The 72,089-nt window shown below is 40.7% G+C and overlaps 2 protein-coding genes across 2 annotated transcripts in view; one reads left to right on the plus strand and one right to left on the minus strand.

Annotated features, from left to right (window-relative positions):
* Positions 1 to 462, minus strand: part of WDR7 (WD repeat domain 7) — a 261,730-nt gene extending 261,268 nt beyond the window's left edge. The window contains exon 1 of the mRNA XM_058168102.1: positions 287 to 462. The gene's annotated coding sequence lies outside the window, so the exon portion shown is untranslated. The remainder of the gene's footprint in view (positions 1 to 286) is intronic.
* Positions 463 to 12,429: 11,967 nt separating this feature from the next.
* On the plus strand, positions 12,430 to 38,345 carry TXNL1 (thioredoxin like 1). Its single transcript, XM_058170583.1, has 8 exons — positions 12,430 to 12,657; positions 23,117 to 23,213; positions 24,767 to 24,940; positions 28,653 to 28,775; positions 29,414 to 29,483; positions 29,966 to 30,138; positions 30,407 to 30,511; positions 38,078 to 38,345. The coding sequence occupies exons 1-8, from the start codon at positions 12,560 to 12,562 to the stop codon at positions 38,105 to 38,107; spliced, it is 870 nt and encodes a 289-aa protein (XP_058026566.1). The 5' UTR covers positions 12,430 to 12,559; the 3' UTR covers positions 38,108 to 38,345.
* The last annotated feature ends 33,744 nt before the right edge of the window (positions 38,346 to 72,089 follow it).

The raw sequence follows: 72,089 nt of genomic DNA on the forward strand, positions 1-72,089 counted from the left end.
AGGTTGTAAAGCCACACACACACACTCGAATTCCCCCTTTGGATATGTGGGGTGCGGGAGAGTCAAATGGGGTGTGTGTGTGTGTGTGTGTGTGCAGGAGAAGAGGAAGCCACTGGATCCAGCTGTCAGAAACGGAAAGGAAAAGATGGAGGGGGGGAGAAGGAAACCATAAGGCAGAGAGGGAGCCCGACCGTCATTTTCTACCCGAATTTTCTACTTTAACTCAGAATTTTCTACCTTAACTCAGCCTTAAACAGGCGTCGCGCTGCCCCCGACGGACTACTACCTGCTCTCCTCCCCGCGTCTCCTCCTGCTGGAAGAAGGGCGCCTTCTCAGCAGCCCCCGCGACCGCCCTCGATGGCTCCGCTTCCTGCTCGCCCCTCAGCCGGGGCTCAACGCAGCCGCTGGATATCAGCTGACGGACTGGCAGCGGCCAGAGACGGCTGCCGCAAGTGTCGCAAAAGAGCGCCCCCCTCCCACTCGCGGTGTGCTTTCCGGCAGCCGCCTCTGGCCGCGAGAGGCTGGTCGCCATGGAGACGGAGAGGCGGGGAGGAAGGTGGGGGGGGTTCCGTGATGACGCATCGTCGCTTCGATGCCCCGCCTCCCGCGGGGAATGGGAAAGCGGGCGCTGGTTGAAGAAGAAAGTAGAGTGAAATGGTTTTTTTTTTAATTTTATTTTTGTCAAGCATCTATAACATTAGAATAGAATTTTTATTTTTTTATTGGCCAAGTGTGATTGGACACACAAGGAATATGTCTTGGTGCACACGCTCTCAGTGTACATAAAAGAAAAGATACCTTCAGCAAAGTACAACACTTACAACACTTAATGAATAGAATAGAATTTTATTGGCCAAGTGTGATTGGACACACAAGGAATTTGTCTTGGTGCATATGCTCTCAGTGTACATAAAAGAAAAGATACCTTCATCAAGGTACAACATTTACAACACAATTGATGATCAATATATCAATATAAATCATAATGATTGCCAGCAACAAGTTATAGTCATACAGTCATAAGTGGAAAGAGATCAGTGATGGGAACTATGAAACGATTAATAGTAGTGCAGATTCAGTAAATAGTCTGACAGTGTTGATGGAATTATTTGTTTAGCAGAGTGATGGCCTTCGGGAAAAAACTGTTCTTGTGTCTAGTTGTTCTGGTGTGCAGTGCTCTATAGCGTCGTTTTGAGGGTAGGAGTTGAAACAGTTTATGTCCAGGATGCGAGGGATCTGCAAATATTTTCACGGCCCTCTTCTTGATTCGTGCAGTATACAGGTCCTCAATGGAAGGCAGGTTGGTAGCAATTGTTTTTTCTGCAGTTCTAATTATCCTCTGAAGTCTGTGTTTTTCTTGTTGGGTTGCAGAACCGAACCAGACAGTTATAGATAATCATAGGATACAAATTTAACACTTACAGATAAAAGTATAAACATGATTATGAATACACCAATAAAGGAGAATAGTTGTAGCTCAGGGTTGACGTGAAGGGTCCTTGGTGTTCTCTGAGCTTGGTTTTTTTCCTGGGGTTTTTTTTTTTTTTTTGCAGATATTTCATTACCCAACTAGGTAGCATTATCAGTGCTATAGCGAAATGTTAAGGGGGCAGGAGATGTAGGCATGTAAGGGAGCGCATCAGGGAGGAATTCCTGGGGGTGTAATTTGGATGCTGGCAACTTAATGCTTGCTGATATCAAGCCGATTCTCTGCTTCCACCAAGGAGGGTTTAGGGCAGTGGTGGGATTCAGCCTGTTCGCACCACTTCGGGAGAACTGGTTGTTAAGTGTCTGAGCAGCTTGGCAAACTGGTTGTTGGAAGAAATCATTAGGGCAGAGAACCGGTTGTTAAAGTACTTGAATCCCACCACTGGTTTAGGGTGCAAAAGAGATGGAGAGAAAGATATGTGTCTACTGTCTATGGAGATTCTCAGTCATCCAAGTCATGGTTGTCCCAAAGGTGCTTTTTTTTCCAAGAGGCAACAGGATTTTCTGATTTTTCTTTGAAGAGGTTTTGCTTTTCATCCAAGAAGCTTCTTCAGCTCCTACTGGATGGTGAGGAATGGAAGGATTTATACTCTTTGCAGATAGCTGGTCATTTATACTCTGCAAGGAGTATAAATCTTTCCATTCCTCACCATCCGGTCAGAGCTGAAGAAGCTTCTTGGATGAGAAGCGAAAGGTCTTCAAAGAAAAACCAGAAAGTCCAGTTACCTTTGAGACAAAGATAGGGTGGTGTTTTTTTTGGGGGGGGGTTGTTTGTTTTAGCATGGATGCATTGATTATGCTCTAATCATTTTAACTGTTGCTATCATGGTTTCAAGCCGGACAGCCATACACATTTAATTAAATTACCACTATTTCACTGAAGCTGAGATTCAAGTAATGAATGCCATAATTATTACAGTATTTCTTTAATGGTTCTGTATTTTACATTTTGAGTGTTGATATGGCCTAAGAACGAATCAAAGTATCAAGTAATGAATAACTATCAAGTAATGAATAACCTAAAACAACATATAGTACCTTTGCTGGTGCTATTTAATTTTCCCTGGCAAATGTACCCAGTTTTGAAGGTATCCTAGTAAAAGCACATTTTCAAAATAGCATACAACAAAGGTTTAAACCACTCTCTATAAAAAACCCTACAGTAATCCAAATGTTTACAGCAAAAATTGTCGGATACACAAAGACATACACATTTTCTAAAGCTTCCCTATCTCCAAAATATCACCGGCTATGGCAAACCTCCTTCCCAGGCTGAAGGTAATCAACAACTGGCAGATGACCTGAATGAGTTTTACTGCAGGTTTGAAAGGAAACTACAGCCACCTATCTCCACAACCCCCATCTCAGACACACCAACAACAGTCAAGCCTCCTACAACTGACCCCATTTCATTGGGTTCACAACCCCTAGTGATCACAGAAAAGGAAGTGCAGGACCTATTTCACAGACAAAAGCCAGGAAAAGCTCCAGGCCCAGACAAGATAACTCCTTCTTGCTTAAAAGTCTGTGCTGACCAATTGGCCCCCATCTTCACCCATATTTTCAATAAATCACTAGAGATGTGTTATGTTCCTTCTTGCTTCAAACGCTCTACCATCATCCCAGTGCCGAAGAAGCCCACCATCAAGGAACTGAATGACTACAGACCAGTTGCTTTAACATCTGTAGTCATGAAAACCTTTGAAAGGCTAGTGCTTTCCTACTTGAAAACCATCATGGATCCGCTGTTAGACCCCTTGCAATTTGCATACCGAGCAAATAGATCAACAGATGATGCTGTTAATATGGCTCTGCACTACATCCTACAACATCTTGAGTCTCCAAAGACCTATGCAAGGGTCCTTTTTGTAGACTTTAGTTCAGCATTCAATACCATCATTCCAGACATTCTTCTAACTAAGCTAAACCAGCTACAGGTACCGGAACAGACTTGTAAGTGGATCACAAGCTTCCTAACAAACAGGAAGCAGCAGGTGAAGCTAAGCAAGATCACATCAAATACCTGTACAATTAGCACAGGGGGCCCTCAGGGCTGTGTGCTCTCCCCACTTCTCTCTGTATACCAATGACTGCATCTCCAATGATCCATCTGTTAAGCTACTGAAGTTCGCAGATGACACAACAGTGATTGGTCTCATTCGAGACAATGACGAATCCGCATATAGACGAGAGGACGAACGACTAGCCTTGTGGTGCAACCAAAACAATCTGGAACTGAACACACTCAAAACCGTAGAAATGGTGGTAGACTTTAGGAGAAACCCTTCCATACTTCCACCTCTCACAATACTTGACAACACAGTATCAACAGTAGAAACCTTCAAATTTCTAGGTTCTATCATATCGCAAGATCTAAAATGGACAGCTAACATCAAAACCTCATTAAAAAAGGACAACAAAGAATGTTCTTTCTGCGCCAACTCAGTAAGCTCAAACTGCCCAAGGAGCTGCTGATCCAGTTCTACAGAGGAATTATTGAGTCTGTCATTTGCACCTCTATAACTGTCTGGTTCGGTTCTGCAACCCAACAAGAAAAACACAGACTTCAGAGGATAATTAGAACTGCAGAAAAAATAATTGCTACCAACCTGCCTTCCATTGAGGACCTGTATACTGCACGAATCAAGAAGAGGGCCGTGAAAATATTTGCAGATCCCTCACATCCTGGACATAAACTGTTTCAACTCCTACCCTCAAAACGACGCTATAGAGCACTGCACACCAGAACAACTAGACACAAGAACAGTTTTTCCCCGAAGGCCATCACTCTGCTAAACAAATAATTCCTCAACACTGTCAGACTATTTACTGAATCTGCACTACTATTAATCTTCTCATCGTTCCCATCACCAATCTCTTTCCACTTATGACTGTATGACTATAACTTGTTGCTGGCAATCCTTATGATTTATATTGATATATTGACCATCAATTGTGTTGTAAATGTTGTACCTTGATGAACGTATCTTTTCTTTTATGTACACTGAGAGCATATGCACCAAGACAAATTCCTTGTGTGTCCCATCACACTTGGCCAATAAAAATTCTATTCTATTCTATTCTATTCTAAAAAAAAGTGTGTTTCTCAACTTTAGCAACTTTAAAAAGTTTGGATCATCTGGCTGGCTGGGGAATTCTGGGAATTGAAGTCCAGGCGTCTTAAAACTGCCACGGTTGAGAAAGACTGCTACCTAATCTCACCAAACGACCTGTATTTCTAATTCATAAATCTCATGCCCACAACCAAGATGGCAACCTTTGCTCCTTTCCAGAACCTAAAAAGCCTCCAGCCCTTGCTGAAGTCGATTTCCGCCTGAAAACGAGGAGGCCTTCCGCTCTCCAACTTCCCCACTTCTTACAGCGGCTCACCATAGAGAGAAGCGCCACGCTTAGACCGGCGCCTCTCTGCGACCAATCGCCTCCGTTCTTTTTTTTTTTTTCCCTTCACGCTTACCGGAAGTTGGCTCTGCCCAACCTTTCCTCTCTCTCCCCCCCCGCCCCTTCACCACTCTATCCCTCGAGCCTGAATGACTCGCTCAGGGAAAGGTTAATTAAGGAAGGAGCGGGAAAAAGGGCTGAGCTACGCGCGCCTGCGCAAAAGATGCTGTGGTGCATGCTGGGCGGGCGTCTTCCTCCTCCTCCCCCTTCCCGCCGTGACTGTGCAGATACCGGCGCTTTCCTGCCGTTTAGCCCCCCCGACGCCCCGTGAGTCGCTGCCGGGATGGTCGGGGTGAAGGTGATCGCTAACGACGCCGACTTCCAGAGCGAACTGAGCGCCGCCGGCTGCCGGCTGGCGGTGGCCAAGTTCACCATGAGAGGGTGAGTGAAGGAGCTCCCATTTTCGCCGCCCTTTCGGGTCCCCGCGTGGGGTTTCCTCCCCGTTGGGAGCAGACGCGCGTCAGAGGGTTCACACGAACGGCCTTGCAAGCGTCGCGGGTCGCAGTAGAAGGAGGCGGCTTTTTCTGGGTGGGGGGAGTGGGGTTGGGTGTGTGTGTGTTGAGGCGGTGTCTTATGGGTTGTGGAATCCCCCTTTCCTCTCTGGGTAGCCAGGAAACATCGATGAAGAGCCGGGGTATCATTTTTGGGGGGACCGTTCGCCCCGAAATGTGTGACTTCTAGTGTGAATAGATTAAAGTGAAATCGAATCAGAATCAAAATAGAGTTGGAAGGGACCTTGGAGCTCTTCTGTGTTAAAAACAATAACAACAACTGTAACAGAGTTGGAAGGGACCTTGGAGGTCATCTAGTCCAACCCCCTGCTCAGGCAGTAGACCTGTGCTAGGGATTTGAACCGGCGACCTTTCTGATCGACAAGTTCAGCATCTTGGCCACTGATCCACCTAGCCAGGAATGTTGTTTCTCTATGTCAGGTAATATATGCGGGTGTATACATAATTTTGTACTTTATTTATTTATCTTGTCATGTTTATGTAGTGTATATTGGAGGTGGTGAGCTGTATGCAACGAAATTTCATTTTTAATGTATGCTAATTAGTCTACATTCAAAGTGACACTAAAGTTTTCTTTATTGTCCAACCCCCCACATCCCCATCTCCCCAGCAGGAGACCCTATATAATTTGAGACAAGTAGCTGTCCAGTCTCTTCTTAAATTGATTAGCATCCAAACCAAGACCAGTGTGGGGGTGAAGATTAGCTCAGTATTATCAGATGTGCAAAAGTTTGAAAGAATGTAAAATGAAAATGGGTAAGATGGATAACCTATCCCCCTGCAACTTCTCCTTGGAAAGCAAGGCTTAAGCCTTGTGTTTCTAAAACTTAGCACCTCGAATATACATGGACTTCAGTTCCCAGAATTCTCCAGCCAGCTACATCTTCAAATTGTCAGGGTTGAGACACATTGGCTTAAGCTTTTCTCCTGACCAAGAACGACATCCTGTCCTTTTCTGTTTTGCTTTCTAGAGATAGAAATGCTTATTGTTTGCTCCATCTTTGGAGCTTTGAGTAAAAGGGAAAGCGTAGGAGGTAATAATAGTTGGTACTCCCCATTCTCAGCAGACTAGGCTTCAGGTGACATCAACTTTTTAGCAGATGCAAAGAACATTCTCCCAAAATTTTGGGGAGTATGAGGACAAGGAGATAAAGTCAGGTCAGCTAGCCAGACAACAGCCAGCAGCCAGTTATGAATTGGTAACTACCAAAGCAAGTAGGCAACTTGGCAGAAGAGATTCCAGGAGAGAGACCAGAAGGAGTGCTCTGACAGCCTCAGGAAAAGTAAATCTCCTTTTCCCCCCACTAAGAGAATATTGATAGAGGAACCAAAGACTACTGAATGTGGGGCTGTGTTGGAAAAACAGCTGCAAGAAAAGCCCTAGATTGGTGTGAGCTGTCATAGTGGCCCAGGCCTGGGTTGTTTTGACTGGTCCTGATTTCTATGCAGGGCATAGGAATTCCATTAGGCAGAGCTAAATAATAATGTGGCAAGAGGAGACCAAAGCTCTTCGTAGAGAATTTGCCATTTCACTTCCAAAAGCCCATCCAGGGGCTCTGATTGACTTCCATCATATGCCTATTTAGAGACAGGAACCAAAAAGTGAAAAAATACAGCAGATTTCTTTGGAGAAACCGAAGGGGTGAAAAACACTGCAATTTCATTTTATTTTTATTGGCCAAGTGTGATTGGACACACAAGGAATTTGTCTTGGTGCATATGCTCTCAGTGTACATAAAAGAAAAGATACCTTCAGCAAAGTACAACACTTAATGAATAGAATAGAATTTTATTGGCCAAGTGTGATTGGACACACAAGGAATATGTCTTGGTGCATATGCTCTCAGTGTACATAAAAGAAAAGATACCTTCAGCAAAGTACAACACTTAATGAATAGAATAGAATTTTATTGGCCAAGTGTGATTGGACACACAAGGAATATGTCTTGGTGCATATGCTCTCAGTGTACATAAAAGAAAAGATACCTTCAGCAAAGTACAACACTTAATGAATAGAATAGAATTTTATTGGCCAAGTGTGATTGGACACACAAGGAATTTGTCTTGGTGCATATGCTCTCAGTGTACATAAAAGAAAAGATACCTTCAGCAAAGTACAACACTTACAACACTTACAACACTTAATGAATAGAATAGAATTTTATTGGCCAAGTGTGATTGGACACACAAGGAATATGTCTTGGTGCATATGCTCTCAGTGTACATAAAAGAAAAGATACCTTCAGCAAAGTACAACACTTAATGAATAGAATAGAATTTTATTGGCCAAGTGTGATTGGACACACAAGGAATTTGTCTTGGTGCATATGCTCTCAGTGTACATAAAAGAAAAGATACCTTCAGCAAAGTACAACACTTAATGAATAGAATAGAATTTTATTGGCCAAGTGTGATTGGACACACAAGGAATATGTCTTGGTGCATATGCTCTCAGTGTACATAAAAGAAAAGATACCTTCAGCAAAGTACAACACTTACAACACTTACAACACTTACAACACTTACAACACTTAATGAATAGAATAGAATTTTATTGGCCAAGTGTGATTGGACACACAAGGAATTTGTCTTGGTGCATATGCTCTCAGTGTACATAAAAGAAAAGATACCTTCAGCAAAGTACAACACTTACAACACTTAATGAATAGAATAGAATTTTTATTTTTATTGGCCAAGTGTGATTGGACACACAAGGAATTTGTCTTGGTGCATATGCTCTCAGTGTACATAAAAGAAAAGATACCTTCAGCAAAGTACAACACTTAATGAATAGAATAGAATTTTATTGGCCAAGTGTGATTGGACACACAAGGAATTTGTCTTGGTGCATATGCTCTCAGTGTACATAAAAGAAAAGATACCTTCAGCAAAGTACAACACTTACAACACTTACAACACTTACAACACTTAATGAATAGAATAGAATTTTATTGGCCAAGTGTGATTGGACACACAAGGAATATGTCTTGGTGCATATGCTCTCAGTGTACATAAAAGAAAAGATACCTTCAGCAAAGTACAACACTTACAACACTTACAACACTTAATGAATAGAATAGAATTTTATTGGCCAAGTGTGATTGGACACACAAGGAATATGTCTTGGTGCATATGCTCTCAGTGTACATAAAAGAAAAGATACCTTCAGCAAAGTACAACACTTACAACACTTACAACACTTACAACACTTACAACACTTACAACACTTACAACACTTAATGAATAGAATAGAATTTTATTGGCCAAGTGTGATTGGACACACAAGGAATATGTCTTGGTGCATATGCTCCTCTTCTGATAAGAGACAAAAATTTTTTAAGAGAAGCTTTTCAGAGAGGTAATCGGACTAGACTAGAAGTCTTACCTATAGCACCCAGCAACAGGCTGGGGGAAAAACCTCTCCTTTTATACAGTTCTGCTGGAGGCTTCGTCCAATCAGCAACGTGCTGATTTCCCGCTCAAATATTTAAAGGCACAACTGTTAATACATAACAGAGCGCATCAGGGAGGAATTCCTGGGGGTGTAATTTGGATGCTGGCAACTTAATGCTTGCTGATATCAAGCCGATTCTCTGCTTCCACCAAGGAGGGTTTAGGGCAGTGGTGGGATTCAGCCTGTTCGCACCACTTCGGGAGAACTGGTTGTTAAGTGTCTGAGCAGCTTGGCAAACTGGTTGTTGGAAGAAATCATTAGGGCAGAGAACCGGTTGTTAAAGTACTTGAATCCCACCACTGGTTTAGGGTGCAAAAGAGATGGAGAGAAAGATATGTGTCTACTGTCTATGGAGATTCTCAGTCATCCAAGTCATGGTTGTCCCAAAGGTGCTTTTTTTCCCAAGAGGCAACAGGATTTTCTGATTTTTCTTTGAAGAGGTTTTGCTTTTCATCCAAGAAGCTTCTTCAGCTCCTACTGGATGGTGAGGAATGGAAGGATTTATACTCTTTGCAGATAGCTGGTCATTTATACTCTGCAAGGAGTATAAATCTTTCCATTCCTCACCATCCGGTCAGAGCTGAAGAAGCTTCTTGGATGAGAAGCTAAAGGTCTTCAAAGAAAAACCAGAAAGTCCAGTTACCTTTGAGACAAAGATAGGGTGGTGTTTTTTTTTGGGGGGGGGTTGTTTGTTTTAGCATGGATGCATTGATTATGCTCTAATCATTTTAACTGTTGCTATCATGGTTTCAAGCCGGACAGCCATACACATTTAATTAAATTACCACTATTTCACTGAAGCTGAGATTCAAGTAATGAATGCCATAATTATTACAGTATTTCTTTAATGGTTCTGTATTTTACATTTTGAGTGTTGATATGGCCTAAGAACGAATCAAAGTATCAAGTAATGAATAACTATCAAGTAATGAATAACCTAAAACAACATATAGTACCTTTGCTGGTGCTATTTAATTTTCCCTGGCAAATGTACCCAGTTTTGAAGGTATCCTAGTAAAAGCACATTTTCAAAATAGCATACAACAAAGGTTTAAACCACTCTCTCTATATAAAAAAACCCTACAGTAATCCAAATGTTTACAGCAAAAAATTGTCGGATACACAAAGACATACACATTTTCTAAAGCTTCCCTATCTCCAAAAATATCACCGGCTATGGCAAACCTCCTTCCCAGGCTGAAGATAATCAACAATTGGCAGATGACCTGAATGAGTTTTACTGCAGGTTTGAAAGGAAACTACAGCCACCTATCTCCACAACCCCCATCTCAGACACACCAACAACAGTCAAGCCTCCTACAACTGACCCCATTTCATTGGGTTCACAACCCCTAGTGGTCACAGAAAAGGAAGTGCATCACCTATTTCACAGACAAAAGCCAGGAAAAGCTCCAGGCCCAGACAAGATAACTCCTTCTTGCTTAAAAGTCTGTGCTGACCAATTGGCCCCCATCTTCACTTATATTTTCAATAAATCACTAGAGATGTGTTATGTTCCTTCTTGCTTCAAACGCTCTACCATCATCCCAGTGCCGAAGAAGCCCACCATCAAGGAACTGAATGACTACAGACCAGTTGCTTTAACATCTGTAGTCATGAAAACCTTTGAAAGGCTAGTGCTTTCCTACTTGAAAACCATCATGGATCCGCTGTTAGACCCCTTGCAATTTGCATACTGAGCAATAGATCAACAGATGATGCTGTTAATATGGCTCTGCACTACATCCTACAACATCTTGAGTCTCCAAAGTCCTATGCAAGGGTCCTTTTTGTAGACTTTAGTTCAGCATTCAATACCATCATTCCAGACATTCTTCTAAGTAAGCTAAACCAGCTACAGGTATCGGAACAGACTTGTAAGTGGATCACAAGCTTCCTAACAAACAGGAAGCAGCAGGTGAAGCTAGGCAAGATCACATCAAATACCTGTACAATTAGCACAGGGGCCCCCCAAGGCTGTGTGCTCTCCCCACTTTTCTCTCTGTATACCAATGACTGCATCTCCAATGATCCATCTGTTAAGCTACTGAAGTTCGCAGATGACACAACAGTGATTGGTCTCATTCGAGACAATGACGAATCCGCATATAGACGAGAGGTCGAACGACTAGCCTTGTGGTGCAACCAAAACAATCTGGAACTGAACACACTCAAAACCGTAGAAATGGTGGTAGACTTTAGGAGAAACCCTTCCATACTTCCACCTCTCACAATACTAGACAACACAGTATCAACAGTAGAAACCTTCAAATTTCTAGGTTCTATCATATCGCAAGATCTAAAATGGACAGCTAACATCAAAACATCATTAAAAGGACAACAAAGAATGTTCTTTCTGCGCCAACTCAGTAAGCTCAAACTGCCCAAGGAGCTGCTGATTCAGTTCTACAGAGGAATTATTGAGTCTGTCATTTGCACCTCTATAACTGTCTGGTTCGGTTCTGCAACCCAACAAGAAAAACACAGACTTCAGAGGATAATTAGAACTGCAGAAAAAATAATTGCTACCAACCTGTCTTCCATTGAGGACCTGTATACTGCACGAATCAAGAAGAGGGCCGTGAAAATATTTACAAATCCCTCACATCCTGGACATAAACTGTTTCAACTCCTACCCTCAAAACGACGCTACAGAGCACTGCACACCAGAACAACTAGACACAAGAACAGTTTTTTCCCGAAGGCCATCACTCTGCTAAACAAATAATTCCTTCAACACTGTCAAACTATTATTTACTAAATCTGCACTACTATTAATCTTCTCATCGTTCCCATCACCAATCTCTTTCCAGTTATGACTGTATGACTGTAACTTTGTTGCTGGCAATCCTTATGATTTATATTGATATACTGACCATCAATTGTGTTGTAAATGTGGTACCTTGATGAACGTATCTTTTCTTTTATGTACACTGAGAGCATATGCACCAAGACAAATTCCTTGTGTGTCCCATCACACTTGGCCAATAAAAATTCTATTCTGCTCTATTCTATTCTAAAAAAAAGTGTGTTTCTCAACTTTAGCAACTTTAAAAAGTTTGGATCATCTGGCTGGCTGGGGAAAACTGCCACGGTTGAGAAAGACTGCTACCTAATCTCACCAAACGACCTGTATTTCTAATTCATAAATCTCATGCCCACAACCAAGATGGCAACCTTTGCTCCTTTCCAGAACCTAAAAAGCCTCCAGCCCTTGCTGAAGTCGATTTCCGCCTGAAAACGAGGAGGCCTTCCGCTCTCCAACTTCCCCACTTCTTACAGCGGCTCACCATAGAGAGAAGCGCCACGCTTAGACCGGCGCCTCTCTGCAACCAATCGCCTCCGTTCTTTTTTTTTTTTTTCCTTCACGCTTACCGGAAGTTGGCTCTGCCCAACCTTTCCTCTCTCTCTCCCCCCCCCCGCCCCTTCACCACTCTATCCCTCGAGCCTGAATGACTCGCTCAGAGAAAGGTTAATTAAGGAAGGAGCGGGAAAAAGGGCTGGGCTACGCGCGCCTGCGCAAAAGATGCTGTGGTGCATGCTGGGCGGGCGTCTTCCTCCTCCTCCCCCTTCCCGCCGTGACTGTGCAGATACCGGCGCTTTCCTGCCGTTTAGCCCCCCCGACGCCCCGTGAGTCGCTGCCGGGATGGTCGGGGTGAAGGTGATCGCTAACGACGCCGACTTCCAGAGCGAACTGAGCGCCGCCGGCTGCCGGCTGGCGGTGGCCAAGTTCACCATGAGAGGGTGAGTGAAGGAGCTCCCATTTTCGCCGTCCTTTCGGGTCCCCGCGTGGGGTTTCCTCCCCGTTGGGAGCAGACGCGCGTCAGAGGGTTCACACGAACGGCCTTGCAAGCGTCGCGGGTCGCAGTAGAAGGAGGCGGCTTTTTCTGGGTGCGGGGAGTGGGGTTGGGTGTGTGTGTGTTGAGGCGGTGTCTTATGGGTTGTGGAATCCCCCTTTCCTCTCTGGGTAGCGAGGAAACATCGATGAAGAGCCGGGGTATCATTTTTGGGGGGACCGTTCGCCCCGAAATGTGTGACTTCTAGTGTGAATAGGTTAAAGTCAAATCGAATCAGAATCAAAATAGAGCTGGAAGGGACCTTGGAGCTCTTCTGTGTTAAAAACAATAACAACAACTGTAACAGAGTTGGAAGGGACCTTGGAGGTCATCTCGTCCAACCCCCTGCTCAGGCAGTAGACCTGTGCTAGGGATTTGAACCAGCGACCTTTCTGGTCGACAAGTTCAGCGTCTTGGCCACTGATCCACCTAGCCAGGAATGTTGTTTCTCTGTGTCAGGTAATATATGCGGGTGTATACATAATTTTGTACTTTATTTATTTATCTTGTCATGTTTATGTAGTGTATATTGGAGGTGGTGAGCTGTATGCAACGAAATTTCATTTTTAATGTATGCTAATTAATCTACATTCAAAGTGACACTAAAGTTTTCTTTATTGTCCAACCCCCCACATCCCCATCTCCCCAGCAGGAGACCCTATATAATTCGAGACAAGTAGCTGTCCAGTCTCTTCTTAAATTGATTAGCATCCAAACCAAGACCAGTGTGGGGGTGAAGATTAGCTCAGTATTATCAGGTGTGCAAAAGTTTGAAAGAATGTAAAATGAAAATGGGTAAGATGGATAACCCATCCCCCTGCAACTTCTCCTTGGAAAGCAAGGCTTAAGCCTTGTGTTTCTAAAACTTAGTACCTCGAATATACATGGACTTCAGTTCCCAGAATTCTCCAGCCAGCTACATCTTCAAATTGTCAGGGTTGAGACACATTGGCTTAAGCTTTTCTCCTGACCAAGAATGACATCCTGTCCTTTTCTATTTTGCTTTCTAGAGATAGAAATGCTTATTGTTTGCTCCATCTTTGGAGCTTTGAGTAAAAGGGAAAGCGTAGGAGGTAATAATAGTTGGTACTCCCCATTCTCAGCAGACTAGGCTTCAGGTGACATCAACTTTTTAGCAGATGCAAAGAACATTCTCCCAAAATTTTGGGGAGTATGAGGACAAGGAGATAAAGTCAGGTCAGCTAGCCAGACAACAGCCAGCAGCCAGTTATGAATTGGTCACTACCAAAGCAAATAGGCAACTTGGCAGAAGAGATTCCAGGAGAGAGACCAGAAGGAGTGCTCTGACAGCCTCAGGAAAAGTAAATCTCCTTTTCCCCCCACTAAGAGAATATTGATAGAGGAACCAAAGACTACTGAATGTGGAGCTGTGTTAGAGGAAAAACAGCTGCAAGAAAAGCCCTAGATTGGTGTGAGCTGTCATAGTGGCCCAGGCCTGGGTTGTTTTGACTGGTCCTGATTTCTATGCAGGGCATAGGAATTCCATTAGGCAGAGCTAAATAATAATGTGGCAAGAGGAGACCAAAGCTCTTCGTAGAGAATTTGCCATTTCACTTCCAAAAGCCCATCCAGGGGCTCTGATTGACTTCCATCATATGCCTATTTAGAGGCAGGAACCAAAAAAGTGAAAAAATACGGCAGGTTTCTTTGGAGAAACCAAAGGGGTGTGAAAAAACACTGCAATTTCATTTTTATTTTCAGTACTGCAATGGAGAAGGTTCTCCATTTCTATAATCTGTCCACAGGCTAGGAATGCTTGGAAAATATTTTCCAGCTATCCTCCTCTTCTGATAAGAGACAAAAAAATTTTTTAAGAGAAGCTTTTCAGAGAGGTAATCGGACTAGACTAGAAGTCTTACCTATAGCACCCAGGAAGAAGGAAAGAAGGCATTAGGAAAAACTGACTCATCTTTTAATAACAAAGGGAAGTATACATTGGAGCTCCCCAAGCTCAATAGCTGAAACATCCAGCCAGTAATCAGACAGAGGAGGCAAGAACTGAAGTAAATTTCCCTCAGTATGACCTGCAGTGGTAGACATTTTGCCACACTGGAAAATACACTTTCCAGAGCAGATGGTTGCTGATGAGTTGGCTTTGCAGGAAAAGGCAGGTTTATGCCATCAAGTTCATCTTAGAATGAAAGGTGCAGTAAATAAAGCATTTATGGGACTCGAGCATAACAGAATGCGTAAACTTGCAATTGTGGTTCTCATTTATGATACCTAAATAAAGTAGAGATAGCAGAATTATTTTGAACTTTGGATCTCAATAGTTTCAATAGATAGCAGAGCTTTTAAGGAAATATTACAGTCAATTACAGTACAATTTCCAGAATTGTAAAGTAATTAGTGACTTTCACCCTTTTCTTTTTATATTAAATTCAATCTGTATGTCCACAACTTCTCAGTGCCCATAAACTACAGAGCGAAATATGGAATCTCCTGGAAGTCTTCCACTCCGGGACGTTATATAAAAACAAAATGGCAACTGGTTATGAATAATGTACTCTTTGAAATCTTGGTGTGTCTTATACTCCAGTGCATCTTATAGTCCGAAAAATATGATAACTAAATCTTATTTAAATGCGTAGGATGGATCATTAAAGCCATCAGACACTTTACCAGCAACATTCTTTCCTAGAAGTCAGTCTTCGATACTCTTAACCTTATCTTGTGGGGATAGGGAACTAGGACAATCTCAAGCCAAGCAGCGGATCAGAGATGGGGGGAAAATAGGCAGATGGGGTGTTCAGGGTGGTTGCCCAGCACCTCAATATTGATCATGTGACTGCGGGGGCGATTGCCATAACTCTGAGGATCAACTACCTCTTTGCACTGTCATAAATTTGAACAGTCACTGAACAAATTGTCATTAAGCAAGGACTGTACAGTCATATATTGTTTTATTTCCACTTATCTTACCAATTGAAAGTTAGTTGTTTCTGAATGATAAAAGAGGAGCTAATAATAACATTTAGCTAAGATCAGTACATAAAATTGAATGAAGCAGAATTTCTCCTTGGGAAATCTTAAGCTGTGCCTTCTAGCATTTGAAAGCATTTAAAATGCTCTTAAATGCTAGAAGAGCATTTAAGTATCAAATCCATCATCTGGTGACTAAAAATATAAATCTCTTCCCAACTGTGGTTTTTCTGATGGGAAGGCGAAGCATTCAAACAAGAGTTTATAAGATAGCACAATTTGTGAGAGATTGCATCATTCCACTTGGAATATAGATATTATTCTTAATAACATGACTATTCATAACCAGTTGCCATTTTGTTTTTATATAACGTCCCGGAGTGGAAGACTTCCAGGAGATTCCATATTTCGCTCTGTAGTTTATGGGCACTGAGAAGTTGTGGACAAACAGATTGAATTTAATATAAAAAGAAAAGGGTGAAAGTCACTAATTACTTTACAATTCTGGAAAGAGACATTAGCTTAAATGTTATCAATGAATGCATCCGTCCATGCCCTTTTTTCCTGGTGTTATTGGGCACTACCAGAGTTTTCTCACAAACGTGGTGAATTGCTTTGGCCACAATTCAATTGAACTTAGAGATATCTTATATTTCTGGCATAACTGATTAATAACAATCTATGCTGTCATCATTTAAAACTGTAGTGTTGATTGCTGGCTGAAAGCATTTTAGAAGAGATTCGTATATATTTGTGTTGGAGGAAATTATGCTGATGGATTTTGGCCACAGCATCTCAGTAAATTTCTGTTTGGATGGTGGGTTCTTTGAAAAACAGTTGCTGAAAATAAGCAGCGAGTAAGGAGCTAGTAACGTTATTGCATTTTTTTTGTGACCTGCCTAAGAAACCTGAAAGCTCCATCTTTAAATTTCATGGATGACAGGCAAGATGTGGACAGCACAAGTTAAAATGCAATTGGCTGCTGTTGGATATAGAATCATAGACTAGGGTCGTGATGGCAAACCTATGGCACAAGTGCCATAGATGGCACACAGAGCCATCTCTGTGGGCACGCCAGCCGCCCCCGCTCCCCCCGCCCAGCTCCATCGTGCATCGGCCAGCTGGTCTTTGAGTCTGTCGTGCATGCGCGGGGGCGGGGCACATGCCGAGGACACATGTTCAGAAGGGGGGGCATGTGGGGGCCACTCACATTGCAGTTTGGGGGTTCAATCAGAAGATCAGGTGGCCGGTGCGTATGCGCGTGCTGGAAATCAAAAGATTGTCTTCCCGGCATGCACATGCATGCCTGGCGGTGGCTGTTCCAGTTTCCACTGGTCTTCACATGCGCATGAGCACCAAAAACCAGAAGATCAGGTGGCTGCTGCACATGCTTACGTCGGAAACCGGAAGAGCAGCTGCCTGGCGCATGCATTTGCATTGGCCACCTGGTCTTCCAATTTCCAGCACACGCTCTCCCATTCAGCACTTGGTGCCGAAAGGGTTTGCCAAGTGTACTAGGCAGATACAGCTAGTCCTTGACTTACAACCACAATTGAGCCCAAAATTTACGTTGTTAAATGGGACATTTGTTAAGTGAGTCTTGCCCCCATTTTATGACCTTTCTTGCCACAGTTGTTAAATGAATCAAGTGCCATTGATAAGTTAGTAACCCGGTTGTTAAGTGAATCTGGCTTCCCCATTGACTCTGCTTGTCAGAAGGTTGCACAAAGTGATCACATGACCTTGGGACACAGCAACGGTCATAAGTATGAACCAAGTTGCCAAGCTTCTGAATGTTGGTCACATGATCATGGGGATGTTACAAAGGTAACTGAACAATGGTCATAAGTTTTCAGTGCTGCTGTAACTGAACGGTCACTAAAGGAATTGTTGTAAATCAAGGACCGCCTGTACTTCGTATTAAGTAAGTAAAGGAAACGGGATGAATGCTTATTTCGAACTATGCAGGAAAAAAAATATGAACCCTAGGAAGTGTGTCAAGCGACTCATTGACTAGTAGAAAGGTCCACAATATGAAATAATCTTGGGATAGGAAGAAAATGAAAAATAAAGCCAAGCAACGAGTCCAGTTTTTTTCTATCAAGGGATAAAGCATAGTTTATAAATCATCACGGAAGTGTCATGCAGACTAAATCAATGAGGTCAAAGAAAGTTAAGAGCTGCACCTGGGGGTACAATAGTGCTTAAAAGTTTGTGAACGCTTTTGAGTTTCCAATATTTTTGCATAAATGTCACCTAGGATCTGTTCTCCAAATAGATCATAAAATTAGATAGAGAACTCCAAGTAAACAAATGAGCCAAACACCATACTATATTCGTGTATTTATTTATTGAGAAAAATGACCACCACTCTTAAGTAGGGATGCTGTGACGGTCATAAGTATGAACCAGTTGCCAAGCTTCTGAATGTTGGTCACATGATCATGGGGATGTTACAAAGGTAACTGAACAATGGTCATAAGTTTTCAGTGCTGCTGTAACTGAACAATGGTCATAAGTTTTCAGTGCTGCTGTAACTGAACGGTCACTAAAGGAATTGTTGTAAATCAAGGACCGCCTGTACTTTGTATTAAGTAAGTAAAGGAAAGGGGGTGAATGCTCATTTCGAACTATGCAGGAAAGAAAATATGAACCCTAGGAAGTGTGTCAAGCGACTCATTGACTAGTAGAAAAGTCCACAATATGAAATAATCTTGTGATAGGAAGAAAATGAAAAATAAAGCCAAGCAACGAGTCCAGTTTTTTTCTATCAAGGGATAAAGCATAGTTTATAAATCATCACGGAAGTGTCATGCAGACTAAATCAATGAGGTCAAAGAAAGTTAAGAGCTGCACCTGGGGGTACAATAGTGCTTAAAAGTTTGTGAACGCTTTTGAGTTTCCAATATTTTTGCATAAATGTCACCTAGGATCTGTTCTCCAAATAGATCCTAAAATTAGATAGAGAACTCCAAGTAAACAAATGAGCCAAACACCATACTATATTCGTTTGTTTATTTATTGAGAAAAATGACCACCACTCTTAAGTAGGGATGCTGTGACGGTCATAAGTACGAAAACCAGACATGTCACTTTTTTTCAGTGCCATTGTAACTTTGAACAGTAACGGTAGTTCTAAATCGAGGACTACCTATATTCTTTATTCATTTAAGTATCTGTTAATAGTCTTTGAACTATTCTGTTACAGAGCAATTGTAATTGGAGAAGATAATTGGTGCATCTGAAGGATTGACTTTTCTTGTGGTCTTTTGAAGAGTAGAGACTAGACTTGTCAAACTTGCTGTTCTGCATCATTTGAGTGTTGTGTCGTGTCCGCTCTCACCGCAGCCGGGGTCTGCTTATCTGCTCCCGAACACGGAGGAATGTATGCCTCCCGGCCCCAGTCCTGGCTCCATGCCCAGACAAGCTGCAGAGGAGGGGGCACCTCCCGGTCCCAGCCCCTGGCTCCATGCCCAAGCAGGCTGCAGAGGAGGGAGCATCCCCCGGCCCCAGCCCTGGCTCCATGTCCAGGCAAACGGAGCAGCTAGACCCCTCCCCCTCCTCCACAGCATGTGAGCCTGAGGAAAGTTTACTTCCAACAGCTGATTGGAGTGACCCTCACATCAGAAGATTGGATAGGCGGAGGCAACAGAAGGAAGGGAGGGGCAGGCCTTAATGAGTGCTGAGTCATGGAGCCACACCCCATGGCCTATATAAAGGATCTGCTTTCTGGCAGTCTCTGAGTCAGGCAAAGTCGAACTTATCTTGCTGAAGTCACTTACTGGTCTCCTGCCTGCTCTGAGGACTTTGCTAGGACTTTGGGCAGAGCTGCAGAGGCAAGCCTGATTCGGATTTCCCTGACCCGGCCGTCAGCGGAGGAGTGGGACACGACATTGAGTGAGAAACTGCTCCCTGTTCTACAATAGAACCGTACTTAAAACTAATCTTTGTTTTTGTGTTTCAGTGCCTTTGTGCCATGTACAGATTCTATTAGTTTAAAATCTATTTTCGCTTTTTCCTTTAGTTCAGGGGTCTCCAACCTTGTCAACTTTAAGACTTGTGGACTTCAACTCCCAGAATTCTGGGAGTTGAAGTCCACAAGTCTTAAAGTTGACAAGGTTGGAGACCCCTGCTTTAGTTAACTTGTTCAGATACAGGTAGTCCTCGACCTACAGCCACCATTGAGCCCAAAATTTCTCTTTAAGTGAAACATTTGTTAATTGATTTTTTGCCCCATCTTATGACCTTTCTTGGCTCATTTGTTAAATGAATCCCTGCAGTTGTTAAGTGAATCTGGCTTCCCCATTGACTTTGCTTGTAGGAAAGGGAACTAAGGGACCACATGACCTTGGGACGTAGCAACGGTCATAAGTATGAAACAATTGCCAAACATCTGAATTTTAATCAGATGATCATGGGGATACTGGAAAGGTCGTAGCTGTGAAAAATGGTCATAATTCACTTTTTTTCAGTGCCGTTGTAACTTTGAACGATCACTAAATGAACTATTGTAAGTCGAGAACTATGTGCTTACAGTAAATGACTAAATACATTATCACTATTGAGCTAGGTATGTTGTTGTTGTTGTTGTTGTTAGTTGCGAAGTCGTGTCCGACCCATCGCGACCCCATGGACAACGTTCCTCCAGGCCTTCCTGTCCTCTACCATCCTCTGGAGTCCATTTAAACTCACGCCTACTGCTTCAGTGACTCCATCCAGCCACCTCCTTCTCTGTCGTCCCGTTCTTCTTTTGCCCTCTATCTTTCCCAGCATTAGGCTCTTCTCCAGTGAGTCCTTCTTTCTCATTAGGTGGCCAAAGTATTTCAGTTTCATCTTCAGGAATCTGGCCTTCTAAAGAGCTAGGTATACAACTTAGCAATGTTTCCTTTTTTAAATGACTAGTTCTTAACTGAAATTTGGCATCTTATTTTTCACTGCCAGTTTCATTCTGATAAAAATAAGTAAATAGCTATAAATATACAGGTGGTCCTGACTTACGACAACAATTATACACATTTCTGTTGTACACATGGCAGATGTTAAGTGTCTTGTCCCATTTTACAACCTTTTTTTGCCACAGTTGCGAAGTAAATTACTGCAGTTGTTAAGTGTTATAACCTTCCCAGATGGCTTCCCCGTTGACTTGGCTTATCGGAAGCCGGCTGGGAAGATTACAAATGATGATCACATGATCCCAGGACAGTGCAACTGTCACGAGTACATGCCAGTTGCCAAGCAACTAGATTTTGATCATGGTGATGCTGCAACGGTCCTAAGTGTGAGAACCGGTCATAAATTCATTTTTTTCAGTGCTGTTATAACTTTGAATGGTCACTAAATGAATGGCTGTAAGTCAAGGACTACCTTTCTTGCAATTTGTTATCGTAGTTTGCTTTTATGGATTTGTTTTTTGAAAGATAATAGAATGAGATCAAAAGAGTGATGCAGTGGCCTAGAGGTGGAGCTCTTACCTCACTATCAGGAGGCTGTGAGTTCAATCCTAGGTAGCAGTAGATATTTCTCTCTGGGCACAACGAGAATATATCTCCTGAATGTAGCTCCGCATTGGCAATAGGAAGGGCATCCGGCCAGTAAACACTGTGCTCCATTCAGGTGCCCTGACTCCACCCCAATGTAAGGGAGTACAGGACCATTAACAGACAAAAAAATTAAAATAATTAAAATTAAAAATTAAAATTTTAAAAATTAAAAAATTAAAACTTCTTGTTCTGTCAACAAGTTGTGAGATATTTATGAACGTGGGGTGTCCTTTTCTAGATCAATTGTATTTGCATGTTTTTTTAATAGAGGCCCTTAGTTGTCTATTCTCTCAGTGTGCTTGGTTGAAATGTTCTTTAAACATTGTTTGAGATATATTTCTGAAAATTGAGAGAGATTATTTATGGGATTATAGTGAAACAGAATGGTAGAAAAAACGATTGCTACCAACCTGCCTTCCATTGAGGACCTGTATACTGCACGAGTCAAAAAGAGGGCTGTGAAAATATTTACAGATCCCTCACATCCTGGACACAAACTGATTCAACTACTACCCTCAAAATGACGCTATAGAGCACTGCACACCAGAACAACTAGACACAAGAACAGTTTCTTCCTGAACGCCATCACTCTGCTAAACAAATAATTCCCTCAACACTGTCAAACTATTTACTAAATCTGCAGTACTATTAATCTCCTCATTGTTCCCATCACCCATTTCCTTCCACTTATGACTGTATGACTGTAACTTTGTTGCTTGTATCCTTACGATTTATACTGATATTGATGGTTTCCTGATTTCTTATTTGTATCCTATGACTATCACTAAGTGTTGTACCTTGATGAAGGTATCTTTTCTTTTATGTACACTGAGAGCATATGTACCAAGACAAATTCCTTGTGTGTCCAATCACACTTGACCAATAAAAAATTCTATTCTAATTCAGAATCGGGGTGAATCTTACCAAAAAAAAGATCATAAATGTTTAAACTGGAGTGCACCTATCAAATGATGGCAAATAATATTGTGGTGAATGTAGCCTGGATTCCCAGGTGAGAGCAGAGGAGTAAAGACAGTGAAGTATAGATAGTTTGTGTGAGAGAAAGAGAATTAAGATGACTTCTCCCTATTGGTTCCCAGAGTATATGTTTATGATTCAAATTCCTTTTTGGGAATCTAGCAAAAATGAAGTGTCTAGCACAGGATTGCATTGGCTGGTTCAGGAATTCTGGGAGTTAATGTCCACAGGTCATAAAGGGGACATCAACTGCAGGGTGGATTTGATTTAAATCACTAGTAAAAAGGTTTGATTTAAATCAACTCGATTTAAATCATAATTTTTAAAGAGCAACTGTCATCACTGTCCCACAGCGGCTCCTCCTCTGACCCGCTGTTGACTCACTGACAGTCCCAGTGTTGCAGAATATATAGCCTCATGCTGCGTAACTAAGCTCTATTTTATGCCGAATAAACTAAATTATTAATGTATCTTAAATAGAAAACTATCTTTAGATAGATTTTTACTCCAAAAGTATTTTATTAAAATAAATTTGATAAAAATCAAAAAACGATTTAAATAAAAAAATCCAATTTAAAATTTAAAAATCTGATATTTTTTTTAAAAAATCATCAATTTTTATCCACCCTGATCAACTGTAATAAAATGGTAGTCAGAGATGGTAGGAAACTGTTGGTATATTCTGTTTTTCTTCAACTGAGCTTGTTGATGCCTCTATATTTTTTTCAGCTTTATATACATTGAGGACATGGTAGGGAAGAAATGCTTTTTCCAGTACCAATCTTCATCTTCATTTATTCTTTGTTCCAGTTTGTATTATCAACTGAATCTCTAGGGTGACTAGCTACCTAAATGACAAATAGTGTTGTTGAGTTGTGTATTTTCCTCTTTTTTTTTTCTTGGCAGATGTGGTCCTTGTTTGAGGGTAGCTCCTGCTTTCAATGCTCTGAGCAATAAATATCCCCAAGCAACATTTTTGGAAGTTGATGTACATCAGTGCCAGGTATGTAGTGCTATATATGTGTATTTGGCTGATTATGAATGAACAACTGTCACAGCTTTAGAAATGGCAAATAAATTTCATTTAGGAACCCACTGACTTTAATAAATGTAATTACCATAATGGAAGACTATAGATTTGTATATCAGGAAGTCAGTTGTGGCTTATTATTGATAGAACTCTTAAAAATATATTAACTATCAAACCATCCATGTATTCTTTGGTAAAATTTCTACTAATAAATTGTTTTACTCATCCTTGCTGCCATAGGTAAGCTTGCAAGCACCTGTTCTTTTTCTACTGTTACTATAGATTGAATATCAGTAAGGAAGAATTTGAAAATTTTGTGGTTTTTTTTTAGCTACTTCATAACTGTGGTGTGGAATCTCTTAGTTATGCTTAAATAGGCCAACTTGACAAACCAATCAGTAAATCAAGAGTAATCAATCACATTTAAGAAGCACAACAGTTTGCAATCAGAAATCAATGTATCCGGTCTTTTAGCTTCTGTAGTAGAGTATTGTGCCCAAATAATGGAATTATATTATATTCCAGAAAGAAGCAATTTCCTAATATGGATACTGCAACCACAAAATTTTGCTAGTGGTCCTAAGCCACCCCATCTTTCTGGAGACCATCAACAGATGCTGGTGGTATGTGCACAGGACAAGTTAGACAAGTCTGTCCATGTGGAGAAGGTGATTCTGTTAAGTTCCTGTTAGGAGCCCTGGTGGCTCAACAGTTAAACTGCAGCATTGCAGGCTAACTCTGCCCACTGCAAGAAGTTCGATCTCAACTGGCTCAAGGTTGACACAGCTCTTCCATCCTTCCGAGGTTGCTAATTAATGGTCACAATATGCTGGCATTTCTGAACCGCTCAGAATGTTGTAAAGCAATATAGAGCGGTATATAAATCTAAGGACTATTGCTGTTGCTAAGTTCCTCAATGTCAGGCCATATTGGGCTTTATAGGTTACAGTCAGCACTTTGAACTGTATCTGGAAACAGAAAGTAATTGATAACCAGTGCAGCAGCTGTGAGATAAGTGCTATAAGAAGCCACTTTGGTCTAGTGCTTAAGCATTATGCTAGAAACCAGGAGGCTTAGTTCTAATCCGTAGGCATAGTCATAGTCCGTAGTCCGTAGTTCTAGTCCGTAGGCATGAAAGTTGGCTGGGTAACCTTGGGCAAGTCTCTCTCTCTCTCAGCTTGTTTTGTGGGGAAAATAGGAGGAAGGAAGAGTATTAGATATCTTTGCCATCTTGATAACTTATAAAAAAATTAATACACTTTGAATTGCTAATGTGCCAGCCAGTTTATTTTGTACCAATTACCGTTTCCAAGTGCTCTTCAAAGTCGGTCCTTGTAGAGCACATTGCACTGATCCAAGAGATTAATAAGTGTGCAAATGAGTGTGGCAAGGGCCTCCCGCTGCAGGTAGGGTCACAATTGGTACACCAGCTGCAGCTGAGCCAAGCTGCCCCCCCTTCCCCCAGCCTCCAGCTGCCTTTTAAAATGTTTCTATGCCGTGCTAATTACTGGTTTTCTCAATGTTAGGGGACAGCTGCCACTAACAATATATCAGCAACTCCGACATTTCTTTTCTTCCGGAACAAAGTGCGAATTGATCAGTATCAAGGTGCTGATGCGGTGGGATTAGAAGATAAAATCAAACAGCACCTAGAAAACGATCCTGGAATCAATGAGGATGCCGATATTCCAAAGGGATACGTATGTGGATCTTATTTGAACATTGTTGTGATCGGCTAATATGGTACACTGCGAAACAAGAATGTTTTTGTGGGGTGCAGCGTTTGTACAGAAAGGAGAGCTGTTTTCCCAGCTTCAGAGATTTCTGAGGTTTTCCTCTCGGTTGCTAGAAACAGTTTCAGAATATTAGAACATTTTCAAAGCGGTCTCCAATCTCGGTCACAAATACAGTTTGTGTGTGTCTATATCAGGGGTGTCAAGCTGCCGGCCTGTGGGCTGGATGCGTCACGTGCAGGCCACACCCACCCCAGCTCCACAAAGGGGAAAAACATCACGTTACATCATGTGACAGCAACATGATGCCGCGAGTTTGACACCCATGGTCTATATCATTCATCTATCTATCCATCCATCCGATCCCATCCATCCATCTATCTAATCTAATCTAATCTAATCTATCTAATCTCATCCATCCATCTATCTATCCTTCTATCTAAAGGCCTGATCTGTATGCCATTCTTTGTTAGTTATTTCTTTCAGTGATTTTTTCTGAATATACAACCTTTGCTTTTATGGCCTGCAAGATTGATGGGTAATAATCCCATTTTTATTGGGTTTTGGATCTATTGAATTTTTTTGTGAAAGACTCATTCACCCTAAAATCTGTTTGGTAGCCTTAACCCTTAAATATTTACAGGGTTAGGATGTTTGGGGGGGAGGGGTTGTTTATTTTTTGTTAAATTTGGGGCACAATCCGCTTGAAGCATCTTTCTTGGGCAGACATCCTGAAAGCCAATTAGCACTCCCTTTTTAATTCTGTTGAAAGTCCAGAGAGGAATTTATTTCTAGTGGTCTATGTCTTTTGAGAATGTGATTCTTTTTGAGGTACCTAACTCAGTAACTTTTGCCGTCGTTATGATTTGAAAAAGTTACAAATGGTACTGGCAGAAGTTTAAAGTTTACATTGACTCGGGGGAATGGGAATATTATTAATTTATCAAATGTATATGCCGCTCATCTCACACTACGAAGTAGGCAGAAGAATGTGGCAGTGGAAATCAGTCTCATTTTTATAATTCTTGAACATTAAAACTATTTAATAGCAAAATTTAAAATAATGTAGAAGCAAAGCCATATAGAATACAGGTAGTCCTCAAGTTATGACCACAACTGAACTCAAAATTTATGTTGAGAAATGGGAAATTTCTTTAGTGAGTTTTGCCCCATTTTACAACTTTTCTCGCCACATTTGTTAAGTGAATCACTGCAGCTGTTTAATTAGTAACACGGTTCTTAAGTGAATCTGGTTTCCCCATTGACTGCTCGCCAGACAGCTGCCAAGAGGGATCACATGACCCTGGGACACTGCAACCGTCATAACTGTAAGTCGGTTGTCAAGCATCCAGATGTAAATCACGTGAGCATGGAGATGCTGCAATGGTCAAGGACTACCTTTGCTATAGAAGCAAAGCATGAGCCAAAATCCTCTTTGGGATTCTTGATTTTATCTATTTTTCTTTTCTTTTTCTTTTTCTTTTAAGTTTTAGTATCAAGGGACATTTGAAAGCTATATCATTCTTTTCCCTCCAAATGCCAGTTGTCTGAAGTGGGGCAGTTCTTTCCTCATTCAGCTGCAGACATCATAACCATGCTGAAGTGAGCAGTGCTGAAGGATGCTGAAGTGCCTGCTTTATTTTTATAACAGTGTTCCGACCATTCAGGATATATTACTATAAACTGAACAGATGGTGGCTTAACTAAACTTTTATTCATAAAAGAATGGAAGGAATGTGACTACCACATAAATCTGAAAGGAAATTCCCTGGAGAAGATTGACTATCCTTACACAGTAGAAGAGGAGAAATATTATTTTTTTTGATACAAGTTGTTCTCGACTTACAACCATTCGCTTAGTGACTGTTCAGAGTTACAATGGAACTTGAAAAAAGTGTCTTATGACCGTTTTTCACACTTAACAATCATTGCAGCATCAGGTGGTCGAAATTCGGCTGCTTGGCAACTGGCATGTATTTTTGACCGTTGCAGTATCACAGGGTCATATGATCACCTTTTGCAACCTTCTGACAAGCAAAGTCAGTAGGGAAGCCAGATTCACTTAACAACCCGTATCACTTAACTGCAGTGATTCACTTAACAACTGTGGCAAGAGAGGTCATAAAATAAGACAAAGCCCATTTAACAACTGTCTTGCTTAACAACTAAATATTGGGCTCAATTGTGTTTGTAAGTCAATGACTACCTGTGAACTGGTGTTTGACTTGTCTGGAAGAGAGTGGATCTGAATTCTGTACGAAGTAATCTACAGGATCAAGATCAATCCACTTAAAAGAGAATCTATTATTCAATAAGAGTGAATTTACATATTTAGTGGCCTAAAGACTTCATCAATAATTATAATATACAGCCACCAATTATCATTTGTTCCTACACCAAAATGAAACCAAGCAAGCCATATTAGGCCTTATTATTATGAGCCATATAGCAGTTAAATAACCACCTTCTGATTTTTAAAAGTTACAAATCTTTTGTGGGTGTTTCAAGCCATTATAGCTTGGCAGAAACGTTAGTGCAGTCCTGATCAGGGAGAGAGGGGCAGCATCTGTACTGTACTTGAAGAAATCCTTACTCTATTGTAATTCTTACCCATCAGTCCCATGGATCCAGAAACAAAGAAATTTATACAGGATATTTTGTTTTGTCAAACTCCATCTTTGGAATTGGCCCCAGGGCTGAGAGGTAATTGCTCTCGGCAAACGCTTATCATGTGTTCCTTATTCAAGTCTTACCTCTGGGTTCCTGAATGTTGCAAATCACGATCTTGTTTGACAGCAAGAATGACACACGTGTGTAAATGAGAACCTTAATGTGACAAAACACTCAACTAGAGCTGTCACTTTCATTGCAATTTCTAAGCAGTGTTTGATATTCTGCTCGGTTTTTGCCTCTCGATCCAAATACTAATAGAGTTACTAACTGGCCAGGAGGTCAGTAGGTGGGGTCTTTGCAATTGCAGTGCCTTGTGAGTTTGTTTTTCCGTATTAGCAAATGCAATCCATTACACTTTGCTGAAGGCTGGTATTTGCAGAAACCTAGAATTACATTAAATGAAAAAACAAACAAAAAGCCTTTGCATCTCTTTTGAGATGTTAAGTACTTGAAATTCACAGTTAAATGGAGACAAATCCTGTAATGTAAATATATCCCAGATTACCTTTCCAAATGAATCTTTCTTATGTAAATAACTCCCATGAATATAGGCCACTTGAATTTGCACCAGTTCAATTTACAAATGTTGCCTGTGCCACACTGACTTTCTTTGCATATAGTGTGAATGAAAATAAGTCATGCTAATAGTTTACAGAATATGCTGTTTAGCAGCTTTGGCTTGACACCAGGCAACTATTTCCACCTGTTAACAAGATACCGGTAGTTGGTTTTAAAACTGCCTGCCACAAATGGACAACATTTGGCAAAATTCAAATTTAGTTACAATTTTATTAACCAGTTATTGTTTTAAGAACATCTAGGTCTCTCTTTCTCAACCTTGGCCCCTTGGAAGATGTGTGAACTTCAACTCCCAGAATATGCTGGCTAGGGAATTCTGGGAGTTGAAGTCCACACATTTTCAAGCACTACAGTTGAGAAACACTGCTCTAGGTAGTACCTAATGCAGAACAGCCAACTAATGAAAGCTGCTATCTTTTCCTTCCAGATGGACTTGATGCCATTTGTTAATAAAGCTGGATGTGAGTGTCTTAATGAAAGTGATGAACATGGATTTGATAATTGTTTACGTAAAGACTCCACCTTCTTGGAATCAGACTGTGATGAGCAGGTATTAACAACTTTCAAAAATCTTCTGGACAATAATTGTTTATTTTTCAATAGAGCAAGTACTGTATTTTTCAGAGTATAAGACGCACCGGAGTATAAGACGCACCTTAGTTTTTGGGGAGGAAAATAAGAAAAAAGCTGATTGGCAGGTGGATCGGCCTCCCGAAATACCTCCAATCAGTCGTTCCCAGAGGTGAAGTTTAGCAACAGGTTAGTTGGTTGTGAGCTCTGTGCCTTGCTTTTTTTCCTGTCTCTGAAAGCCTCTGAAACAGAGCTTCAAAAAGCTTTTTTTTTTTCTGAAAAGGCTTTTTTTTCTGAAGCTCTGTTTTGGAGGCTTTTTTTCTGAAGCTTCTTTCAGAGGCTTTTTTCAGCCACTGAAATTTCCGTTTGCGAGGCTGGGCGGGGCTACATTCGGAGTATAAGACGCACCCAGATTTTCATCCTCTTTGGGGGGAACAAGGTGTGCCTTATACTCTGAAAAATACGGTATTTTCCTCTGTGTATTTATTCAAATCACCTACTCTGATTCGGATGTAGATACAAGGGAACAAGTAACCCAAAATTTGTGCAGCGATGTGTTGTCTACCATGCATTTGAGCATTCTGTTCTCAATCTTTTTTTTCCCCCTTTCCTCCACAGCTGCTTATAACAGTAGCTTTTAATCAACCGGTCAAGCTTTATTCTATGAAATGTCAAGGACCTGATAATGGTAAGTAAAAAAAAAAAAGATTATTCCTCAAAGAGAAGTTCCACTGTTTTTAATTTTAACCATGTTGATTTTAATAATAGAAAGATAAACTACGGTTTTCTTTTCTCTGTTCTGTTTTCTGTTCTCCACATTGCAGGACAGAGTTAGAACAAATTAATTGAAAATACCATCAATGCATGCGGAATGTGGCAAAACAAACTTATCGAGCCCTGCTTAAAGCAACTGCATTCTAAAGTCACTTAGATAATTTTGTCTTATAATGGAACCATATTGTGTTTCATGTTACTTTGCCTTTGAGTACACAACATATGTAATAATAATGTAATTATTCTCATTAAATAATTAAACCATAAGCACAATCATGTAAATAAAACCAGCTTTTGCTTTGATATTGGCATTTACCTTTCATGTTTAGCTTGAGCTTAATGGTTTGGCAGTAGAGTCTAGGTTTCTGAAAAGGATTGATCATGTTTTTATTATAGGTCAAGGTCCGAAATATGTAAAAATATTTATCAATCTTCCTCGATCAATGGATTTTGAAGAGGCAGAAAGAAGCGAACCCACTCAAGCTTTGGAACTAACCCCAGATGATATTAAAGAAGACAGCATAATTCAGCTTCGCTATGTAAAATTTCAGAATGTTAACAGTGTAACTGTGAGTACAAAATCTTGACTGCCTTCCCAGTAATGCAATTGTGCCAACTTGAACAAAACTGTAGTTTGAAACATGTACCGTCATCCTAGAATTCAGGTTCAAAATTAGCTGCAAGCAAGCTTGAGTCTCACCAATTATGTTCCGCAGACTTAAAATTGAGTTTATTTTATTATTCTATGGTTTTGACTCATTTTCTATGAATGTGGATCTTTCATGGATTGTTGACACTTCTACATATATAATTCAGTGCTTGTCTCTTCTCTTTTAGTTATTTGTCCAGTCTAATCAAGGTGATGAAGAAACAACAAGAATTGCATATTTCACATTTATTGGAACACCAGTTCAAGCAACAAACATGAATGATTTCAAGCGAGTAAGTTCAAATTTGGCTTCGAAACAAGAAACAATTGTAACTTGAATATGGTGTGAATCTTACACATATTTTCAAAATTAACTGGCAATGTTTTCAAAAAGAAAAAGTTGAATTTGTTTCTTTGGAGTCTTTATTCTGTAAAAAGCCAAAGAATGCATGGTTGCTCTAAAAAGCTTATAAGAACTGCTTAAGCCAGAGATTTCCATGAATAGTTACTTACCCCTAAAAGGCCAAAGTGAGTTTGAGGAAAGAATGTAAGAAGCCAGGAAAAACATTGAAGAAATAATATAATATGACTATATTCTTTACTCACAATGATTATTTGCTCCTGCTTAATTTCTCAGCCTCCAATGCATACTTTTTAAATTCTCTCTGATTACAAAAAGTTAATAAAATTACTTCTGTAAAATGAATAAAACTTTTTTGGGACAGCAAAACTGGCTTTGATACTGGATTCTTAGTTGTACAGTGAAGCCACCGTTTGTTTATTTAAACAATTTGTTAAGGCCTCCCCTTTTCCAAAAGTGACTTTGGGCCAAATACAGAGGTCAAAACAATAATTAAGAAACCTAAGTGACCAAGACTCTAAACTCAATCCAACTCATGATATAACCATATTAACCAGTAGAGCTCACTTAACCACATGGCCCAAGTTTTAGAAGGAATCAGCAAAATCATCATCTAGCAATAATCCTGCTTTAAAAAATAATAATAATTCTGGATTAACACAGTACGTAAGAAATTGGTGTTTGTTGATTATGTAATTAAAGTGCCTTAAACAATAAGCTTTCTGAAGTTGAAAGCAGAAAATGGGAGTAGTCAATCATTCTTTTGGGAATCTTGACTTAAGGAATACATTTAAATCTTACAAATATGCATGGTGTGTGATGACGTTATTTTGAAATGTTTGAGGCTTACATAAACATTTGTTTCGTATTCCAAAGGTTAAGTTTGATTGTACATGTTTATCTACAAATGTCAGAGGAGTTATGACAATAATCTTTCTCTTGAAATGTTTCCTTCTCCAGTCAATACCTTTTAGCCCCTTTAAAAAAAACAAACAGATAGCTCTCTTTGATCATCATCATCATTTAATAGAGAGGAGTTTGGGCAACTGTATGGAGCTAGCAGAGCGTTTAATGGCCGAATGCCCTCCCTGTCACCAATGCAGAGCTTTGTTCAACAAATATATCCTCAGTGTGCAGAGAGAGAGAGAGAGAAAATATCTGCCTCTACCTAGGATCAAACTCACAGCCTCCTGATAGGGAGGCAAGAGCTCCACCTCTAGGCCACCGCACCACTCCAGGTAGATCTCTTTGATCTACATTAGAAAAGTAGAGAGACTAGAAGTGATAGGATGCTTCCTTTGTGGAAAGTTCCTTGCTTAGAATTGTTTTTTCTTGGTGAATAACAGCAACTGCAGTTGATTGTGCTACCTGGAGTGATTATTACATAGCCTGTAGGCTTATCCTTAGCAGAGGCAGCTCTGGAGCTGAAGCGTTAGGACTATTGCTTTGAAAAAGAAAGGTAGAAGTAGCTGAGAATTCTACCAAAGTCCCTTTAATGATGTGAAGGAGGGTATAATTAAAGATGCCTCTTAATTTGTGGTACATAATAAACAGCAGGAAAGACGCTTGGAAACAAAGAGTAATTGAGAAATTCCTGGGGCTAAACTGGATCCTCAGCTTAGCTTTGTCCTTCTTTAATTCTGAGGTATAGAATACCAAGTAGAGCTAACATGAATGCAAGATGAGGATTGCATTCATAGTTGCAGTTGAAAATATCTTTGCTACATGGCAACATGCCATTCATTTATTTTGGTCTGTTAGTTCCACAGTCTTCTATGAAATCTGAGGATGAGAGGCCTTAGAAAATACCCTATCACTGAATCATTAATTTTGGGCTTGTAGGAATGCGATTCTCATGTTTTTAGAAGGGGAGAAAAAGTGTCCAGCTTTCATTTCCCTTTTGCTCTTTCGATCCCTTTTAGTAAATTCTTCATCTACCCCTTTTCAGGGCTATTAACTTTCCAGAATAACTTGAGCAAATGAGCAAAACTCCACAATCTAGGAATGTACCACTCAGGGACTTGAGAATCTTCCATTTCCCTTTGGACCAGGGCAAACTACCTCTGGATTATAAACTCGGGGACAATTGGGAGAGGGGTTTCCTTGAAATAAATCTTCTGAAATGTTCTAAAGGTATTCTAACCTTGAAACAAGTTTGTTTTGTCCAGAACATTATGTGTATAACATCTCAAACTGCACCTCCAGAACTGCATGCTTTAGAGATGGGTTTGGCAAGGTCCAAGAGGGAAACAGAACATTCTGGAGTATTTTGAAATACAGTAGTTGATTCTGTGATCAACTACTTTGTACATTTCTACTACCTGTAATACTTATTATGCTTCTAGAGGCTTTCTCTCTTTAATTTGAAATGCTAGCTTTAAACCCCAAGCTACCATATAACAAAATTCTGCATGGAAAATATAACTGTGGCTTTTTGAGGTGATTATATTAATTCAGCAGTTTCTGGATCTACTTTTAAATACCCCTTTTCTTACTGGAATATGTGACTTGGAAAGTTGATAGGAAAAAGTTGTCTGTGTATCACAGTCACCTTTTCCTGGGAATCCAAACATATGGAGATTCTTCTTGCTCCTTGCTGGGTTACTAGTTGATGAAAAGTTAATCCAAAATCTCTCCAGTAAATTGAGCCTCATTTTAAAGACTTGCAGCATGAATGGGTCCATATCCAAGGAAGATTTCTTCCATTCACTCTAACCCTGGCCATTGATGGATCAGTTACTACAATTTGTAGTGATGGTTGCGAATGTAACCGAAAAGACCCAAGTGCTCTGGAAACATTTGGCAGACAAATCAGATATCAATACCTTGAGATTTAACTCACTCCTCATCTCTTGCATCCAGAGCTAGGAATTGTGGTGCACTGCATGTTTTTTTTTACTCATTGTATGCAAGTTTAAATTGCAGGGAGGAGGGGCAGAGAGATTTTCTCAATTTATGCTAAGTAAGATATGGCATGCCCTGCTTCCCTTTTGGCGACTTTCTTTTAGCTTTGGCTTTTTAAATTAATAAATATTAAAAAAATTAAAATGAATTAGTTAAATAAGTATTAATACCGTTTTAATTTTTAAATTAATTAAATTTAATCATGAATTAAATAATTTAATTAATAACCTCCATACGAGGAAGGATTATTCTGCCTCTCTCTGGGGTGAAAGGTGTTTGAGGGGGCTAATATATGTGAACTTCATGTAGCTCTCCTTGGCATGGCATTTTCCCCTGTTCATTGGCTACTTATTTTCTCTGCTTCATTGTTAACATTCTATTTTATTATTTTTCAGCATTTCCCTGGCCCAAAGAAATAAAAATGCAGAAGATTTTTGTTCTTAAATGAGCTTTCTTTCCACCGCCCCTTTCTGCCTCCTCCCTCTGCTCCTCATTTGCACAGTTCCACTGCTTTTGGTACCATCAATTCCTGCTCACCATCTTCTGGGACAGCTTTCCTTCCTCATTCTTTCCTCATGGACTCGTCTTTGTTTTTACCATGCGTTTTTTTTTAATTCTTCTTTTAATGAGCTGTTTTGATTTTGAAATGCTTTCCTCTTCTCTTAAACGCTTCAACATTTCACGACATTGGCATTTTTTTTGTTCCAGTCCTCACAAGAAGTTGAAGGGTGCAACCAGGTTCTCTATTCAGACTGAATGATCTCTAGCTAAGCCTTTCCTGACAGGATTTCCAAGTTCTTAAGATCCCCTCAGGGCGGGGTTCTTCTAACTTCTCAAGGGTTAAATTGATAACAATAGAATTTTGCTGGTCCAGAACATATATGAAGCTGCCTTAAATTGAGCTAGATTATCCAGTTTTGTTAGATCTGCCTGGCCAATTTTCTGAGCTACTTTGGGGAACGAGACACTGAAATTGAGAGTGTCTTGGGCCGTGACACTGAGTTATGGGCCCTTCAAGGGATTGTCTGGATTGAGATCCTGTAACTCCGACTGTAATTTTCTCTGACAAATCAATTTACTTTTATCCGTATTGTTACTTTCTGTGGAAAAATATTTCATATGGTGTTTTAACTTACAATACAGCATGGTGGTTCTTTCAGAAGGTAATTGAATAGGAAGCCATCGGCTATGTTTTCTGTTTTCACATATGATTGGGACCATACCTATCAAATTGCAGTCTGATGGCCTTGCCAGCTGGATAATCTGAGAATTGTAATCCTAAAATGTCTGGAAATTTGGGAAGGCTTTCCGTCTTGGTAGATAGATTCAAACAAGATAATTAAAATTTTAAAAAATGTACTTCAGCAATTGCTGCCTAAATAAGGAACCTTCTTCCTTCCTTCCCCAGCATAATGAATGGTGTTGGGTGTTCCCACTTACATCAATTTTCATTATTCATTTAGAAATCCAGCCTGCTCTGTGGTGCTTAATGACAATGTACCATCCCTGAATGGAGTCTGTCAAAAAAAGCTGCAACTTGGGCAGCAAGCTTTAATTCCTAAAAATGATCAGATTAGGAATTTTCCACCCAGAACTTTAAAAGTGGGAATTTTTTGAATGATTAATTCATACATGTTGCATGGGATGTGCCCAATTCATAAACAAAAATGTGCCCAAAAAATGAGGCATTAGAAATAAAAAATAATGCACTGTTATTTTTCCTTTATCGTTATAGATATGAGTTATTGTGGTTAAGAATTCTTCAGATAGATCTGTGTTGATAAACATCAATGCTGAAATGTTTAATTTTTCAGATAATACACATGGGCCACCTGAGCATTTCCCCTTCTGAATGGTATAGATTATTTTTATGCGGGGGAGGGGTGATTGATGCACCTCTGCTAACATCATAATTGTCTAATTTGTGGTTGTAACTGTCTAATCTAAACCAGAGTACCGTGCTTTAATCAAAGCCAAGGAATAAATGTTTGTTTCACATTTCTGTCTAGTTTAATTTGGCTTTTTATATAACATGCTTAATTAAATCTTAACTTGTTTATTGTTTTCCTTCTGTACTGTTACATGACATTTTAATTCTTTGTTACCCTGAGTATTTTTGAGCACCAATGTCTGCATGCCATTATATCTATTCTAAAGATTAGCCTTTTCTTTTTTTTTAATGGCTTATATAGTGAATGATGATGATGATGATTTTTTATAAAAAAAAAATTTCCATTTTCCAACATCATATTTATGTACAAACTGTTATCCATCATTAATCATTAATTTTTATTTATTGCTGATTCGGGCCTGCCTGACTGCCACTTCCTTTCTTCACAACCTCCCTCTACTACTTTCCCCTTCCTTCATTTCCTTCACTTTACTACTTCCTTTCCTCCTTCTCCACTCCTCCCTTCTTCCACCCTTTCTAACCTTCTTATTCCCCTCCTCCTTCTCAACTCTTTCCTACCTACTTTCTTCCCTCCTTCTACTCCTCTCTCCCTTTCTTTCTGAAATGGCAGTCGGGCAGCCCCAATATCATTTCAAATTTTAATTTCATATCTTCAATCATTACTGTACATTAATAACCAATCCATGTATCATTTCCCCCCCCTTCCCTCCCCCCCCGGACTTCCCAGAGCAAATACCAGGTATTATGACCAACAATCACAAGCTAAGGTATACAAAATATACATAAACTCCTACCCCTCTCTAAAACTTTAAATCCCCTCACAATAAAAATAAAGAGATACGAAAGAATAAGAAAAAAGAAAAGGAACAATACCAATACAATCTTCCCTTCACATATTACTTCTTCCTACAGTCCATTTTTAAAATTAGTCCATCTTCTCAAATTCATATTTTCTCCACTTGTATATTCCTTCAAATTTCATAAGTCCATTTCTTAAATTACATTCCATCTTCTCGAGCTCAAATTTTCATCATTTATATATTTCTTCAATTGTCAGATGATTGATTATTTTTATGTATGCTGGTTCCAGTTAGCAGTTCACTTCAGCACTTACCAGTTATTATTTTGAGAATTCAGTATTGTGTTATACAGAGTTGTGGTGTTTGAAACTGCCTCATTAAATGTCGAGTGTTTGTCTAGGGCAGGGGTGTCAAACTCAAGGCCCAGGGGCTAGATCCGGCCTGCGAGGTGCTTAGAACTGGCCCACAGGGTCGCCCTGGAAACAGTGAAGGACCGGCCAGTGGTGCCTCTGCCAGTGAAAGTAGAGCTCGGCAGAGGGTTGCAGGAGACTGTCACAACTGAAAAATGGACCTTGTGAGGGCCACTTACGGCTCTCCCGAGCTCCGTTTTTGCTGTCAGAAGCTTCTGACAAGCCAAGTCAATGGGGGAAGCCAAATTGGCTTAACAACCGCATGGTTCACTTTAGTGATTCGCTTAATAACTGTGGAAAAGTTGTAAAATGGGGCAAAACTCATTTAACTGCCTTGCTTTGCCATGCAAACATTCAGTTGAATTGTGGTCATAAGTTGAGGACTACCTCTAGAGGCCCTAGAGGTATTGCTGCTACTCAAAATGATGAGGTTACACTAGACTGCAAGTCTTGGGGAATGGCCCAGCACTCCCTAGGATTGCCACACACTTCAGGCGGGCAATGTTCTCTTGCTATTGAAGGCCTCAGCGGCCTACCTGAGGCTGTTCCCGATTGCACCAGGCCTCCGTTCTTGAAACAGTTTCAGGGGAATGCTCTTTTGTGGCCTGACAAGCTTCTGAAAGCTGATAAAGGAGAATATTTGTAGGTCAGAGGTCCTTGGTGCTCTCTGAGCTTGGTTGTTTTCTTGCAGATGTTTCATGACCTAAACTTGGTAACATCATCAGTGCTGCTGATGTGACCTAGTTTGTTGATGTCACTGATGATGTTACCTAGTTTGGGTAATGAAATGTTTCCAAGAAAACAAGCAAGCTTGGAGACCAGCAAGGACCCCTCTGAAAGAACACCCAGTTCTCACACAGTTTTTGGAGACTTTTGAGGCCATGTGAGAGCACACCCCATTTTAATGCAGCCTCCACAAATCAAGAATGAGGTCTGCTCTCAAGAATACTTCTTAGGTATTGATGAATGCCAGTATGTCACCCAAAGCTTCACGATGCCACTGGCGTAGATACATTACAAACTAACATTTCATTCAATGCACACTGACCTACCAAAGTTTTAAGTTGCTTTTGTCCTCATGAGCATATTGTAGAAGTTGCAGATCCCCACTGTAGAATTTAGCCTTAATGTGAAGCACTGTGGAACCATTGTAGAAAAATAGTTACGCTATGTTACAAGTTTTTGTGCTGTTTCATAGTAATGAAGTAGGTGGTGCACATTGATCTGTATCTCATACCGAGCTCAGGAAGACAATGTTTTGATCTGATTGTCATCCCTGTCACATTTCAGCAGAGCCGTGCTTTCTTAGATAAAAATTAAAAAGTTCTTCCATTTAATCCTCACTCTCATCTCTTATTAATATGCCTGTTGGAAAGACATCGCAGTACCTTCTCGGGTAGTTTCTTTTGAATGAGAGGATCTATTTTATCCACCTTTTCTTCAAGAGGTAACTTTCTCTTTCTCTTTCATAGGTGGTAGGAAAAAAAGGAGAAAGCCACTAAGATGCAACCAAGATGCTGGAAGGGCCTTATCACACACTCAGCGTGGAATTTCACATTAGCTTCAGCTCATGGAAGGTCACTCAGCCATAACCAGAGACTGTCAGTCTGTTCCATTTTACTGCCATTACAAATAAATCAGTGGATTTTGTTAATATGAGATTTCACTAAACGTGTTTTCTGTTGTAATCTTGGAGCAAAAAAAAAAAATTGTAAATAAAATCCATTAATTTTGTCAAAATTGCAGAGTGGAAGAATTGCTGTGTCACTTCAGTGATGAAACCCGGAATCGTACCTCCTAATTCATATAAGCTGTGTGTGTATGAACATTTGATAATATACCGTATTTTCTTTCCATAAGACGCACTTTTCTGTCTCCCCAAAGTGGATGAAAATTCTGTGCGTCTTATGGAGTGAATATTGCTGAAGCCCTGCCCCCCCCCACCTGCCAGCCATTTTTGGCCTCTGCGTGTCCCGTTTTTGGCCTTGTGCCCCATTTCTGGCCTCCACGTGCCCCGTTTTTGGCCTCCAAGGAAATAGTATTAAGAGGGTTACTATCCAGTTGTGAACAGTAATGTTATGTATGTTGAGCTGTATTTGAGGACACTATCATGTCAACGAGGATGGTGGTAGGGTCTGAATAACAAGTTTCTGTGAAGAACAATTCAAAGGATCTAGATTTATTTCAGTCGGACCATAAGGAAGGCTGAGCGTCAAAGAATTGAGGCCTTTGAAATATGGTGCTGGAGAAGACTCCTGTGAGTCCCTTGGACTGCAAGGCAATCAAACAATCAGTCCTAGAGGAGATCAACCCTGACTTCTCTTTAGAAGGCCAGATCCTGAAGATGAAACTCAGATACTTTGACCACCTAATGAGAAGGAAGGACTCATTGGAGAAGAGCCTAATGCTGGGAACAATTAAGGGCAAAAGAAGAATGGGAAGACAGAGAATGAGGTGGCTGGATGGAGTCACTGAAGCAGTCGGCGTGAGATTAAATGGTCTCCTGAGGACAGTAGAAGACAGGAAGGCCTGGAGGAAAGTTTTCCTGGCGGTCGCGATGGGTCAGACACAACTTCGCAACTAACAACTTTTTTTTTTTTTTGTTTACATTTATACCCCGCCCTTCTCCGAAGACTCAGGGCGGCTTACAATGTATAGGGCAATAGTCTCATTCTATTTGTATATATTTACAAAGTCAACTTATTGCCCCCCCAACAATCTGGGTCCTCATTTTACCTACCTTATAAAGGATGGAAGGCTGAGTCAACCTTGGGCCGGGCTCGAACCTGCAGTAATTGCAGGCTTTGTGTTCTTAATAACAGGCCTTACCAGGCAGAGCTAAACCGGCCCTTGGAGTACAGAAGATCAAGAGAAACATTGAATGAATGAATAAGTAGACTTTTAGTAAACTTCAGGAGCTGTTTCTTAACCGTCAAACAGACTTGCTAAAATAGTTGAACTGCCCTCATTTCACAGACGCTTGTCTAATGAGATGCTAAAGCACCACTGAGCATTTGAGCTAAATAAACACCATGGTCCTTCCGCCTCTGCTCCTGTTTTATCATTAAGGGTTTGGTGGATTAACCATTTCTTTGTGTGGTTTCTTTATATAGATAGGTATCTTTCTAAAGGATGAGTTCCTAAGCATTAGTCTTTTAAGCCTCTTCTGTAAATCTTCTTGGCATTGTGCCCTATAAAGAATTTTTATAAATTGTCCGTTAACCAGCACTATGTCTAAATGAGGTTGCCTTTTAAATCACTGTACATTTTTACAAAAGAGGTTTTAATTGGAATAATTAGTTTTCTGGCTTAAATTTGTTCTGTTTCTAAGTATAATAAATCCTAGAATTTAAATCCTAGCTCAATTAGTATTGTTTTGTCTTGGGTTTTGTTTTGTTTTTTTGTTTTTTTTCTCCTCTTGTAAAATACTGCAGGCATTTATGTCCCACTTTGGCGGATTTAAGCTTTAATACTAAACAATTGTGACACATCAAGAGTTGGACATAATCCACCGGAATGGTTTTCAGCATCGGCCTTCTTGAAAAGTGGATGGGAGAGGACTATTTTTAATTAGTTCCAGTTCATTTCAACAAATGATGTGTCAAAAACATTGCAACGTAGAATGCTTCTGTTTAGGATTCAAGCCAGACATGGGTGGTGGTTATTTTTTTTCAAAAAAATAAATAAATGAATATTTTGGTAGCCCCAGTAGAAGCCTAAAATTGGAAAGGGATTCTAAGCATAACGAGTCCACCGCCCTTCTTAATACAAAAGTCCATTATTTATATCCATATCAACATTTATGCCCATCATATCCGTTCCTCCCTAGGCTTTGTTTTATGGGAAAAGGAAATGGTATTAAGAGTATTAAATAGTAAATCTAAGTTTCTTTTCCCCTGTAATTCTGCAAATGCTCTATTTTTTGTGTTTCCAACTCAAGCCTCACTAAGCCTTCACACTTCACTTGTGCAATTTGGTTTCGATGGATAATCAAGAGTTCATGCATCACTCACTTTATTGGTACTTCTAGTAAGGAGATTTTGGGTCCCACTCCTTGGGAGATAATTTAATATTAAACTTGAAGGAATGGACTACTCAGACTGAGTGCCAATAAGTCTTTTAAGTCCAAGCACTCGAAATGCAAAATAAAATTGCAACGCTGGTTTTGATGCCTCTACTACTGACTATATTGAATACTACTGTGGCTCTTTCGATCCCAACAATTGCTCTCTTTTTCTTTTTACTTATTTCTATCTATTAATGATAAGCATAGCCCTGTGTTCTGTTTTCCTGGGTATCCAGCCTATTTGGACTAAATGTTTTTGTTTTTTTTCAGTTTCTGCTGAATCATAGAGATCTCCTTTAGGTCCTCAGAAGATCTTCTCTAGGTCCTCATTCTGTGAAGGACCTTGGAGTACTCATCTCAAATGATCTAAGCCCCAGAGCTCACTGTAACAGCATTGCCAAAAAGGCATTAAGAGTTGTTAACCTAATCTTGCGAAGCTTCTTCTCCAGAAATACTTTACTGCAAACTAGGGCATACAAAACCTTTGCTAGACCAGTTCTCGAATATAGCTCATCTGCCTGGAACCCGCACTGTATATCGGACATTAATACAATTGAGTGAGTCCAGAGGTATTTCACGAGAAGAGTTCTCCACTCCTCTGTTCACAAAAGAATACCTTATACCACCAGGCTTGAAATTTTGGGCTTAGACAACTTAGAACTACATCACCTTCGGTCTAACCTAAGTGTAGTACACAAAATTATCTGCTACAACGTCCTACCTGTCAATGACTACTTCAGCTTCAACCACAATAACACACGAGCACACAATAGATACTGTTCTGTCCTCCTCGCCTCCATCCGAACGATGGCTTAATTAGCCGGCTCTTATCAGCTCTGACAGCAAAAGAGCCAGCATCTGCCAAGAGCCCTCGTTAGCTGCCAAGACGCTGATGAGTCACAACCTTCAGCTCTAGTCAATCAGTGGATTTGCCTGATACAAGGAGACACACCAGCTCTTGCTGCCTTTTATATCCTGTGGGGTGTGGCTCCATGACTCAGCACTTCCTAGGCCTGCTCCTCCCCTGCTTCTGTTGTTCCCTTCTCTCCTGCCTACGAAACCTAGGATTCAACCATGCCTGATTGCTGTCAGCTGGGTCTGCAGGCGTGGCCGGGGGGGGGGAGTCAGGGAATGGAAGCCTTATTAGTTCTTCCACCTGGCCTGCTTCTGGCTCCTAGAGCTGAGCCAGGGAGGCCGGTGCTTCCGAGGTAAGTCCTGACGGCCCTTCCCCCTCACTGTCCAAGTCACTTTCTGGCAGCAGGCCTGGCTCCAAGGCACTTTCGGGCATGGGGCCAGGTTCGGGGGCTGGAGCCACAACAGATACAAACTTAAGGTAAACCGCTCCAAACTCGATTGCAGAAAATATGACTTCAGCAACAGAGTGGTCAATGCCTGGAATGCACTACCTGACTGTGGCTTCTTCCTCCAACCCCCATAACTTTAAGCTTAGACTGTCTACTGTAGACCTCACCCCATTTCTAAGAGGTCTTTAAGGGGCATGCATAATCGCACCAGCATGCCTACCATCCCTGTCCTACTGTCCCCATTTATTCGTATCCATATCCTGTATTCATAATCATGTTTATACTTATATCTGTTATTTTATACACGTTTGACAAATAAATAAAAATAGATATTTAAACTCAGCAGAGGTCTGTAAAAGAACTGCTGTTGCCATGCACCAGAGACAAATTCCTTGTGTGTCTAATCAGACTTGACCAAATAAAGTATTCTACTTAGAACAAGAAAGCCACCATAGGATCTTCCATCCTTACCTGCCATGAGTGTTTCAATGTTGTTGGTACTTTGGGATTTCCGAATCTTACCATAGCAGATTGATCTCTCAGGATGTCACTTAAGCAAATGTAAGTCCTCAGAAACCAAAGATGGAAACATATCTGTCTCCTTTCATTTCCCTGCAGCTTGTACCTGGTGATACGCAGCTCCCGGCAAAGAGGTAACAATGATATCTTCAAAATAGATAGTTCTGTCCTCCGTGCGGTTATCTAGACCCCTTTCAAAGGTTGTTGGGATATATTCTATTCCCTTTGATGGTCTTGGGAACTGAGAGAATTGGCAGGAGCTCCACCTTTACATAATTCATATTAAGAAAAAGGGCTGACATCCGCCAAAACTCCTAAAACACGATGCTCCAAATCAATATTGCTTAAGTATCAATCTCATATTCCTGAAGTCACAGAGGAGCACGCAAAGAACTATTACAAAAATCAATAAGCATCTAATTCAATTAAGATATTTCTACTCTGTTTCTTCCTATTATTACTTCTAATTCAGTGGTGGAATTCAATTTTTTTTTTACTACCAATTCTGTGGGAGTGGTTTGGTGGATATGGCAGGGGAAGGATATTGCAAAATCTCCATTCCCACCCCACTCCAGGGGAAGGATACTGCAAAATCCACATTCCCTCCCCGCTCCTGAGGGAAAGATATTGCAAAATCTCCATTCCCACCCCACTCCAGGGGAAGGATACTGCAAAATCCACATTCCCTCCCCGCTCCTGGGGGAAAGATATTGCAAAATCTCCATTCCCACCCCACTCTGGGGCCAGCCAGAGGTGGTATTTGCCGGTTCTCCGAACTACTCAAAATTTCCACTACCGGTTCTCCAGAACCTGTTAGAACGTGCTGAACAGCACCCCTGCTTTTAATTTTTAAAAAAGTTTCTCACCATATAAAATATAGAGCTTTTAATCTTTTGTTCTAATTTAATTGTTTTTAGCACTTTTTAACTTGTTATTGAACTTTTTAACTTGTTATTGACTTGCTATTGAACAATTGAGGCAAAAGAAGAAAGGGACAGCAAAGAACGAGGTGATTGGATGGAGTCACTGAAGCAGTCGACGTGAGCTTATATGATCTCCTGGGGATGGTAGAGGACAGGAAGGCCTGGAGGAAAGTTGTCCATGGGGTCGCAATGGGTCGGACATGACTTCACAACTAACAACAACAAACTTCTTATTTTATTGTAAGCCGCCCAGAGTTTTAGTATCAGTGTATTAGTAACATAATTACTAATTATAACTATTATTATAATTACTCACTTTGTTAGTGAGATGGACAGCATAGAAACTTAATAAATAAATAAAATGAAATGAAACATGCACCAACAAATTAAAACATCAAATAAAGTAAAATAAAGCAAATCAAAAGATGACATTTATCCCTTAGCTGTGAGATGTTCAGTCTACCCAAATATGGTAAATATTGTGGAGGCAAAACATGGACATAGGGAAGTGGTAGGAGCAGGGGTGAAATCTAAAAATTTTCCCTACCGGTTCTGTGGGCGCGGCTTAATTGGTGGGCGTGGCTTGGTGGTCAGATGACTGGGTGGGCGTGGCCAATAACAATAAATAATAAAAATAATAAACAAAGTATAAAAAAACAATGAGGTACCAAAAACCAACTTTCACACTTTACACACACACAACTGACACACACACACACACACACACAATACCACATACAGCTTTCTGAGATTTTGTGTGTCTGTGTAGTTAGAGTGAAACACTACAGAAGCACACCAAATCTCAGAAAGCTGCACAAATATTTTATTTTATTATTTTATTTTATTTTATTGTGGACTTCAATTCCCAGAGTTCCTCAGCCAGGCAGCATTAATTACTCAGCGGTGAAATAGATTAGCTAAGTTTAGATTAGTTCTGCCTGGTGCTAAAAGCGAAACTGGGGCTTTCCGGCTGTGAGAAAAGCCATGAGGTCGATCAGTAATCAGGTAAGTGTCTTAGACTCTTTTAAAAGTAGTTTTTCTACATGTTTTCTACAGAAAACATGTTTTTTAAGGTTCTGCTGATGAGGAACTCAGGTAAGATCCCCAGAGTAGCCTTTAATTTTTTTATTTATTTTTAAGTTTAAAGGCTGCCGATCGCAGCTGAGGGGCGGGATCCTCAAAGGCTTTTTTTTACTTTTAAAGGCAGGTTTCGGCTGAAGCAAAACCTTCTTTTAAAAGTAAAAAAAAAAACCCTCTGCTGATGGTGTGGCTCAGCAGAGGCAGGGTGGAGTGGGGCCAGGGATTTTTGCTACCGGTCCTCCGAACCAGCAGCCGCCATCGCTACCGGATTGCGCGATCCCATCCGATCCGGGAGTATTTCACCCCTGGGTAGGAGATGTGCGCACAGCAGGACACTGTTGGATTTACAGCTGACATCTTTTCAGATCACAAGTCTTTAAACCCATTGATATATTTTCTAAAAAGTTAGCCAAACAGAAACTAGGTTCAAAGCAATGGTACGATTCAAATAATTCAACAACTGGTTCTCTGCCCTAATCATCAGCTGTGTGTGTGTGTGGCCATGATGGGTATGGCCAGGGGGTGTGACAGGCAGAACCTGGCCTCCCTACAGCCTCTTGGGAGCAAAAATGGGCCACTGGGGGGGGCACATATCCCTGTGCCCCATTTTGGGCCTAGTAGGCCTCCCTGCACTTACCTGGGAGCCAAAATGAGGCACTTGGGGACTCCTGGAAGGGGAGAGGCCATTCAGCAATTTAACAACCGGTTCACCCGAACTGACCCGAACCAGCTGAATCCCACCACTGGTTCAAAGGGCAAAATATGATTTGGATTTGCATAGGTTTACACATAGCACCTTAAACTGTATATGTCACTGCTTGCAACTGTGTGTGCCAGCTGCAGAAAGCAGCTGCACAACCCCAGGAAAAGATCCAGTTGGTTTCAGGTGTTTCTCACATATGCTACAGCCATGTTATCTGAACCATATTTTGCTTTTTGAGTTCAGAGTTCTGCAGAACTGTAAACTGGTGGTTTTGCGGAGCCTTTAACCTGCCCTTTCTTTGACATATGGCAGAACATAGAATTATAGACATGATTAGACAATATGCCTAAGACACCAACCAACATTTTGGTGTGGCACCAATTATAGAGAAGATGAAAGAAGGCTGGTATGGACATGTCCTGAGAGCAGCACCTTCCACCATGGCCAAGACTGCCTACCAACTAGAAGTCAATGGCCGGAGACATCACAGGCATCCAAAACAGAGATGGCAAGACACCAACAAAACAAAGATATGCAAGACACAGCTGACTGGGCAAAGTGGCGTTCTATGATCCAAAAAGCAGACCCTACACTAGGAAGAAGAAGAAGATGATTAGACAATATGCCACTGAAGTACTGCCTACTTTATGTGCACCATAATGTGGTTATACTCCTTAAACAACCCTATCACTGGCCGTTGTATGGAGTCACGCACAGATATCAGGGGCTTGAAAAGTACAGGTTGTTCTTGACTTGCAACAGTTCATTTAGTGCAGGGATGTCAAACTTGATTTCATTGAGGGCCGCATCAGGGTTGTGTTTGACCTCGGGGCCTGAGTGGATGTGTCCAGGGTCGGCGTGTCCAGCTCAACGTCATACGTGTTGGTGCCTGTGGTGGCCCGAGGACTCTGCCAGCAAAAATGGAGCTCCGTTTTCATTGGCAGAGGGTTGCACGAGGCTGTTGCAGCCAAAAACGGAGCGTGCAACCCTCCCGAACTCCATTTTCAATGGCAGAGGCACCACGGGCCAGTCCTTCACTGTTTCCAGGGCGGCCCTGCAGGCCAGATTTAAGCACCCTGTGAGCCAGATCTGGCCCATGGACTTTGAGTTTGACAAAAGTTAGTGACCAGTGAAAAAAAAAGTGACTTATAACCGTTTTTCACAGTTATGATCTTTCCCCATGATCATGACCATCATCCAACAGTTGGACCCATCACCATTGTAACAGAGTTCCTTCCCCAAACTGATGGTCATTGTCTTCTTCTCTTTCCATCCACACTTCCCAGACTTCTCAAGCGAGCTAGGCCTTTCTATAATGCATCCAGCGAATCATACTCTGTACTGCTGAATTTCAAGGAACATCTTGCAATACCATTTTTAATAACGAAAGTCTGAATTTTAAATTAACAAGCAAGCTGTTACATAATTTCTAATCAATGCAAAACTGAAAATCCCAGGCTTTCTGTACCCCTGAGTATCTTTCTGCCTACCAAAAAGAATTTCTTTGCAGTTTCAAAAGAGCTGGAATCCAGTCTATCAACACTTAGATCACAATCTGCTAATCTCCTTGTTTAAGAGGGCCCAAGACTATTCCTGATGTTAAAAGAGGCACACAGATGAACAGGCCGTCATAAAGAAGCAGCACTTTAATCCATTCTGATTAAGGAAAATGTTATTTTTCTCGTTTTCAGAAGCTCTATTCGGCTTTTTTTTTTTTTTTTTAAAGGTTAGATGTTTACTTTTACGTTGGACGTTTGGGTTTATGTCTTTGTACATATTTCTGTATTGTGTTTTTCATGCTTGCTTTATGTGTAGAATTTTTATAAAGTTTGCATTAAAAAAAACCCTAAACCCCTAAACCCTATAATGCTGAAAATGAAGGATCAATAATTAAGCCTCCCCCTCCCATTTTTTTCCAGCTTTGATCCTTTATTAATTTGATAAAACAAAAGTAAAGCAGAAACAATGAACTGACAAATACTATTTTAAATACTAAACCAAAGCCGAGAGGTTTATTTCTAACCTAACCCTAATCTTTATCCCTACTTTGTGGGTGGGGGGAAGTGGGGGGAGAGGGAAGGGGTTATTTGTCCATCTCTTCATTTATTTAATATCGTAATTAATTCTTTATTTCACCACTAGATGTCACTAAGTGCACAGAGCATTTGGGAAATTGCTCTCTTTTGCAGAGTACCTATTTCTTTTTGTTCATTTCCTTACTACCACAGCCAAAATAAAAATAAAATAAAAATTGGGCATTCCAATACTATACTGGAATAAGAATTTGGAGACTACAATATCTTTAACAGAGAGTTACATTTGGGTCTGAAGCGGAGACTAAGAAAAACCGAACTTCCAATTGCCTCTGTACTTGATATTGTTATTTTTTTCCCCTGAAATCTGGGTCCAAAAATGAAAGTCTATGTTATCAAAAAGCTTTTGAAGAGGTTTTTTTAAAAAAAATAGAAGCAGCTGTCAGAGCCCCAAAGTGCAACTCAGGTTATAACTTTACTACTCCAAATGGCTACAGAAAGGAAGAACAGATTCTGCCACCTAGTTTATAAACCATCTAATTTTATGCACAGTGAAAACAGTAGCCCTCTTTAAGCAGCAAACCAGTGCAAGAATATAAATGACAGGGTGTAAATCTGTTATATATGTATAAAATAGAAAAGAGGAATCTGTATGCTCGGTCCTGTCCCTATTTTTGTTGGTCAAATCTTTGGATCCAGAAGAAAATTTGTATGTACACTGTTTCTTCTCACGTAGGTTACACATTTTACAGATAGTTAATATGGTTTAGAATAGAATATAATTCTTTATTGGCCAAGTGTGATTGGACACACAAAGAATTTGTCTTTGGTGCATATGCTCTCAGTGTACATAAGGAGAATAAAATACATTCATCAAGAATAAAAAGATACAACACTTGGTGATAGTCAAGGTTACTAATAAGCTATCAAATCATACTAGGAAACAAAAACAATATAAATTGAAAGATGCAAGTGACATGGTTATAGTAATAAGTGGGAAGAGATAGATACTAGTAAGGAAGAGAAGGATAATAGTAATACAGTCTCAGTAAATTATTTGACAGTGTTGTGGGAATTAGTTGTTAAGCAGAGTGATGGCATTCAGGAAAAAACTGTCCTTGTGTTTAGCTGTTTTGGTGTGCAGTGTCCTATAGCATCATTTTGAGGGTAGATGTTGAAACAATTTATGTCCAGGGTGTGAGAGGTCTGTAGATATTTTCACAGCCCTCTTTTTGACCCGTGCAGTATATAGATCCTCAATGGAAGGCAGGTTGGTAGCAATTGTTTATAAACCCATGTATGTTATTCTGTAAACCTGAACAACTTTCAAAGGGCAGAGCAGGCTCTGCCAAATTCAGTCTTATTTTCACTTCTACCTGCCCGCCCAACTTGTCATCCCCTTTCTCCCCAACTGATTGAATGTTCAAAGAATTTCCTTTTAAACAAGCCTGATTCTCCCCCCCCTTTTTTTGGAGGGGGGAAAATAACATCCTTAAAGGAGAACAAAAGAAAATAGGAAAAGTGTAAGAAATTGGATCAAGAGAAATAGAATAGAATAGAATAGAATAGAATAGAATAGAATAGAATAGAATAGAATAGAATAGAATAGAATAACAGAGGTGGAAGGGACCTTGGAGGTCTTATAGTCCAACCCCTATGTAGGCAGGAAACCCTATACCACTTCAGACAAATGGTTATCCAACATCTTCTTAAAAACTTCCAGTTTTGGAGCATTTACAACTTCTGGAGGCAAGTTGTTCCACTGATTAATTGTTCTAACTGTGAGGAAATTTCTCCTTAGTTCTAAGTTGCTTCTCTCCTTGATTAGTTTCCACCCATTGCTTCTCGTTCTACCCTCAGGTGCTTTGGAGAAAGAAAGAAAGAAAGAAAGAAAGAAAGAAAGAAAGAAAGAAAGAAAGAGAGAGAGAGAGAGAGAGAAAGAAAAAGAGAGAGAGAGAGAAAGAAAGAGGAGGGAGGGAGGGAGGGAGGAAGGGAGGAAGGAAGGAAAAGAAAGAGAGAAAGAGGGAAAAAAGGAAGAAGGGAAGGAGAGCGGGAAGGAAGGAAGGAAGGAAGGAAGGAAGGAAGGAAGGAAGGAAGGAAGGAAGGAAGGAAGGAAGGAAGGAAGGAAGGAAGGAAGGACAGAAAGGAAAGCTAATTCATCATTCTGTTCCAAAGACTAGAATCAGAATCTGAAGTCTAGAGGACTGTTCATCTACAATCAAATTTAAAATAATTCTTTGACGAAATCTTCCTCCATTTTCTTTCCCTTTGTGTTTCTCTGTCTCTTTCTCTTCTCCTGCAAACCTGGTTCCCCCCCCTCCACTTTATTATTAGAAGACTTGAGAATGTCTTTAGAATTTCTCTTGTTTGCATTTTGGACATTATTATGGAGTTGGTGGATAGAATCTCAGCTGGGACTGTTTTTCTGCGTCATGCTTCCCAGTCATCTGAAATTTTCCTGGCTGCCTGTATTTTTCACAATCGGAAAAAAGGATAACATCTACTCTGATCCTGCAGGACACACATGGAGACATTACTGTGTCCGTTTCTAAACAGCATATTTTAAGAAACCAGAAACAATAACACCAGAGAAGAATGCCAGGACCTCTTAGTTTTTCCAGCACAAGTCAAAAAACTTACTGATATTGGCTGCTCTTAAAAGACTAAATCAATCTGGTTGGTATTCAGGTGGGAGGCCATGAAAATATCCATGGGCTATAGGCTAGCCCAGGACTCTCCCAACTTGGCAACTGTAAGTCTTGTATCTATGGAGATTCTCAGTCATCCAAGTCATGGTTGTCCCAAAGGTGCTTTTTCAAGAGGAAAGTCCAGTTGCCTCCTGAAAAAGCACCTTTGGGACATGTAAGACCTGTGGACTTCAACTCCCAGAATTTCCAGCTTACATGGATGGTTGAGTAACTCTGAGAGTTGAAATCCACAAGTCTGAAAGTAGCGAAGTTTGGAGTCCTCTGGATAAACTACCAATTTAAAAGAAAGTATGCTGGTAGAAGGCAATAGTAAGTTACTTTCACTGGACATAAAGATATCATTAAATCACTAGGACTGAATTTGACCTCAAGAAGAAGTTACTTTTAGATTCCGTTTAAATGTTAGGAACCAGTTTGGTCTGGTGGTTAAGGCACCAGGCTAGAAACAGATTGTGGTTTCTAGTCCCCCCTTAAACATGAAAGCCAGCTGAGTGACTTTGGTCAGTCTTTCTCTCTCAGCCCAACTCGCCTCACAGGGTTATTGTTGAAGGGAAAATAGGAGAAGGAAAGCATATAGATGCGATCACTATCTTGAGTTATTTGCAAAAGAAAGAAAGGAAGAGAGAAAGGAAGGAAGAAGAAAAGAAAGAGAGAGAGAGAGAGAGAGAGAGAGAGAGAGAAAGAAAGAAAGAAAGAAAGAAAGAAAGAAAGAAAGAAAGAAAGAAAGAAAGAAAGCTTAACAATAGAACTAGTTGCTGAGGGAGATAATGAATTCTCGTTCTCTGGATATCCAGACCTGGATGCCTTAATTTGGACTCCTACACTACAATTTGGGCACATAGTCTAATGACCTCTAGAAACTCTATAATTCTAATGTGATGAATAGCCATGGATATAAGGGACGCGGTGACTCAGGGGCTAGGACGTTGAGCTTGTCGATCAAAAGGTTGGCAGCTCAGCGGTTCGAATCCCTAGTGCTGCCGTGTAACGGGGTGAGCTCCAGTTACTTGTCCCAGCTTCTGTCAACCTAGCAGTTTCGAAAGCACGTAAAAATGCAAGTAGAAAAAATAGGGACCACCTTTGGTGGGAAGGTAACAGCGTTCCTTGCACCTTTGGCATTGAGTCATGCCGGCCACGTGACCACGGAGATGTTTTCGGACAGTGCTGGCTCTTCGGCTTTGAAACGGAGATGAGCACCACCCCCTAGAGTCGGCAATGACTAGCATGTATGTGCGAGGGGAACCTTTACCTTTACCTTTAGCCATGGATAGCCTTAGGTGGTGTCCTCAGTTGTTTGAACTTCCTTTTCGATATACAGAAATTGGTGGCCATTAGTGCAACTAGCGATAGTAGCAAACTATGTGGTTGAAATAGATAATGTGAAGAACTCTATTGTCCTTCTGTTCAGTTTGAGTGGTTGAACCTTGATCTGCTATTGCGAGGCACTGAGGAAAGAAGAAAAAAATCTTTCAATCTCTTTCTTCATTGATTGTGGCTGACTTTTATTCCTAAACAAACAAACCCCAAAGCCACAAATACTGTAGCTAGGACCAAATTAAGATAATTTTCATCGCCAATCTTTGTCTGCTTATTTAGCTGTATCATGTTCAAAATTGTACGCAGTATTCCAAAAATGGATGACTCATAGATTTGTGGAGAGGGAGGTGTGGGGGAGGCTTTAGGATATTGATTCTTATATTTTCCCTTTCCTAATGATTTCCTTTGCATTGAATTTATCTTTCTCACAACAACTGCACATGGGATCAATATTTTTATTGAGTTATCCAGGAAGAGAAGCTAGTAGTACATAAGTGGAAGCTCTTTTTCTATTTTGTCTTTTTTTTTTTAGCTCAAAAATAAAGATGGATTGTGTGTGCTGGGAAAAATAAATCAATGACATAGACAAGATCATGAAGGATAAAGATAATTCTATGATAATCAAAGTCAGCATAATTAAAGCAACGGTCTTTCCGGTATCGAGGTGAACGATGGAGTTTGAGAAAGACTGAGGCAAAGGAGAACGCTCCTTTTGAATAATGGATCTGGAGATGGTTACTAAGAGCATTGTGGATTAAAAGAAGAGCCAATCAATCAATCCTACACCAAATAAAGACTGGCTAGTCCCTTGTAGTGATGATCAGCAAGCAGAAACTCATGTATTTTGGGTATGTGATAAGAGTAAATGAAAAATGATTATGCCTAGCAAGCTTTTATTTCTTTATGTCCAGGGCTTGTAAGTCAGTCTAATCAAACTGGAAGTGGCGTACAATTCCCCAAATTCATAAAACAGAATTTTGCAGAATGTCTGCATTAAACACAGGCAAGATAAATATCAGTAGAATAACCAGAACTAAACAATGTAAGTTTAAAAACCTCCCTTTTTATGACCCTGCAATCCATTAATTCGGGGTAGAGTCAGGATGACTTGATGGAGCTGAGCATTAAAATATATTGTATTATATTAGTATTAGCTGGATACCCATGCTTCACTATTTATGACCATTTTTCACACTTACGACCATTGTAGCATCCCCATGGTCTTGACAGACTCTCATTGTCCTCATCACCAACGAAGTATATCTGGAGAAATGAAGGCTGCAGCTGAGGCCCCACCACGATTCTCCCTATCCTATGGTAGACCTGCCCCTGCATTTTGAATGTTGGCATAAAATTCCCCTCCTTCACCTCTCTGGATCCAAAAGACGTCATTTGGAAGCATCTGTTGTAGTTCCGGGCAGCAGAAAGACAGTCTTTCCCCTTTAACTGGTGTTACAGTAGAAGGAACAGATTCATCTGAACTGAGGAGGTCAGTGTAAGAAGTGAGTTGGGGCTGGGACACTATGCAGGAGAAATTTGGTTCACATTCTGTTGGCTCAGTGGTGGTCGATGATTGAAACACATCTCTCCCACCGCCTTAGTCCGGAAGCAGTTTCATAGGTGGAAGGCATAGATATTTTGGTGAGGTACCGATGTTTAGTACTGTAAGGAGCCCCAGACTGCCCCTGAGTGAAGGAGTGGAACGTCTACCAGTTTGACCTGAGGTAACAGAATGTGAGGCAAGTGGCAGTTGGAACTTTTCAGGTGGGGAGGGGGAGTAGAACGTCTAACTCCTTAACATCAGAGCATGTTAATATACTGTATATGAATATATTGTATATGAAATACTAATGATCTGGTGGTCATTTCGAAAAATCCTTTCTTAGCGAGCACCTAGAAGCCAAGAGGAACATACATGCCAAATATATATATATATATTCACTGGGTATCTAAACATTGAAAAATCTAAGAATGTAAAACCTAAGGTATAATATGCAGAAGAATTGTCAACCGCCTTGCTTCCCAGATTAAGGGAAGAAAGGAAAGACAGTGATAAAGCGGATGGGATCAAAGACAACCCAAGGCTATATGGCATCCCCAGATCACATTGACTCATGGTGCCCCCCATTTCTGGAATGATTTGGAAAGACGGATGGCAAACATTGGCATCATAGGTCAACTCAGCCTTAGCCTGAAGCCAGCCCTGATCAAAAAGATTGCAGAACTGTCAATGGATGATGTACGAGTTATTTCTGGAGACAGGTCACGGTGGAGAACATTTGTCATTGCTGTCATTAAAAGTTGAGCCTGGCTTAGTGATACCGAACAAACTTCCCTAAGGATACATGGTGGCAGGATGTTTCATTCAGGGTAGAAGTAGCTAATTTCTTGAATTGATGAACATGTGGGGCATGATGTATTGTGAAATTTAGAAGTAAAATCAAAAGAAATTTTTATTACCATCAAATAATCTCTTCTAGAAGCCTGGGAACGTAAAGATTCTATAGATTTAGAGTGAGAAAGTTATGGCTCATTAGAAGTTATAAGAATTCACATTTCATCGGGGCCAGTCAATACAATCTGATGGGTGTTATCTTACTACAACCTCTCAATCATCTATCTATCTATCTATCTATCTATCTATCTATCTATCTATCTATCTATCTATCTATCTATCTATCTATCTATCTATCTATCTATCTATCCATCCATCCATCCATCCATCTATCTATCTATCTATCTATCTATCTATCTATCTATCTATCTATCTATCTATCTATCTATCTATCAGCTAGCTAGCTAGCTAGCTAGCTATCATCTATCTTTCTATCCTTCTCATTGAGTTTATATTAATAGCACCAATAGGCTGTGGCTAATCTTGAAAAGCTAGCTCAAACAGAGCTGAATATGAAGGGACACCATCTGGAAATTTGAGGGATATAGGCTAAACTGGGAAGTCAAACAAATATCCCAGAAGATAATCAATGGAAAATCCCTTCTGACCAGTTGCCAATAAAACTTTATGGCTGCATCCATGAAGCCATCAGCAAATAAACGTAACCAGAGTAAATCTTCACATCATTCCCAAAGGCAGCACTTAACTCCATTGAAAAACTGAGCAGAGTTTGATATAATTAGTGTTTGGATGAATAATTTCCGAGAAACCCTGCATTGTTTAATCATTCATCTGCTCTTCTTCTTTCAGTTAACCTTGGAACAACATAGTCAAAATTAGCTGAACTTGAAAAGCTAAACAGGTTCAGATCTGAAGTATAGCTTAGACTGGGATTTAAAAAAAAACAAAAACCTGAAGAAGATAGCTGGAAACTCTTTTCCACATTGCTGCCAAGAAAAATATTTTTATTTATTTATTTATTTATTTGTCACCAACAGTATATATAAGCATAACCATGAAATAACTATACGATACATAAGCATATGTATAAGCATAAGTATGTAATAACTATATTAATTGGATATAATGAAAGGGAACATTAGGACAGGAACGGTAGGCCCGCTTGTGCTCTTATGCATGCCCCTTACAGACCTCTTAGGAATGGGGTGAGGACAATAGTAGACAGTTTTTGGTTAAAGCTTTGAGGATTTTGAGAAGAGACCACAGAGTCTGGTAGTATACTCCGAGTATTAACAAATCTGTTACTGAAGTCATATTTTCTGCAATCAACATTGGAGCGGTTAACATTAAGCTTTAATCTATTGTGTACTCATGTATTGTTGCAATTGAAGCTGAAGTAGTCTTCAACAGGAAGGATATTGTAATAGATGATTTTATGAGTTAAACTCAGGTCATGTCGAAGGCGGCGGAGTTCTAAATTTTCTAAACCCAGGATTTCAAGTCTGGTGGCATAAGGTATTTTGTTGTAATCAGAGGAGTGGAGAACAAATACATGTTGTATGAAGTCACAAGGTATCAAACTCAACTTGAGGAAATTTATTTTTATTTCCTTGCCTCCCTTAATAAATGAGATTTCTAGCCTTGTCAGAATCCTCCAGAACTCTGCCATCACTAAAGTCCTTAAGACAGATTTAGGGGAAACCATCACAGCTACAATGATGCAAAGATAAGGATGCATTTTAGTAATGAAATAACAAACAAATCCTAGTGAGTGATTTATCATAAAAAGTTTTATAAAATATAATATAATATAATATAATATAATATAATATAATATAATATAATATAATATAATATAATATAATATAATATAATATAATATAATATAACAACAGAGTTGGAAGGGACCTTGGAGGCCTTCTAGTCCAACCCCCTGCCCAGGCAGGAAACCCTACACCATCTCAGACAGATGGTTATCCAACATTTTCTTAAAAATTTCCAGTGTTGGAGCATTCACAACTTCTGCAGGCAAGTCGTTCCACTTATTAATTGTTCTAACTGTCAGGAAATTTCTCCTTAGTTCTAAGTTGCTTCTTTCCTTGATCAGTTTCCACCCACTGCTTCTTGTTCTACCCTCAGGTGCTTTGGAGAACAGCCCGACTCTCTCTTCTTTGTGGCAACCCCTGAGATATTGGAACACTGCTATCATGTCTCCCCTAGTCCTTCTTTTAATCCATTTGTTTATTTTATATATCTTTCCGGATTCAAGACTCTCAAAAATAGCTTCATAGATGACAGTTACTATAGAACAACTGAGAAAAACCTACTTTTGGTCTAGTGTTGGCTTTATTTTTTTTAATGTTGATTATGATATACATCAGGTTATTGAACAGAACAGCAAAGCTCCAGCCTGGAGACTCTGATTTTAGTAATAAAGGTGTTGTCACCTTTAAAGCCCTTCATGGCTTGCGACCAGGGACCGTCTCTTGTTGGTCAGATCTACCCAAAACTACTAGAGTGGGGAGATAAAGAAAGCTGCAGGTCGCATCCCCTAGGAAGATATAGTGTATTTTTTGGACTATAAGATACACTCCCCCCGCCCCCAAAGAATGTGGAAATGTTGGTGTGTCTTATATAACGAATACACCTCACCCCACGCATCCCATTTTCACCAAATACAGGGATACACAGAAGGTTTGGGAGGCCTGCAGAGTGCTCCTGGGAACTGGGGGCTGGGATGTGCTCCTGGGGCTGGGGCCTGGGGGCTGGGGAGGCACACAATATGTGGGGGGTTTGGGAGGCCAATTTTTTTTTTTTTTTGCAAAAAATGAGGGCGTTTTTGTTCTCCCCAGCCCCCAGCAGCACTCTGCAGGCCTCCCAAACATTCTGCATGCCCTGTTTTTGTGAAAAACAAGCCCATTTTGCCCTCCCAGCCCCAGGAGCACTCTGCAGGCCTCCCAAACAGGCTGCAGACCCCATTTTTGTGAAAAATGGGCCCATTTTTCACAAAAACGGGACACACAGAGGGTTTGGGAGGCCTGCAGAGTGCTCCTGAGGGCCGGGGAGGGCAAAACCTTTTTTTTCTTGTTTACCTCTTTGAAATCTTGGTGCGTTTTATAGTCTGAAAAGTACGATACCTGGTGGGACTCAGAAGATGGGCCTTCTCCATGGGGGCTCCTCTCTCTGGAACATCATTCCCCTAGAGATTAGAATGGCCCCCATTTTAACACTCTTCTGGAAGGTGAAGAGCTGGTTCTGTCAGCGGCCCTGGGGAACCCAGAGCGGAATGGAGCCCATTAAATGGCTTGTGTGAGATGTTGTTACCAGGGTGGGGGGTGGGGGCTACTATATTATTTTATTATTTGACTGTTTTCTTCTATTTTATTTTTTATATATGCTATTTCTATATTCGCGTAAGCCGCCTTGAGTCACCATGTGCGAATAAGTGGCAATATAAATTTTCTAAATAAAATAAATAAAATATCGTCAGCTGTGATGATGTAATTTTCTTTCCATTTTACCATCGAAAGGGGCCCTTCTCTGCAGCCCAGCCTTTAGCTCATGGTTTTTATAATATTGCACTATTTTTTTTTACTATGACAATGGAACTAAAAGGAAAAAAGAAAAAAAATAATATGGGTTCAGTTGTTTATATATTTTCATTTGTTGACAAAATATTACTTTTTAATTTGCTCACCAAAAATAGTTCCGCAGAATTCTTCCTGTACATGTTCCAATTGCTAGTCTATGTAATTAATCAGGGCAATTTTTAGGTGATTTATTTTTATTGATCAATTAATAAATCTGGTCTTAAAAAACTAAAATAGGCAGTGTTAGGCAATTGTTCATAACAGTTCCTCTGTAATAGTCTTTTAATATAATGATACACACACAACAATTTTTTTTGTTAATAGAACATAGTATTTTATTTAAATTCTACAAAAGATAAATTAGAATTTTATTGTGATATTTTATTTAAATGTATTAAAATGAAGAATTGGCAAAGAGTAATATATATTCACCTACATTTAATCCTTTATTAACCATTACATAAATTAGATAGGAACAATATGTGAGATCAAAAAATACAGTAATTTGTTTCATTCATAAATACAATCTATTTTCTCTTATAATTTATAATTTTTCCTATAAGTATATGTCCATATCTGTGTGACTCTCCTAGAACTGAGGTTTCCCTAGACAGATAATATGACCATTGTAGTATAGTCATATATTGTATATAGTCAAATATATTGCCACATATTTGTTGTCTTTTGTTTGGCATCTCCAAATAGCAAAGTAACATAACCTCAAAACAGGGAAAAGATCTTTGTGAAATTTGATATGAAGAAGAGTCATATAAAAAAGTAATGGCAAGACATAAACAGTCCTGGCAGTGGTGGGAGTCAAATAATTTAAGAACCGGGATCAATTTGGCCATTGTGGGAAGCGTGGCCCATCCTCATCCTCCAAGTCCGCCACAAATGCGGGATGACCCTCCCACGATGGCCAACCTGATCCTGGGCAAACCGGTTGTTAAATTAACCCCCATGTCCCAAAGCAAGATATTACTGGCTTAAAATTTATAAAATAGTTGGAGGAAATGATTGGGGAAAAACATAGATATGAAAGCGGAATTATTTTTGTTAGGGATTATAAAACAAAAAAATGACTAAAGAAATTCAGTACCTCATACTCCACATAATTATGGCCGCTAGAATTTCATTTGCCCAAAACTGGAAGCAACAATATACTTCAACAAACACAATGATTATAAAAAAGGTGCTGGAGTGTGCAGAAGCAGATAAATTAATGATGAAATTTAAGGACAGAGAGAAAACGATTTATTATGAAATATGGAACCGATGCTATGATTGGCTGGAAAAGGAATTGAAAATTAATGGATAGTGTATAGTAAAAGAGAAGATATTATAATGAAATGTTATATTTAATGCGTAGTAGATATGTATATAAAATGTATTGATTATATAAATAAGTATGTAACAAATAAAACGCATATGTATATAATGTATATAATCGGCCGAAAGATAGTGGATATTACTAAAAATTCCGGTATTGGAAAGCTGTAAAAATGTAATTATGATTTAAAGATGTAAACATTGAATTTTTTTTTTTTAAAAATAATAAATTACCCCCCCAAAAGAGGATTCTGGGCACTGTGCTGCAATGGAGAAGTAGCGCCTATCCCATCCACCACCGCCCAGATGCCCTCGCTTCCCCCAAGAAAGGTGGTCAAAGAAAGAGGATTCCATCTCGTGCTAAGTGCCGTAATTAAACCATGGCTTCCTAAGATGCCATCTCTGTCACTGGATAAAGCAAGGAGGGCGACTCAAGGCAGCGAGTACCTCCAGCCCCAACAAAGTGGAAGAAGAAGAAGAAATGTGAGACCAGCACCCACCCATGTCTCTTTTCCACCACCAGAACAGTGCGCTTCTCCTAAAGGCCTCTGGTTTGAAGTACAAGAAGGAAAAACCAAGGATTCATGCTTGGATGGGAGATAAGAAAGAAGGAAATGTGGTAGGGATGGCAGGGGAGGTTCTGGTGGAAAAATCATCATGGGGGAAATAGCAATCTTGTCAAAATTGAGAAATGTTTGTTTTTTATTGAGGTTCTGGTGTCTTCTGCAGCCAAAGGAGAAAAATCATGAAGCAATGGTGAAATTCAGCCAGCTTTATCCGGATCGCACAATCTGGTAGCGCCGGTGGCAGGAGGCTCCGCCCACCCGCCTGGATGTCATCACGTCCTATTTTTTACGCTTTGCGAATGCACGGAGGAGGCATGCGTGAGCGTGGCATGTGCACGCTCACATTTGCGAGCCAGTAGTGAAGGTAAGTGAATACCACTCCTGCCATGAAGGGACAGGAACCCCTGCCAGATAGTATGGAACTCCTGTAAAGGACTAGTTGGAGTTTTTTCTCCACGAGTTATAAAATAGCAATAGCAATAGCACTTAAATTTATATGCTAGAACAAAATAACAGAGTTGGAAGGGACCTTGGAGGTCTTCTAGTCCAATCCCCCTGCTCAGGCAGGAGACCCTATACCATTTCAGACAAATGGTTGGTCCAATCTCTTCTTTAAAACTGCCATAGTGCTTTATAACACTCTGTGGGCAGTTCACAATGTCAGTATATTATCCCCAACTATCTAGGTCCTCATTTTACCAACCTTGAAAGGATAGAAAGCTGAGTCAAATTTGAGGCCCATCAGGCATGAACTTCAGACTGCGGGCAGAGTTTGCTTGCGATACTGCATTCTAACCATTGCACTACCAGGGCTCCTATAAGCTTGCATACATGAAGATTTGATCCATTTTCCAATGGTTTAAACTAGTTTTCTACCAGGTCATCTTGATATGGTCCTGAGATACAGTATAGGCTTCATCATGAGGATAGATACTCAACAAATATTAAGAAGTTCAGGTGGGTGCCAAAGCAAGAAGTGTGTGTGAATGAGCCAATCGGACTTTCTCCCAGGTAGCAGAGATCCTTTTATTTCATGAATATAGTCACCATCTCTATGAATTTAGGAAGATAGAAGTCTGTTAGTGCTACAATTTTGTCTCCAACTGCTTACTTCCAGGAGGTGTTACCTGTTGAAATAATCTTAATTTTGTTTACTGGCTTGTTTGTTTTTAATATTGAGCAGCAGACCACATCTGCATTATTTTTGACCTTCCACTGGATATCCTTCCTCACTTCTTGCCATGAAAGTGGTGTCATCCACATATTTGAAACTATTTGTGTCTCAGAAATTTTAATTCCATTTTCCAGTCCAATTCTCTCCCCCCCCCCCCATTATATGGCGTACATATAAAGTAAGCAAGCAGACAATCTTTGCTCATGTCTGGATACAATTTTTTAAACAGTTGGCCTGGTGTGTGTATGTGTGCGTTATATACCAGCATTTGTCAATCTCAGTGATGCTGACTAGGAATTTCTGGGAATTCCATACATCTTGAAGTTGACAAGCACTGTTCTGTACCATCAAATCCCTTGATATAATTAATAAAGTAAAAATATGCTTTTTTGGAATTTCCTTGCCTTTTCCATTCTTCATCAAATGTTAGGAATATGATCCCTGGTGCGTCTTCCTCTTCAGAATTCAGTTTTATATCTGGTTTTTCTCATTCATGTATTATTGAAGTCAGAACTACTAAACATCAAATATTACTTTACTATATATGCAATGTTTAGTGTATTTTACGTATATAATACAGTGACTCTTGGTAAATTTAGAATTTAAAAATGTAATATGTAGATGCTGAAAAAGATAAAATTTAACATCTTGAATAACAGCAGTGTAAAACAGCACATTAAAGCTTGTTGTTCAGTTGCTAAGTTGTGTCTGTGTTTGAGCCATGGTGGTGCAGTGGTTATAATGCAGTATTGCAGGCTAACTCTGTTGATTGCCAAGAGTTCGATCCTGACCAGTTCAAGGTTGACTCAGCCTTTTATACTTTCGAGGTTGGTCAAATGAGGACCCAGATTGTTGGGGCCAATATACTGACTCTGTAAACTGTGGGACGGTTCAGGACGGTTTGGGTGAACTGGTAGTTAAATTGCTGGCTGCCCCCCTCCCCTCTCTTTCCAGGAATCCCCACATAGCCCATTTTGGCTCCCAGGTAAGTACAGGGAGGCCTACTAGGCCCAAAACAGGGTTTGGGGGTGTGTGGCACGCCTCCCCCACAACCTTTTTTTGCTCCCAGGAGGCTTCAGGGAGGCCTCCTAGGTCCAAAACAGGGCACGGAGGCAGGGAGGCACCCCTCGCACCCCATTTTTGCTCCCAGGAGGCTCCAGAGAGGCCTACTAGGCCCAAAATGGGGCCCAGGGATGCAGTGCAGCCCCCCACTGCCCATTTTTGCTCCTAGGAGGAGGCCTATTAGGCCCAAAATGGATCACAGGGATGGCACGTTCCCCCCACAGCCTGTTTTTGCTCCCAGGGGGTGCAGGAGGCCAAGTGCTGCATCTCACACCCCCATAGCCATGGCCACACCCATCCAAGCTGTCATTAGGGCAGAAAACTGGTTGTTACATTATTTGAATCCCACCACTGGCTATAAAGCACTGTCAAGTAGTATATAAAGTGTAAGTGCTATTGCTATTTGATCTCCTTGCAGTCCAAGGGACTCTCAAAAATCTTCTCCAAGACCACAGTTTGAAGGCATCAATTCTTTGGCACTCAGTCTTCCTCATGGTCCAACTCTCACGGCCATACATTACAAATGGGACATTAAAGCTACCAGTTGTCAAATTAAAAACAAAATAAAAGTCTTTGTATTTCACTTCACATTTAGTAATGATAGAGCTATATGCACAACTTGCAACAGGATATTTCAAAGATGTGGGGGCACCAAAGAAGAGATCCTGGAACTCAGTCGGCCACTTGAACATTTGAAGTCGGTGCCATGTGGGAAATGCTTGTGACGTGTCCTGTTTGGCAGTCAGTATTTGTCAGAGAATTGCATAGCCGGGGTCCACATGGAACCAGAGACACAAACTTGCAATTTTATATAAATACATATATTTACAGTAAGTAAGATAGGCAAACAGGAGCATTGTCAGGGAAATCAACACATCTGGAACATCAGTAGGTTAATCACAGAGCACATACAGGGGAAAAAGGCGGGAAACAAGGAAACTCCCCCTTTTCACTCAGAGCAACCAATCACAGCTCAGATTCCCTCACGCAGCGCCAGCTCTCTTCAACCAATTAGCTATAACTGTGTGTTCATTGTCCAATCCGTCACTACTCCAGCTATTAAATTGTAAATATCTTTGCACGTTGCTGTACGGTATCATGAAATATGGACAGTGCTGAGGCAGGAATGGAAAAATCCATTGTAGGCCAGCCTTTTGAGGAGACTAGACCAGGAAATAATCACCACAAGAAAAATGACAACTCTACCTTATTGAAATAGGGTATAATAACAGTATTTTGACAGAGTTTTCCTTCCCTTCTTCATATACCGAATATGGTCAAGATGGAGCAACCCTGAGCTTCTTTCTCATGCTTTCCTCCATTCTCAGGAGAGATTCATGTTGTGTTGATATCTCTTAGTAGTAGTACACTAGTCCCTCCATCTCTTTTCCAAGGTCCTCTATGTGCCCTTTTAAAAGGTATGTTTTGCAGAAACTTCCATGCAAGCAAGATGATACTTAACTATCTTTTGGATACTATAGAAGCAAAGCTACTCTGAGTCCCAAGGAGAAAAAGAGGGATCCAGAGGAAATGACTTGATGCTAGGGACTGATATCTTATAAAACAAAAATCACAGAGGGAGGAAACAATAGGAATTTTTAGCATTCTGGAGATTGTCCTACATCAAGGAATTTGTGTTGAAAAGTTCTACAGCTGTTTGTACTGAATGTGAGTAAAAGTGGACCTTTGAGACTGAGAAATGGCAACTGCTACCTCCTGCTTTTGTTATCGGTATGATTATCCCATTAATCATATGGGTGTCCCAGAGAACCTTCAGTTCTAGTGTTTCAAGTTCTTTTCATAGGAATGTCCCCTGCAGAACTTCACGGCTCCAAGTAAGGGGGAAAAAAACCCCTCAAAGGCAAAAGTGAGATGCTGTTATATATCCTTTGTGGCATATAAAAATAGCAATGGACTTTCTGCATTCTTAAAAATGAAACAACAACATTTTGTTTGTAGAATATTGCTCATTTTGAATCGAGGAAGAGAAAGTCGTGCTGGCTAGATATTATGACATTGGTCCAAAACATCTGGAAGACTCCAGCTGGGAAGCCTGGCATTAGTTTTCAAACTGTATCCACAGGAATGCTGGAGTTTGTCAGAAGATTATTAGAGTTTCCACACAGAGAAGACCGATGTCAGATCTGTTGCCTCGGAAAGGGGATGGATCTCCCAACTTGGTGAAAGAGCATGTTTTGTTTACAAATGTCACATAAATGTTTGATCTGCATACTGAATGTATCTCCCTTAACACTAGGAGGAAGAGGAAGAGGAGGAGGAGGAGGAGATGGTAGAACAGCATTAGGAGCTCAAGCCTTTCCCATATATGCATTCAGCAAGATGTGCCTTGAACCTATTTATATATACGCATATACTCACTATGGAAGAATGAGATTGTAGAAGTAATCAGGAACTCACCAGATTGCTCCCTATTGTACCATCTCTCCACTGAAAGCAGGCCTTCAGTCAAGAAGATTGTTCCATCAGTAGAGCAGAGTAGGGGTGGGCTTCAAAAATTTTAGCAAGGGGTTCTCTGTCCAGTTGCTGGATGGCCATGGCCATGGTGGGTGTGACCTAGTCAGTGTTTTGGCCTCCCTGGGCTCCAGAGGCTTTCCTCGAGCCTCCAGAAGGGCAAAAACAGCCTCCCCAGGCTCCAGAAGCCCTCTGGAGGCTGGAAACAGGCCTGTTTCCGGCCTTCCCGAACTTCTGGTAGACCCGTTTTTCACCCTCCCCGAGCCTCCATGCATGCCCTGCACTTACCTACATCCAAAATGGGCCATGTGGGGCAGTGGTAGGTTTCAAATTTTTTACTACCGGTTCTGTGGGTGTGGCTTGGTGGGCGTGGCAGAGGAAGGATGCTATAAAATCCCCATTCCCACCCTATTCCAGGGGAAGGTTACTGCAAAATCCCCATTTCCTCCTGATCAACTGGGAACTGGCAGGCAGAGAATAAATGGGGGAGGGGCCAGTCAGAATTTTTACTACCGGTTCTGTGGGTGTGGCTTGGTGGGCGTGGCTTGGTAGGCGTGGCAGAGGAAAAATACTGTAAAATCCCCATTCCCACCCCACTCCAGGGGAAGGTTACTGCAAAATCCCCATTTCCTCCTGATCAACTGGGAACTGGCAGGCAGAGAATAAATGGGGGAGGGGCCAGTCAGAATTTTTACTACCGGTTCTCCAAACCAGGGTCTCCAACCTTGGTCCCTTTAAGACTTATGGACTTCAACTCCTGGGGCCCTGGAAGTTGAAATCCACAAGTCTTAAAGGGACCAAGTTTGGAGACCTCTGCTCCAAACTACTCAAAATTTCTGCTACCAGTTCTCCAGAACTGGTCAGAACCTGCTGAAACCCACCTCTGGTATGGGGACTCCTGGGAGGGGAGGGGAGAGGTGGGGTGGGTGGAGCCAGCCAGAACTGGGATTTGGGGGTTCTCTGAACTGCACAGAATCTTAGCTAGAGGTTCTCCCGAACCCCTGCGAACCTCCAGCAGCCTACCCCTGGAGCAGAGAAAGACTCAAGTTCCCTATTCTGTGACAACTTCCACATGATTCCAAGAGTTCTCCCAAGACTTGAGGGCAATAAATCCTCCTAAGATACAGACGAGAGGGGAAATCACCTTTAGTCACCTCATTTTGTTGATAGAAGCAACTAATTGCTCAGAAAGTCATGTCCAGTCTAGTGACATCAACTGTAGATGATTTGCACATTCTACTCTAATGAAGACTCAGATTGTTGGGGGTAATATGCAAACAATTGCCCCCAACAACATTGCAACATTGTAAACCACCCAGAGCAGGGGTCTCCAACCTTGGCCACTTTAAGACTTGTGGACTTCAACTCCCAGAATCTCTCAGCCAGCAAAGCTGGCAGAGAAATTCTGGGAGTTGAAGTCCACAAGTCTTAAAGTGGCCAAAGTTGGAGACCCCTGGCCCAGAGAGTGCTATAAAGACGTAGGAAAGAACCCTTGAGTAGACTTCTTTGGATTATTGGTTAATGTATGTGCATGCAATGTACACAAAGGAATAATGTATGTGCTTGACCCTCTTCGCCACTGGTTTGTACAGATCGTGACTTGTGAAAAATGTACATCGTACATGATATCCCCAACATGCTCTGTAATGGACAAGAGGCTCTCTAGCAGACATATGGCATATGAAATGTTGCTCTGCCCGGAAAGCATTGCCTAAGAGGATTATTTCTTTTTCTTTTTTTTTTAAAGTAGAACATTACTGCAGAAGGAAAATATGACTGAATAAAAAGTGTAGTAAGTCGGGCACGCCAAGGGTTTGAAAAGTGGATTGGAACATTCATTTTATCCCATAGCCTGGATGCCTTTCAGATGAATGAACTTCTATTTTCTAAATAGGCAGCCAGTAAAAGGCAGTTGCTGGGAATAGAAGCCAACAGATCTCACGAACATCCTGGTTGGAGAAAGGTACGCAAGGGTTTGGACAATGCTCCTGATGCATTAAAAACACATATGGGGATTAAGCTGCCTTGACCTTTCCCTTCATAGGGGCAATTGGCTAATCTCCCTTCTCCTTGCATTGGCCTCCATGTGACAGAGCCTCATACATCTGCATGTAGGATTGCTTCTCCAGCTGTGAAAGAGATAACTGGCAGAGAGCATGTTCAGAATAACCAAACAGCCCCTTGCTGTGAGTTTAGCACATCAGAGAATTTGTGTATACCTCTCTACTCACAGCTGCTTTTTTAGATGGGTATGCTTCATATAGAACAAGGAAAACATGCGTAGTGTTCTACTACCTCAGCACCATGCAGCTCAGAAGAACAGAAGCACAGAGTTGGAAGGGACCTTGAAGGTCTTCTAGTCCAACCCCCTGCTTAAGCAGGAAACCCTATACCATTTCAGACAAATGGTTGTCCAATCACTTCTTAAAAACTTCCAGTGTTGGAGCATTTACAACTTCTGGAGGCAAGTTTTTCCATTGATTAATTGTTCCCATTGTCAGAAAATTCCTCCTTAGTTCTAGGTTGCTTCTCTCCTTGATTAGTTTCCACCCATTGCTTCTTATTCTACCCTCAGGTGCTTTGGAGAATAGCTTGACTCCCTTTTCTTTGCAGCAACGCCTTAGATATCAGAACACTGCCATCATGTCACCCCCTAGTCCTTCTTTTCATAAAACTAGACATACCCAATTCCAGCAACAGTTCTTTATATGTTTTAGCTTCCAGTCCCCTAATTGTCTTTGTTGCTCTTCTCTGCACTCTCAGAAGCACTATGGACTAAAGTCATCCAACCATCTTCTGTGCCTAAAGGACAATTACAGCCAGATAAACTAGTTCAACTGCTTAACTGTTATACCAAATTGCCTTTCATCAATCTGCATTCAAAATGCTTCCATAAAAGGAACAAGATAAGAATGGTAGCTTTGTGTGGGTTGGAGGTTTCACAGTTCCAAGTTTCACAGACTTTGATCTCTTATGGTTGAACTGTATGTTGTGCGATCCTTCAAACCACAATACCAACAGTGAGAGATAGGTACAGATATATTTCAGCAGTATCTGGAAGATCAAGCATTGTACATGTATTTCAAACATGAATGCCATTGGCATCGGCATGTATACATACTAGTTTTGGACAGAGATGCTTGCTTTCCACTTCAAAGGTGAGGAACTTTGTCCCATATTTGTCCACCTGATGTATTGAATACCATCCAAGTCCATCCATAAGCGTTACTGCAGGGGTGAAATCCAGCAGGTTCTGACAGGTTCTGGAGAACCAGTAGTGGAAAATTTGAGCAGTGCAGAGAACCGGTAGCGTTTGGAGAACTGGCAAATACCACCCTGGCCCCAGAGTGGGGTGGGAATGAAGATTTTGCAGTATCCTGCCCTTGCCATGCCCACCAAGCCACGTCTACCAAGCCATACCATGCCCACCAAGCAGTAAAAAAAAAATTGGATTTCACCACTGAGTTACTGGGCAGTGGAAATGAGAAAGTCATCAAGGCAACTGGATGGTCTTCAGTCTTGAAGATCAAAAGAAGACCTTCTCACATAGTGACTCTGGATAGCTTACAAGATAGATCCCATAAAGACAATGCAGGTAATTCTTGACTTACAACCCTTCGTTTAGTGACTACTCAATGGCATTGAAAAAAGTGACTTATGACGTTTTTCACAATGATGATCATTGTAGCAGCCCCATGGTCATGTGATCAACATTTGGGCAACTTGGCAACTGGCATACATTTATGATGGTAGCCGTATCCTGGGGTCATGTGACTACAATTTGTGACCTTCCCCTTCCTACAAGCAAAGTCAATGAGGAAAGCCAGAGTCACTTAACGACTGCATGCTTCACTCAACAACTGCAGTGATTCACTGAACAACTGTCTTGCTTAGCAACAGAATGTTTGGGCTCAATTGTGGCTATAGGTTGAGGACTACCCATATTTAAATATATCCTAGTGATAACCTTCTAGCACCATCTGTCTGGACCAGAGAGAATATCTATAACTGCTTTCTAAGCCTTGCTTCCTATTCTGACTAATTGCTTATGACATCATACTGAGTTGTAAACAGGTAATTTTCAGGTTGAGGTTCAAACTCATTAAAGCAAAGGAAGGTTGCCAGATCCTGTGTCTTCCGTATTGAGAAACTGTGCAAATCCATTTGGATTGTGTTTTTCAACTGATGAGACACTTTTTTGTGGGAAGGAACCATTTTAGTGTTCTAATGTTCTTATACTCTCTGGGAAAGCATCTTGTGGCAAGGTGTGTCTTCCAGGGCCAAGATAAATTACTTCAAATAAACTATAAAAGTCCTATAAGTATTACCGTATTTTTCGGAGTATAAGACACACCGGAGTATAAGGCGCACCTTCGTTTTTGGAGAGGAAAATAAGAAAAAAGCTGATTGGCAGGTGTATTGGCCTACCAGAATACCCCCCAATCAGCTGTTCCAGAGGGGAATTTTAGCAACAGGTTCCTTGGTTGAGAGCTCTGTGCCTTGATATATATATTTTTTTGCTTTTTCTTCTGCCTCTGAAACTTCTGAAACTGTTTCAGAAAAAACATTTTTTTCTGCCTCTGAAAGCCTCCAAAACAGCTTCAGAAAAAAAGCCTTTGAAGTTCTGTTTGGGGGCTTTTTTTCTGAAGCTCTGTTTGGGGGCTTCTTTTCTAAAGCTTAGTTTCTGATGCTTTTTTCTGCCTCTGAAACCTCCATTTGAGAAGCTGGGTGGCAGCTACATTTGGAGTATAAGACGCACCCAGATTTTCAACCTTTTCCCATTTTTCTTCTCTCATCCAAAGTTGTTCTTTTATAGGTAATCCTTATGGCCATAACTGAGACCAGGATTACAGTCATAAGCCATGGCATCATCATGTCTGCTCAATTTTAGGACCTTTTTGTGGTGGTCCTTAAGAGAACCCAGCAGTCATTAAACGATCCTGTTTTTCCAAATGGCCATTTTTGCTAGAAGCCAGAAGCAAATGCCAGAAACCAGCAAGAAAACAACAACCAGAATAACAGAATAGCAGAAACCTTGAAAGTTGTGGTCATGTGACTATGGGATGCTGCAAACTTCCATATCTGCAAACCAAAAATATGATCATGTGATCACCCCATTCCAAGTGAGGCTCAGAAGCTTTTACCTAACTCTGAAAGGGCTTTATGATTTCATGTCAGCAGTCATAACAGGGAGTCCTCGATTTACAATGGTTCATTTAGCAACCGATCGAAATTACAACGGGATTGAAAAAAAAGTGACTTATGACCGTTTTTCACACACTTATGACCGTTGCAGGATCCCTGTGGTTGCAGGATCCCCGGGTACTTACGGGACCGCCTGCTGTTACTGTTTGCCTCCCACCGACCCGTACGCTCTCACAGAGAGGGCCTTCTCAGAGTGCCGTCTGCCAAACAATGTCGGCTGGTGGCCCCCAGGGGCAGGGCCTTCTCTGTGGGAGCTCCCACGCTCTGGAACGAGCTTCCCCCTGGTTTACGTCAAGTGCCTGATCTTCGGACCTTTCGCCGTGAGCTGAAAACGCACTTATTTATTCAAGCGGGACTGGCCTAAAATTTTATTGGGGTTATTTATATTTTAATATTTTAAATCGTTTTAAATTTGGCCACCTTATAATATGTTTGTTTTAATTTCTTTTAATATTTATACTGTGATTTTTTACTTGGCTGTACACTGCCCTGAGTCCTTCGGGAGAAGGGCGGTATAAAAATTGAATAAAATAAAATAAATAAATAAATGTGATTGAAATTTGGATACTTGGCAACTGGTTCATATTTATGACGGTTGCAGTGTCCCGGGGTCACACATTTATCTTCATCCCATGATAAAGAACAAGCCGTGTTTCTCAGCCTTGGCATCTTGTAGATATGTGGATTTCAGTTCCCAGAATTCCACAGCAAGCATGCTGATGGGAGAATTCTGGGAACTGAAGTCCACACAAAAAGTTGCCAAAGTTGAGAAACATTGACATTATGCGATTTAAAAAAAAAAATCAAAAGGAAGAATTTTAACTGAGATGGTCCCTTCATTATTATTATATAGTAATATACCATTATATATGATATAATAAAGGGAGGCGGTGGCTCAGGGGCTAAGTGGCTCAGCCGTGGTGGCTCAGGCTGTAAGATAGCCTGTTATTAAAAACACAGCTACCTGCAATTACTGCAGGTTCTAGTCCTACCAGGCCCAAGGTTGACTCAGCCTTCCATCCTTTATAAGGTAGGTAAAATGAGGACCCAGATTGTTGGGGGGGGGCAATAAGCTGACTTTGTAAATATACAAATAGAATGAGAGTATTGCCTTACACATTGTAAGCCGCCCTAAGTCTTTGGAGAAGGGCGGGATATAAATGTAAAAAAAAAAAAAGAAGAAGCTGAGCTTGTCGATCGAAAGATCAGCAGTTCAGCGGTTCGAATCCCTAGTGCTGCCATGTAATGGGGTGAGCTCCTGTTATTTGTCCCAGCTTCTGCCAACCTAGCAGTTTGAAAGCACGTAAAAAATGCAAGTAGAAAAAATAGGGACCACTTCCCACCAAAGGTATCTTTGGACAGCGCTGGCTCTTCGGCTTTGAAACAGAGATGAGCACCGCCCCCTAGAATCGGGAATGACTAGCACATATATGTGAGGGGAACCTTTACCTTTACCTATGATATAATATATTCTGTAATATATAATTATCATAACAAAAAAGATGAGTAATTATAATATAGGCAATATATAACAATATATCATATAATAATGTACTATTATTAATTGTTAATGATATTACATAATAATAATAATAATATCAGAGTTGGAAGGGACCTTGGAGGTCTTCTAGTCCAACCCCCTGCCCAGGCAGGAAACCCTACACCATTTCAGACAAATGGCTATCCAACATTTTCTTAAAAATTTCCAGTGTTGGAGCATTTACAACTTCTGCAGGCAAGTTGTTCCACTGATTAATTGTTCTAATGGGGTACTGGGTCTGCAGCATCTGCATTAAACTGGATGCAGCAACTGCATTAAACTGGATCTCTACCTTTAAACGAAGCAATAAAAACCCAAGCCACCTCCATATTTTTTCTCTGCTATCTTTGCAGAAATTATATCTGCAACTGCAAACATATCCACAAGCCACCTTTTCCAAAGTGGCTTCATCATCAAAGAGGATTCATAGCTAAAGGGCAGCCAGAGAAGAGGGAGTCAAGCTATTCTTCAAAGCATCTGAAGCAAGGGTGGTATTCAGCAGGTTCTGGAGAACCGGTAGTGGAAATTATGAGTAGTTCGGAGAACCAGCAAATACCACCTCTGGCTGGCCCCAGAGTAGGGTGAGAATGAAGATTTTGCAATATCCTCCCGGGAGTGGGGTGAGAATAGGGATTTTGCAGTATCCTTCCCCTGCCATGCAGTGGAACAGCTTGCCCCAGAAGTTGTGAATTCTCCAACACTGGAAATTTTAAAGAAGAGGTTGGACAGCCATTTGTCTGAAATGTTATAGTTTCCTGATTGAGCAGGGGGTTGCACTAGAGGACCTTCAAACTCCTTTCCAACTCTGTTTTCTCTTATTGTTATCAAAGAACACTTCTTTTGAAAGTGAGGGTCATTAATACCTTATTACCCATCTAGGAGATGCTGAAGGCAAGAAAGGGGGAGGTGGTGAAGATTCACACATGTTGTAGCACTTTCTTCAGTCTTATGAATCACATGCAAATGCCTTAGCATTTAGGATCAGTGACATTCTTTGATCACACAGACTGTGACAAGCTGACGAAAAAGCAAGGAAACGGCAAACCTTACGCTGATGTGTTGAGTCATCAGACACCTAGCCCTTGGGTGTTGATGTGTTGATCCTTACGAGGTTTTATAGTTTGTTTCCTGCTGGAGTATGTTCACGGTAGTGCAACCCAGCTTTCCTTAGCGGGATGCCTGTTGCTGATGCTCACGTCTCCAAGGTGAAGCACAGAGATGTAAAAACGGCATTTCTAACGGGTGAACCCTACAAAGGGTGGTACTTTCCAGCTCTCTTCATTTGTTGCCTTTTGCATGCAGACACACAGACTCACAAACACATAGACATAGATACACACACACACACACACAAGCTGGGAAGGAGGTGTTTTAGCAGCAGGAAAAAGGTTAAGAATGATTGTGAACCTCAAAACAAACCTGTATGGGGAAAAAAAATTGCAGACCAATTTTCTGGTTTTTGGTAACATTTCCTGTAAAGCAAATTGCACTTGAACGAACTGTGTATAAATTTCAGAGGACAAGTTTTTCTTCTACC

This window comes from Ahaetulla prasina, chromosome 2, assembly GCF_028640845.1.
Source record: "Ahaetulla prasina isolate Xishuangbanna chromosome 2, ASM2864084v1, whole genome shotgun sequence".
NCBI classification, from domain to species: domain Eukaryota; kingdom Metazoa; phylum Chordata; class Lepidosauria; order Squamata; family Colubridae; genus Ahaetulla; species Ahaetulla prasina.

Coding starts and splice junctions, on each gene's coding strand:
- TXNL1 (XM_058170583.1), top strand. CDS start 12,560: ATGGTCGGGGTGAAGGTGATCGCTAACGACGCCGACTTCCAGAGCGAA. Junction 12,658..23,116: donor GCCAAGTTCACCATGAGAGG/GTGAGTGAAGGA, acceptor TTTTCTTGGCAG/ATGTGGTCCTTGTTTGAGGG. Junction 29,484..29,965: donor ATGTCAAGGACCTGATAATG/GTAAGTAAAAAA, acceptor TTTTTATTATAG/GTCAAGGTCCGAAATATGTA.